The 72,089-nt window shown below is 29.2% G+C and overlaps 1 protein-coding gene across 3 annotated transcripts; it reads right to left on the minus strand.

The window, feature by feature from the left end:
• Positions 1 to 14,013: 14,013 nt before the first annotated feature.
• Positions 14,014 to 54,713, minus strand: LOC119671636. Of its 3 annotated transcripts, none has more exons than XM_038082366.1 (6): positions 37,705 to 37,745; positions 19,883 to 20,003; positions 19,647 to 19,785; positions 18,801 to 18,994; positions 18,524 to 18,642; positions 14,014 to 14,170 (listed from the first exon to the last, which is right to left on the minus strand). In XM_038082366.1, the coding sequence occupies exons 3-6, from the start codon at positions 19,751 to 19,753 to the stop codon at positions 14,081 to 14,083; spliced, it is 510 nt and encodes a 169-aa protein (XP_037938294.1). In that variant the 5' UTR covers positions 19,754 to 19,785; positions 19,883 to 20,003; positions 37,705 to 37,745; the 3' UTR covers positions 14,014 to 14,080. The 3 variants fall into 3 exon arrangements, with proteins under 3 accessions (XP_037938294.1, XP_037938295.1, XP_037938296.1); XM_038082367.1 differs by having other exon boundaries at positions 14,015 to 14,077; XM_038082368.1 differs by lacking the exons at positions 14,014 to 14,170; positions 18,524 to 18,642; positions 18,801 to 18,994; positions 37,705 to 37,745 and adding an exon at positions 54,482 to 54,713 and having other exon boundaries at positions 19,694 to 19,785.
• Between the last annotated feature and the right edge of the window lie 17,376 nt (positions 54,714 to 72,089).

A 72,089-nucleotide genomic window follows, 5' to 3' on the forward strand; every position in this document is an offset into this window, starting at 1 on the left:
GACTATTTTTGCAATCTTTGGTCCCTATTTTTAATGCTGTCAAGTAACAACTTTAATTTTATGCTTTTTATGCTTCTCATTAGTGCTATCGACTGACAATTTGACTACTGTGTATTTTTGTTTTGTTTCATTTTGAGTTAAGTTGTGCACTGACTACCTGCGGGAAGAAAGTGAGGGAGTTTATTTTGTAATTGATGGACATTTAATTTAGTGATTCATTCATATCCAATATGATACTTAACTGAAGCAGTTTTGTGTTTTATTATTATATTTCCATTTTTTCTAATTCTTTTCTTCTTCATATGTTTAGTGCTGTTAGCTAGCACTTTAAATTTTCCTTTCTTTAATTCTCTCGTTTCTAGAAATGTTAGTTAGTACTTTGAGTGTTATTTATTATATATTGCCGTATAATTTTTCAAAGACAAATAACTAAAAGATAAAGATTTTAGTTCAGTTCAATAATGACTTTCTACGCGAGTAGAGTGAATAAAGGACCTTACAGGTAGTTGATAGGAATAGAAGATAAAAATGTGAGTTCACTTGAGTACTGAGTGCATGAGTGTATGAAGCAGAAAGGTTTTGTACGTAATTTATATAAATTAAATATTTAAAATCTCAATAATGAAAGTATTTTTATTTGTCTATTGTCTTTCAAAGTACCAAATATATCCAAAAATAAATCCACTACGTAATGAAAATATTTTCGATATCTGAATTAGTTACATTAATGATTTTTATAAATGATTTTGGGAATATATCTAAAATCCTTTAATGGATATTATTGTTATTAGTTTTGTTGTTAATGTAATATTTAGCCCCATTTATATGTAGATAATCAGTAAAGGTAACTGTTTAGTTTGTTAAGAAATAAAATTAGTTACTGATTTATAGTCTTTCAGTATTGTATTTATTGTCACCGTACTGATATGGTTCTTATTTCCCCACTTATGTCGAAGAGGCGTCTTAAGAGCGATCTCTTGATCATAGGCAATGTTCAGAAGTCATACAGTGCTAATTTAAGTCAGCACGATGTGTCTGGAAAGTTATAAGTTGAATTTTTAGCAGATTTGCCCTAAATAATTCTTAGTGAATAATCTTAGTCCAAATACCATAAATTATTTGCTCATAGTTCTGACCTTTTTTGCTTTAACTTTATGTAAACTGATCTTTATGATTCTGGATTCTGGCATCATATCACGATAACAGAAGAGTACTGTTAACATAAACTTTAAACAACTTGCTGAGATCTTTATAATTCTTGTTCACTTTCGCATGATATTTACTTGATTTCCAATTCGTATGCATAGATTCCAGCCTCATCGCCAGTAATCATGCATTTCATCTTATTTAGATGAAAATTTTTTTCAACGGTGCTCAAGATATTAAAAATTGTATTTTATTAATATTTTATTAGAATGGATGGCAAAGAATATGACTATTTAGCAATTTTAAATAGAATTGAAATTAAACAAGTGGTGATTTATTGAAGGTTGCTTATTTCTATAAAGCATTCTGCAATACTTTAATCGCCTGCGTTGGAAGTTTAACATCCTCAAGCCTTACATCTATCCCACACTTAGGATTTTGGATTAAAATCCTATTATTTTAGATAGAGTATAGCTTCGTTAGACCTTCGTTTAATTTAGGTACTACTTCTATTAGATGTTCTCAAAAAATATTTTTAAAAAGCTTTCTTCGATTTTACATACTTCATAAAATCCATACGTAGCATATTGAATACCAGTTACCCTTCATATTCATATTATTAATTTGACTACATAACTCTAATTTTTTTAATTTATTTTTCAATAATTTCACTGAAAATAAATTTTAAAATTGTACTCACCTCTGAAGATGTTAAGTAACACATACGCGAATCGGTGCTATCGATTGAGGCCTGCTGTACTATGCCATAACGTGACTCACGGTCACTCAAATAATCAGAACGTAAGCTATCTTGACGAATAAACTCAGCACTAGTAAACATAAATATTGTTAATTTCTTTTTAAATTATATAATTTAGGCATAATTACCGTTGCTCAAGTGAATCAGCGCGAGCGCTCTTATAACCAGAATCATTTAAGCTACTATCCTGACGCAATGATGGTAAGGAATCCCAAGGAGAACGTTTATGTCCAGAGCCGACATTTTGTTGTGTAATTAAACCTTGACCGGAACCGGAACCAATAGTTGAACTGCCTGAACGCCAACCATCTGAATGACGGAACCACTGAGCGCGTGCAGATTCACCAATGCAAGAAGCACAACGAGAATTAGAGAAACTGTAAGCAAGAAAAAGACAACAATATGTATTAGGCGTTGTATGTAATGTGAATATATAATGATCTTACCTTGTGTTATGATCTGATAAGTAACCACGATCGCGTTCCCTCTCACGCTCTCTCTCACGTATTAGTTCATTCCGATCACTGTAATAACCATCACGTTCACGATCACGTTCCTTATCGCGTACAGTGGATAATGGCCGATGTGGCGGCAATGGTAGAGTCGATGATTTAGCGCTTGCTGTTAGAGAGAAATGTTATTTATGTATTAAAATATGTGAATATTTTTGGTTTTCAAAACTATTTAAAAAATATATAAATTGCCGCTAAAAATGGAGTGCAGTTCTAAGCATTCCGTAAAAATAATATATAAAACTAAATTTGTAAAAATAATCAAAAATCAAAGCGCCAATTCTTATTTAAAATTTTAATTTAATTTTAATGGCCGTTTTAATTTTTTTTTTTTTTTGTTCATTTTAGGATACTCAAGCACTACTTACGCCTACGCATTGGATATGGACTGCGCTGGGTTGATCCGGGTAGACTTTCAGCAAATTCTGATGATTGGTTGAATGTGTTTTATTAAAATAATTTTTTTATTTATTTATTTATGTATGAAATTTGAAGAGTTTATTGTTATTGTTTTATATTGTCAAGTTGATGAGAACATTTTATTAGTGCATGAAAATATAATGAATCAATGAAAAAAAAAACAATGTTATGATTTTTCTAAGTTAAATAAGCAAAGTAGAAAACATTTAATATTTATAAAATTCATTGCAATTTATACATTAAATTTGACTTAAGCAAGTAATATAAAAAAAATAAATACATCACTGAAACAAGTAATAAATATAATGTTTTATAGTTGGAAAATTGTGCACCCTCTAAAACATATATTGTGATGATTATATATTGTATTACATGGTATGTAATATCTATTAAGTTTAATAATATTTTGAACGGGTTCTCTTCTATAACTACAAACAAAGACAACATCATTTAAGACTCCAAATAGTAATTCAGTCATTATATTCTATATAAATCATGACTAGTTTGTATTAAACATTGGAATAGATTGGAATAAAACTTTACAATAAACTAGCAACATTATTTATTTTATAAATTTAAGTACTTTTGTTAACATAGAATTTTTGTGATCTTATCAAGACTTGCGGCTCTCTTGCAAAAAAGGATTCTAGACCAATACTTACAGGAATTGTGAAGTATTAGCCACTTTTCTGATATGTGTCAATACTGCTTCTATTCAAGAACAATTCTCTTTTAAATATAAGTTTTTTGATAATTATTATAAATTAAAAAGGCATCATTGCTTCGTTCAACCGTATAATCTGTGATTGTTGTGGCATGTGAAAGGGTCAGTATCTGGATGGAATTATTTAAAATGATTTGTTGAAAATTATAAGGTGTTTTTCACCATAAATATTTTTAAATGATACCGTCGAAATGGATAACACAACCTTAAAACAAGTCAAGGAAATTCAAGGAATCATTGTGAATTAAGGAAACTTTATTCAATATTGAATAAAAGAAAATTTAATAGATAATAAAGCAAATGATTTTTTAAGTAAATCCTGCGAAGTTCTTTTGTCCATCTGTGCTGGTTACTTTTAAGTTTGGTAGGACAAACTAATGAATGGTAGGACAAACTAATGAAAAAAAATCTAAAAATGATTAGTGCTAATAAATATCAAGGATTTCAATTGTCGATTCTAGTATATTTTTGCTACAGAGCAGGACACACATGTCAATTGCGCTAAACCTCAGTAATATATTTTCCAAAACCATAAACAAATAAAATTGTCGATTTTATGACATAAAAATTCCTCAAATTATTGGGTATGCACCTCTTTACTGCCAAAAAGTGATAGCATGGTTCGAAATTTGTGCTGATATGATGATAGGACCATTATTATTATCAATCAGTTTCGTTATGGGACCAGGATAATTAATTTTTTTGATGCATATTGTTCGTGAAAATGGTATACAGCACTTCTGGCTTCAACAAGTTAGCACACCACCTCATAATGCTAGTTCCACCATCCATATTTTGAAGACATTGATCCCCATCATCTAATATAAGCCTCGCTGAAGAGGGGGTGTTTTAGTCCGTATACTACATATTAATGTTAGGGAGTCGGGCACACCATTCCGACGACGGGCGGTTTGACGGTGCATAAAACATTCCACCTCCTCACCACAAAAAAAAAAAAAAAAATCATCTAATATCGAAGAAATAATGATTTTGACTGGCATCTGCCTAGGCCTAATTTTACACCGCTAGACTGTTTTTTGTGAGATTATTTAAAGTCGAAGACTTATGTCAACAAACCAAGGACTTGCACCGTAAATAGTCACCAAAGCGGCGGAAACATTGGTAAATACAAGTAAAATGCGATCTAAGAATGGCTACTTGCGCGATATAATCTAGACAATCTGAGAATTTGATTATTTTTAATGAGTCCACATTATATATCCAACTCTGTAAATGACCTTTGTTTATCAAACAGAAAGAATTTTTTATACTTAGAGCATAGTATATTGTACAGAATATTTTACTAAAATAGAAAACCGTGTTCCTAGTTTATTATTATTATTTTTTTAAAAGTTGTATTTAAATTTAATTTACCAATTATTTATACATAAGTTTATTTATCGATTAAAGTCGATTAGTCTACAAAGACATAGTTGACCTTTGCTAATTTCTATGAACTACTTTTAAAAGCAAGCCAATATCAAAATTTATCTATTATTTCGTTTATTTTTATTACTGCAGAGCAGTAACTATATTTAAATAAAATTTATTTGAAATAGCCAGCTTTTATAATTGCCGCTTGAGACTAACAACCTTTCATTGAATCTGCTAAGCAGTCTTAATCTTATTAGCAAACTAACACAAATTCTAAATCAGCTATTAGTAACCCACCCAATTATTTCACTAACCCCTTGTATATGTTTTTTTAATCAATGAAATTCCAACTAAATGCATTTCTTTTTTACCATAATTTATTAAGAAAAAAGTAAAACTTTAAAAAACTATGCGGGTAACTATTTGCAATCTCACTACTTAAGCAGTATCAAAAACTAAATTTTCATTTATGGAGCAACAATAATAGAAATATTATTAAAAAAGAAAGGAGGATATCACTAGTAATGGAAAATGTCTCATACTCACCCAGATTTTCCATGCTCTGCGAAAGCAAGGCTTCAAATGTGTGTAAACTGTAAGATTCAGCATCCATGCCTTTAGCTAATGTGTTGCGCAAATGCATCTCATATTCCAGTAAGAGACGTGAAGTTGGACTACCGGGAGTAGGTGTCACATTTGGAGCTTGATGATGATGTTGATGACGACCGCCACCTTTATTAAGTAGGAATTATATAATATTAAATTATTTTAATATTTATATTTGATATTAACTTGATCTACCTGAACGTTGTCCATATGATTGATCCTGGTCAGAATTGCCATTACTAGAGCTTGGTGTAGTAGCGTAGCATTGATTATCAAACATGACGTTATCAGATGGTGGTGAACCTTCAATACAGCTGCGTTCGCGTTCTAATTCTAAATACAGATTACGTGGTGTATAACCGCGACCAATTTCATGAGAAGATCTGTAATGAAATATATTTAATTAAGTTAATAAGTTGTTATTTTTATAAGATTTTATATTTCTATACGATTTAAATTTTTAAAAGCTTTTAATTTTAATAAATATTTAAATATTTTATATTTTTAAAAGCTTTCAATTTTAATAAATATTTAAATATTTTATATTTAAAATCAATTTATATAATTATATAAAAATATATACAAAAGAAATTGCTCAGTGTGTGAATCCAAATAAATACAAATTGAATAAAAATATTTATGTAATATAAATATATATAATAAATATAGAATCACACACTTAACATCTATTTTGTAAGTTAAGTAAACAATTATATATAAACTTTGAATATTAATTATATTTTATGCTTAATTAGTTACTATTTTGAAAATTTTATGTTACTATTTTATGTTGATATAGTCTTATGTTTTAATAAAAACAATAAATATTTTTTTTTAATTATATTATTATTGTTTTGTAGTAAAACAACATGAAAAAACATAATAATATTATTAAACAAAAAGTTTATTGTTATTATTTATCACTAAACCTTTGACCACATTGATCTAAAATTTTAATATAAAATTAAATATTATTTTTTAAAAATGTTTATACTAATTTTATAAATTAAAAATTGGATAAAAATTTGGAGTTATGTTTCAAAAATATTTTACTGACAATACAAAATTCTGATTAATTATTTTAATAATTTAAGTAGTCTTTATTTAACATTTTCATGCTTTTACTTTATTGAATTAATTTTTTATATTTATAAAACAATAATAATTTCTTTATTAAACAATAAAAAAATTTTTATTGAATATTATTTTTTATTGTAAATATATTAATGGATTATATATTGTGGAATAATGTATAAGGTACTTAAAGAATTGAAATAAATAAATAATAAAAAATGATAAAAGTTTTTATTCCTTTTTTAAAATATGTTAGGTAAATATTTTAAATAAACTTTCTGGTTTTATATGTAAAAAATGTAATTAATTTTATTATATGTATAAAAAATTGTGTATAATTTAAAATTTATATATGTTATTATTCCTAATTTTATTAACGTTTATTAATGCTAATTATTATTATTAACGATAACTTGAAGATATATATGGACAAAACAATATACAAATATAGTTCTTTATTTATTATAAAAAATATAAATAAAAAAAAATATAATATAAATATTATTTGAAAATTTTTATAAGACTAAATAGATGTATCTGGTCTTTGAATCATTTAACAATATTTAAACAAATAATAGTTTTACATCACGTTATGTTCTTTTAATAACGAAGCACATAAATTTTTTTCATATATTCATTTATTCATATTTTTCATTTATTCTATATTTTTATAAATATATGTATATAGTATATATACTAGAAATATATAAACTATATATAAATATATAAAAATTTATGTTTGCTAAAGAGCAATGTACATTGATTTTTTTATATTTTCAACAAATATATATATTTATGTAAATATTTATATTGTACATATACACATCTATATATATGCATAGAATATTTATTAAAAATACGTACATAATATATATTTTTTCACTATTTTTGTATAATATTGTTTTAAAATGTAATTTGATATGTATGTAATTACTTTATGAAAGTCCACGTTCTTCGATAAAAGTTGAAAAATGATTAGATATATATAATTCCTTTTCAAGAAAAGTTTTTATATATATTTTATGTTTTATATTTTATACTTATATTTATAGTTCCTAATTTTTTTTTAGTACTTCTATTTATATGTAATGTAAATCTTTTCCAATTATTTATTTGATATCACCACAAAATCACAGAATAAGAATAACAAGAGTATTCTTATGTTTAATTGATTTTTTTTTTAAATTTGCTTTAACTAAATTTAAAAAAATAAAGTTTTTAGTTATAAAAAAAACTTTAAATAAAATAAAAAACACATTTTATTTAACTTTTCACATTCGAATAAATTAAACGTTTTATCCGCAAAGCACAACAATCACAAAAATGAATTTGATTTTAAATGCGCGACTCACCTCGATCCAGAGAATCTTGATGACTGACTTGTAGCTCTGCCCATGGTATTGTTGTTGTTTATAATGTGATGCATACCGGGTACACCACCGTGCATGTGCATATGTTGTGGTCCTAATGTGTTGGCGGCATTGGCGTTGTAGTAATTGTAGCGACGTCTACCCATTTCGGGTGAGGTGACGGGACTCTCAGTGCTTGGCATAGGTTTCAACATACGTTTCAGTGTGCTCGTATCGACGTTCATATCTTCAGTGCTCTTCGTCTTGCGTCTGGTATTATTGTTGATTATGTTGTGTTGGTGTTGATGCATATCGTGCGAGTGTGAATCGCGTGTCTAAATAGAAACGAAAGAAATAAGAATTAAAAGCACTTTTTCACATTTTAATACTTTATTTTCCTATACATGTTAATTCAGTGATTCAGTACCCATTCACACAAGAGGATAACATATCATGTGAGTGCTTTGCATTTATTTCCCTGTACATTGAGCGGTAAGTGGTGAGGGGTGTTAGTGGTCGGTGGTCAGTGTAACTACATTAACTGTTGCATTTACTTTGCGTGTTGTCGCGCATTTGTCTACTGGTGCAGATTTATTTATTTACTATTTGAGGTTTGGTGTGTAATTTGTGCAAATCAGTTTTTGCTATTACCTGCCCTTGCTCACTCACTTCCACTTCCACTTCCACTCCCACACTTACACTCACACCAAGAGTTCAAATGGAAATGCACAAAGCAATTAAAATATTATGCTGTGGTGCTAGTTTTACTTACCATATCATCGATATAATCTTTGGTGCGTGTGCCAGTTGATTTGGTGGAGGTGCCTACGTTTTGGTGCAATGAGCCACCAACTTGTGTGCCTTCGCTCTTTGAAACATCCATATCAGACTGACCCTGCATGTTATCATCAGGGCCTGCCTGTGAGCCAACGTGATTCTGTGCACATAAGTCACTGGTACCAGTGCCCACTCCAGAGACCATAACACCACTTGCTGCTGTGTTAACACCAGCGTTAACTCCGCTGCCAACTACGTCTTGTGATTTGACTTGACGTCCAAGTGTATCTGTTATAAAATATAAAACATAAAATATGTTATTATAACTTCTGTATAATAATTACTACGCTATAATATCCAAAAGCTTTTAAAAGCTTTAGTACTGTACAAAAGCTTTCTTTAAGTTATCATACTGTTAAAATATTTAAAAGCTTTATTACTGTTAAGTTGTTCTACTAGTTATTTGCAAACTCTACAAAGACGGTCTTCGAACTCTTTAAGGTCTAATCAAATCTATTAAAAATGCAATATTGTAAGCTTTTTAATTCCTTTTTTAACCGAGCTTTGAACTTTAAGTTGTGAGTTCTCCAAAGGGTGGGGTTAAAGCTTCATTACCTTAAAGCTTTTGCAAGTTATATCAAAAGGGTGGTTGCGTTACCACCCTTCCGATACTTTTCTTTTTGTATAACAGTTGAAATGTAATTACTTTTGTTTTGCTGGTCAATAAATTGTAGTATCTTAGTTTTATACTCACCTTGCCCTCCAGCTGTTGGCATAACTTGTGCACCCGTACCTCCACCTCCAGCTACATTATCATAAAGCGAGGTACTGCTAGTGGCATTTGCAACCTTTTGTTGTCCATCAGTTTCGGTGACACGTGAGCCAACGTTCCGTGGTAAAGTGGAAGAACCTGCAATGAGTGTGATGAGTTTGATGAGGATGTGGTGGATTTTTATGGAGTAGAGATTACGATATAAGAGAGATAGAAGTGTGGGCTTCGGTTGGTGGTGTTAGTGGTAGCGGTGGTTGGTAGTGGTTGGTGGTGGAAAAAGTTTCACGTTACAGTGTATGTGTAGTTGTTGTGTGAATGAATTTCGTAATTTCGGTTAAGGTAAATTTTTTTTCATTTTTTTAATATTTTGTTCAGTGGTTTGTGGTCATGTGGGGAATTTCAATTTTTTAAGGTAGGTCAACGAAAGTAGGAAAGAAGGAATAAAATTAAAATGAACAAAAGAAAAACTAAATAACACAACGAAACCGAAAAATTGGTCACAGCGGCAACCATGACCGCTGCTGAAAAAACTGAATAAAAGTTAAAAGTGTTTTATTGTGTCGTGTAGAACAAGTAAGTATTTGTGTATTTGTGTATTGTGTAGTATTTGTGTCTTTTAATATGTTAATGTTAGTTAGTATTGGTAAGTCTGTGTGATAATTGGGTTTGGTATAAAATTTTTTTATAGATTTTTGGGATAATTTTTACAAACATATTTTTTTTTGTATATTGTTTTAAGGGTAAAAATTATTATGTGACGGATCCTCACCTCGTACTCTCGGATCGGTTCTCAAACGTGCATACTGCTCAGCGGACATGCAGGTGCATTGTGGTTCACTGCGTACGCGCGACGGTGATGCCGGTGTGCTAAGTGGCTTTCGTTTGGCCTTGATTTTTCCTTTACCCGGCGGATCCAATTTCAGTGAATAGCTCGATGAGGCCTTTCGTGAAAATTTGAAAGAAGGCGACTGTAAAACGTCGCACTATCATTAGGTTAGTTGGTTGGGATATACAAGGTTCTGTGTGTGCGGTTTTTATTATTGTATTCTCTTTATATTTACTTTTTTAGCAATTGGTTTATTTGTTTTACTTTGGCTTTTTGCAAACTTTGGTTGAAGTATTCGAAATGCGGAATATTTAATTTTGAAAAATTAATGATTGACATTTTTTATTGTTGTTTGCAGTAAAACTCGGCCCTTTGGTGTTTATGTTAATGTTTAATTAATTCAGTTTATTTTAATTGAAATTTTAATTTAATTTAAAAGTGACACACAAAAATATATAACATCAAAGTGTATTACAAAAAGAGAAAAACTTTTAAATTTTTTAAAGAGCATCAAATACAGTGAAAGGAGAGAAAAGAGAAAAACATTCTCAAAAAAGTTTTGTGTTGTCATTTCTTTGAGTTCTGTCTCATTTGTTCATGTATTATTAAAACTTAATGATTTTTCATTAATGTTTCTTATATAAGTTATCATTAAAGACAAATCTCGTTTAAAGGATACTATTACTAGCTGTTTTTGAAATACATGTAAAGCTTTGAAATACATGTAAGGCTTTAACATCAAAAACTTTTGGTAAATACGCATCAATTGTCTACTTTAACATTATGATAATTATGAACTTTAATTCCACAGAATACCAGTGTACTACCTGTAATATTTCTTTTACACTAACTATGTATGTATATATCTGTACAATTTCATAAATAATTTTACAACTGCCTTTGAAAGCGCTTTTAAACAGCACTACAAATTCTAAACTAATATGTCTACCTTACAGTTTATATACTAAAAAAAAATTTGTAAATGAAAGCAAAAAATCCAAACGGACTTCTCGCAATCAGGAATTTGGATACATATTTTGTTTTGCTATCTCTGTCTGGGACTACAACCAAAGCAACTTCAGTGTCTTGGTAGTAAATTTGTCGGGTAGTAGATTTGACGACTGACTGATCTTTAAATTAAGCTTGCCGGATCTACCAAATGGTTTAATAAAGATAATACCAGGAACTAGCAATACACCACAGAACATTGAGACCATCACTGTCGGTTATATCAGCATACGCCTTCTCATCCTAACCTAACCTAACTTCAAATAATTTAATCAATTTCTTAAATACTTTTTATCCACATTTAAAATTGATTTTAAAATTACTAAATCTTTTATACATGAGTTTTAATACAAGAAAAAATTCTTTCAAAGAGTTTTTATTGAGTGTAGATTAAAATAAGAAAAGGATACTCAAACACATTGCTAAAATTTCTGTTCTTGCCTGAATTGGTACTTTACCTTTGTGCACAGGTTCAATATAAAAATCTCAGAAAGTAATTGTTTCAAAATAAGAATAATTCTAAAAATATTAAGATCAATACGCCTATATTACATCTAATATCGGTGGCCATTAAAAACTACGAATATTTATTATTATTGTTTGGCAGGTAAGTTAAGATAGCTGTCTGAAAGCATTCGTTGACCTGATAGAGCCGTAGGAAAGGAGTTTTTGAAAGTATTTCACTCTAATATCACTCTGATCAGGTTTTTGTAAACCAAAATCTGTGACTATTTATAATTATTGTAATTATAACTAACAAACGAACAGATAGCTTAGAGTCTTTAAAGGTAGTGCACTCTAATATCACTTTTATTGAGTCTATGTAAATGTAAAACGAAGAACATTTAACATTATTGTAACTCTTATAAGTTAATAGATAGAAAGAAAATAAAGACAGCTAACCAGAACAACGTTTGAACTTAATAGCTAAATACCGATAATAACTTAGAATTTTTAAAAATAGCTTCCTCTAATAAAACTCATATTGAGTCTGTGAAATCCTGAAGTATGTGAATATTAGGTATTATTATAACTATTATACACATAGGTAGGTAACTAGATATGGCTAAATAGAACAACTTCTACACCTCATAGCTTAATAGTGCTATGATGCTAGCGTAAGATTTTTTAAGGTAGTTCGCTCAAATATCGAACATGAAATTCAGCCTCTGAATTTTTAAAAGAATCAAATAATAACAAAGTAGATATTTAGACTTCTTATAGCACCCGATAATTTCACTTATTAAATGTGTAAAAGTAATAGACTCTTTTGCAAATTCCTTATACCAATAACATATCCTTAATTATGAAATTCTTGTGGATGAAAAATACAATAAAATATTCCTCCCTTCTCTTATTTCTACTACTTATGGTAAGTTAGGACCTTTTAATATCTCATATGTTATAAATTTAAAAATTTTAATAAATGATGATGAAACTTTTTGGTTTTTCATATTAGTTAAAAAATGTATTACATGCTGTTGTTGGTGTTTTTAGTTTTATATTCGTACAAACTAATTAAAGTACGTTATAGCTTTGACAGCTCTTAATTATACTATATGACTAATAACTATAATTAACAATAATTTTAATTTGTTAATACTAGCAACATAAATGGAAGCATACTTTGGTAATTTATTGATAACTATTTTGGTTGGTATCATGTGCGTTGAAATGAAACCACATTTACATTAAATAATTTCAAATACTTTAGATATATAGGAAGCTGTAGTAACGAGATACCTGTTGAGTAAAGTTGTACAGTAATTGCATATAAGATTGCCAAATATTTTTTTAGTTAATGTACTATATATAATAAATACGTATATATACTATTTTACACTTTTTAATCTCAATGTAACTAAGTATAGTTTTAATAGTAAGGTTTAATTAATTTTTTTTTAAAAGCTTTAGTTTTGAAACACTTGATTATTGAAGGATATAGACATTAACTATAGCAAGTTTAGGTATTAATTATTGTTACATATTTTTCTAGTTTTATTAACTAAGCATCATAATAAATAGGTTACACACATATATTTATAACTAAACTATTTTAAGGTACATATGTAGCAAACATTAATGTACTAAAATATATTTTAACTAATTTATTTTATTACTCCTATATTCAATGGAATATTTGTTAAGTCTCAAGGACTTTTATTTGTAAAATTTCTTTTTATCTCAGCAATGTAATGTTTTTCTGAAAATAAACTATTTATTTCTTATGCTTTGTACTCACTAATTACTAACTCTTGATAAATTCCTATTCCTGACTAACATTCTTCTATCACACTAGACTTAAAACTATATAGTATATTATGTGTGGAAAACCGTTGGTTACAGAACTCTGAAGCTAGTAATAAAGTGTCCTTTATACACATTAATTATAGCAAAATTTGATATATATTTTTATATTTTGGCATGGAACTTAAGCAACAACCGTGAATATTGTTATTACTTTATCTATTAAAAATAATTTGATTATTGCATTATCCTTTAAAGTTAATTTTATTTTATTGTATCCAAAATATAAGCAAATTAGTATTTGCATTTATGCTTATTTTAAATTTGATTTAAGTCAAAACTTTTTGAAAATTTTCTTTGAATTTTTTTTTATATATAAAAAAGAAACATTTATTTACAAAAAACATATTAAGTGCATTTGTGTAGTTTAATTAACGATTAACCGCCATTTTTTAGTAGATTTCTTTTAATGGGATTTTAGGCTTTTAGGAGTCATCGGGCTCAGGATGTATGGGATATGAAAGGGAGTTATAGTAAAGGATACGTGCGATAGTTTTAAATCGTTTTGCATTTTTCTTTTTCATTTGTTTAACGTTTTTAAACAAAATTTTCAAAATTTTTAAATTATTTTTAATTAATTTATTTAATTATTAACAATTTTTTTCAACAATAATATTATTAAAAATTTCGGATTTCATTGAAAATTAATGCCGCGTTAAATGCAATCGATTCAATTTTTTTTATATATTTAAAGTTTTATTTTTATATTTTAAGTAATTAAAATGTATTAATTTAAAAAGTATTTTATATGATTAAAAAATTATTTTAATTAAAATAAATGAAAAGAATAGAGAAAGTATAGTAAAGAGAGAGTCACAGTTTAGTGTGATTTTTAACATATTTTTTATATTAAATTTTTTTAAAAATACGTTTTTGAAAAATGTTTTTTGTTTTGAAGCGAAAATCGAAAATTTTGAATGATGTTTGTTGAATGTGAAAAGAGGAAGAGAAAAAGAAATGAAAGAATATAATATAAATATAAATAATTTAGTGTTTGTCTCTTTAAAAAGTTTGGTAGTAGTTGATTTTTTAAAACTGCAGTTGTAGTTTTTTATATAAAATAAGTACAACAGAAAGTAAAATTAAACACAAAATCACATGAAGAATGCTTAAGAATGTTAAGGAAATGCTTGAAAAAAAACTAGTACGAATACAAACATCGAAGTACGGAAAGTTTAGAAGGTATATAGTTGAAAGTGAGGAAGAGTTATCTTTCAAAAATATATTACAGAGGATATATACTATATATATGCCGAAGAGCATAAAAAAAGAGCGGGACATAGATTTTACTTAGGAGGACTTTTGTATATACACAATAGAGATAAGTGCTTAATAATGCTGTTAGAAGGTATTAGTATTTTTGGGAAGTACGAGTACAAAATAATATTAGTGCATCTAAGCTATGGGCATAGCTTGTACTACAAAATCTTACATTACACTTTTAATTTATTAAAAAATAAATTATTAAAAATTAAAATTTGAAAACATCCAATTAAACTAAAAGCATGCCTACAGTTTAAGAATAAAAAAATGAGAGACTTCTAAAGTACGTGGCAATTATAAAAACACTGACATTAAGATGACGTTCTTGGCATTTGACGAAAATTAATTTTTAGCTATATTGAAAAATGTGTATTTGTGTAATTTTAGGTAATTTTTTTATTAAATGGATACATGGTAATACTAACGTATTTCTTTACAACGTAAAATACCTGCAAAAATGATGAAAACAAATAATGATTAATAGATTCACGATTTACTAATGAATATGAATATGAATATTTTCAAATGCAAAGTTAAATAAGTTATAAGTTTGAAGAAATTATAGTGGATGAATAAATGGGATTACTAATAAAGCAATTGATATTCTAAAATACTGTTAAATGCTTTAAGTATAATATAATATTATAGCTACTTAAAATTAGTACTAGATATATTTGATATTATGTTTTTAGTAAATACATATAATTTTTGATTTCTTTGTAATTTTCTTTGTATGATATGTAAGCAAAAATTAATGGAAGACAATATTCAGTAAGGCTTTCACAAACATTTCAACGGTAACCATAACAATTAACGAAGATCTATGACTTATAGCTTCGTGGACTAAATTGGAAATACCAGAACTTGTAAATAAACTGAAAGTTATAAAATGCAAAAAACCTCTAACAAAATAATAAACATATAAATATTCACGAAAAAATTCCGAATACTCTTAGAAAAGGAGGGTTTGTATAAGTACAAGGTACTAATACTCAACAACTTCATAATAAAAGATTGAATTACAAATGATTTTAAGGTAAAAGCTGAAGACATGCATACAATCATATCGACTTTGAGATTGAAATAAATTCTTCCAAGCGACTTATTCGAACGCTACACAAATAGTTTTAAAATTAATTTCCATATATTCTATTCAGATACACACAGTCATACCAGCTAACAGATTAATATAGATTCTTTCCATTCACTTTTTAAAAAAAAATAGTGCATTAAACCATATAATTGCAATGAAATACAGACGCAGTATAAATCCACAAAGTCGACTATTGCACTAAAAAATAAATTTAGAAAATAATTTGGATTGATCACAGAAAAGTAAGGCTTAGTAATGCTTAGTACCACCTAGTATAGCAATTACAGAAAGTACGGTATAATATTTTCTCCATATAAAAACATTAAGCAGTCGTACTGGCTTTTGTACTCGAAAAGCAACGGAGTTCTATAGCAACCATACAGAAATTCACTCAGATATGAATATGACCATTTACACCTCCAAAAACATCTTCAAATATATTTATTCCACTAGATTCTCACTAGAGACCGAAAAATTCTTCAAATTTTCAAGATTCTTTTTGTATCTAAAAAATGACATCTGCAAATAGACTCTGTAGAGTAATTAATCCAGTAACTTACTGGAGACCGGAAGAATACTATATATTTTTTAAATTGCTTGACATAAAAGAGTAGTACAAAACGAAGTGGGTAACTAGCTTACTAGAATAAAAGCCTATCATTACAGCAAGAACATAAGTCTATATTAGCGAAATTGTTAAGGACCTATAATTAAGAAAGATAAATGAAGAAAGTACCTATACAACGATTAAAACAATCTGCGGTTTATTCAAAAGCAGACTTGTCAATGTTATACTTCTGTGTACACATAAAATCGATTCATCTAAGGACTACAATTGCGACAAAGTCAACATTCCAAGAAACCTCACAGAAGGTTATGAGTCCAGGACTGATATTGTCCGGAATATGAATAAAATATTTTGTTGCGCATCAACAATTAAAGAGTATAATCAAGCAAAAGATCATAGAAATATTTGGGTTTGACGGGAAGTAAAAGTATTCCGGTAAAAATGGTCTAATAATAAAAACCAAAATTACAAACAACAAGCAACAGATGGTTGAGTCTTCAAAATTAGATATTATGCAAATACGGGGAATTATTATAATGACAGTTCCACATAAGGAGTAAAGCATCAAAGGCATTCTTAACAATTTTAATAATTTTAGTAGGGACATAGAAGCCTGAAAGCTAAAATGGATAAATAATATAAATGGAATTAATATTTAATATATTAATCAATGTTTAGAATTTATTTATGTGTAGTGAAAGGTTAGTAGAACCAGCATTGCGGTCAAAGGATGTCAAAATAACTTTACCACAGCTCTATATATGAGAAATCTATCTATCTAGTTTTTCAAATTATAAAATTATGAAAATATCGACAATGATGTCAGGAATGATTTTGTACTTAACAACTGTGAGGCCCCATATATATATTTATTAGTATAAATAAATGTTCTATATATCTAATAGGAAATTTACATTTCATTCCCAAAAACAATTGCACGTATTTATAGATCAATGTATGTAATTTATCACGATTGAGCTTTTATTACAGAAGACTGTTAAATAAAGACATGCGGTCAGTGAATAGTTAAGTGGACTATTATTACTATATTCTGAAGAACGTGGAAAGGGTACCCATAACTTAATGTATTAAAAAAAAATTATATATTTAACTAATTATATGAAAAACAATTCAGGGTTTCATACTTAACCTTAGAGATTTTTAATTATATTTGCGACTCAGTTATTATAGTTATATATAAGATACAATAACTACTTAACTATACAAAAATTCGGTTATAGTTGGTATAGAATATTATACTATATCGTACATAATATATAATATTATTATATTTTTTTTTATAAATTTTTGGATTAAAACTATTTTGATATGCAATTAAAATAAAAACTAAGGCGCAATCACTTTAAGACAACGCAAATATTATACATTCTAAGCAATGTATTTGCTGTTGGCGATAGATGAGTATGCAACAAATCACTAAAACCGTTTTAAATAAAAACTAATACAAACATCACAGATTTTGTTTAACAAATTCAACAAAATTAAATACAATACAAAATCACAAAACCCAACAAAGAAATGACAATACTGATGAGTATGAACACAATGATTGGATGATTAAGATGAGAACTTAATTCACAATGAAAATGTCAGAGTATAAGCATGAACAAGGCAAATGTTTTTATCTTTTCGTCAATTATAGAAATAATATTAATTTTTTTGTTACTCAATTTTACAAAAGTCCACCAATTAAAATTTTGAATTCCTTTAGTTTTTCTTAAAAAAATTTAAATTGAAAAATTGAAATTATTTAAATTATATGATAACTTAAACGCGTTGAATTCGCACTGAACCTTGCCTAGACGGTATGAGCAAAGCAAACAAATATCTTTTTTCTTTTAAATTTTGAAAGTATCTTAAAAGCACTTGAGCACTTGAGTGGTGGTTGGCGTTTGCTTTGCTGATCCGTAAGAGAATACTTACACAACATTCTCGAAATTGTTTAGCATCAATCGGTGATGTGAAATTTAGACCCCATGTGTCATTTGTCATTGGATCTTTCCAGTAGACGAAGCATTCAGACGCTTGTCCAATACGAGTACCTTTAAAACAAATAATATTCATATACGAAATTGGTTTGTGTTAGTCATTAGAAATTTCAATTTTTTTCAAATAAATTAAATTAAATTACATGAAATTAAAATTAAATTACATTAATATTTTCAATTAATTTAATTAAAATTATTTAATTTTGACTCACCTGGTTGTACAAGTCGCACATCGAGTATTTTATCCACTTGACTGTTGTAGGCGGTTATATGAAAAACGCATTCGGGTGAATCTTGGATACATGTTATATTAACAGGAACCAAATCTTCAGATACTTGTTGCCATTTAACTGTTCCAGCACCGCTTGCCGAAACGTGAAATACCTCAGCCCACAACCTGAACGAACTGGCGTTTGTTAGCCAAAATATTTGTTTCATGTTTTTTTTTTGTATTTCATAATTTCATAATTTCATATTTTTTTTATTAATTTTTATAAAGTTTTGTGAAGTTGAGCCAATCATTTTGTGCAATAAATTAATTTGTTTTGATTTTTAATTTTATCAAAAATTAAATATATATTATACGTAGGAACATTTTCAGTGTTGTGGTTTCGTATACAAGATACACAAATTTTGATGCAAAAATGAATTAGTAGTTTTTGTAAGTTTCATTTGTTATTAAATATATATAAAATAGTTATAGTAAAGTTGTAGTTTTAGTTGGTTTTGTTGTGATCATACAAAAATTTTCAAAAATTGTTTCAGGTTTATAAATTGGACGTTGGAGAGTAGAGTAGAGGACGACAGGTTAACATATATTTTTGTATTAAAAAAGAAAGAAAAATAAATTTGGTTTTCATTAAAACAAAATTAAATTGAAAAGTTAAATTTTGAAATTAAATGATATATTTCTTATAGTATAAACAATTTGTGAGCAACATTAATGATAAATTAAATGAATAAATGAATTTAAATTGTTAACAAAATTGCAAAAGAACATTTAACATTTATTGTGATGAGAAATTAGATTTAACTGCATCTATATATGGTGGACTTACCTTAAAAGGTGACCATCGCGACGACGAGATGTTTGCCATGGAGAATCTTCGTAACGATAAGCTTTGCGCATAAGCGGTGCGCAGGAGCAGCTTAATTTATTACCCATGGCGCAGCTAGCACAACCAGTCTGTCCTCCTGCTGTGCAATTCCATATGAAAATTAAAATAGAATTAAATTTTCATTTATCAAATTTTATAAAAATAAATTATTAAATATTTTTTGTGTGTTTAGTTACCTTTACCAGAGGCACCCCGATGTCACCACATGCCGCTTACATCTGCTTGGGAGAGCGCTTGTCCGCGATTTAGCGACTGGGAACGTTGGTTATGACGATGGCCGTGATAACGACTGCCACGCTGCAATTAAAAATGGAAGCACAAAAGTGTTGGAAATTAAAATTTATGGAACTTCAACTATTACAGAAATTAAAAGAATTTTTTAATTACATGCATTATAAATAGGAATCTGTCTGTTTTATAAATAACTTCAGCATTGCTGATGCTTTTATAGAAATGCATTAAAATGTGTCATTTATAGAAATGGAAAACATCAAAGTTAATTTGTGCGTCAACAAGCCACTTAAGCTAACAAATGGCAAAACTTTGTAAATTTTGTTGTATTTGACACTTCTGGAACGTTTGAAGCATTGAAACAGGCAACGTTAAAATCTCACTTTTTATCCACTTCTTTTTTTTACATTTTACATTTCGCTGCATAACAGTTACAAGAGTCAAACAAGCAAAAACTTTTTAGCTCGTGCTACACAGCCTCCCTCCCCTTTCCTTTACCCTTTCCATACCCTTTCCCATACCCTTTCTCATACCCTTTATCAAAACCATTTTGCCATTTCCAACATTTAAGAGGAGAGGACTTTTTAATTCCTTTATTTTTTTTATTTTTTTGCAAACGAGTTAAATATAAAACGAAGAGTCCTTGCTGCAGAAAAAGTGGAAGAATATCGACTGCCGCATTCACTGAAATTTCATTGCGTCTTCATTGTGCAACGAAGTATGCCAATAGTGCCAAATACAATAGCAGCAAACATTTATTTTTTATAAAGTAATTGTAACTAAAACAAAAACAAAAACAAAAACTATGCAAATCAAGTATACTTTCCAAAAACTTTTTCTAACAGAAATCACTTTTACTCAGAAGTATTTTTGTTTGTTTTGTTCCACTGTAGTTGAACTCTGTAGTTGACTACTTCAACACTTACGCCTACAATTCTGAAGACTTAGACACTACACCTACTGCAATTCTACTATTTAAAAGAAGACGTTCACGTTCACGTTCAAGCGTTTAAATATCCTTTACAGGAGACTCGCAGTTTCACGCAGTCACTTTTAATGTATATCCGTATCCTTCAACTTCTCATTACCAACAGCGCTGCTTTACTATTTCATAACTGTGCTGCACACTATCACTTAAAATGTTTTCGTGTATAGTGGGTGCGTGCACAAAGAAGTAATGCATTTATTTGCAGCCATGTAACTAATTTTATGTCCTTTTCATGCTTTTCTGCCTTGATAGTCGAACTCGTATGTCGGCAGCATCACAATCTCAAAGGAAAGCTGCGGGTATGTTTGTTCTCATATTTCTATGACATTGCAGTCAGCAAGAAAAATGTCATGGCAATCTAAATAAGTGCATGGTTCACTTACGAAGATAAGTGTTCAAGTAAAACAATGGTTCAAGAATTGGATCCACTGCTTTAAGGACAGGCAGACAACAAAAATTAAGAGAATTAGATATGAGCTTTAAAATGTTAGTAAAGCGTTATGACTAAGAATAACTTGTCTGTATTAATGGATACTTATAACAGAGATTCTTTTATTTAAATATCGATACAATTACTCAACTATATACACAACTGAAATCTATGCAAATATGTACTCATTAATAATCTATTTATACTAGAACTTATGAAATCACTTTAACAAATTTTATATGGATTTTGTATAGATATTATCTAAAAAAACACATATTACAACAAATGAGTCGATTTAAATACCATAATATAAACATAGCTTATTCTGCATAGACTAGCAGATAAAAATATTATTTCGTTTTATAAACTGTGGCGGCTGTTGTAGGCACCCAAATCTTTAAATCATTCTGCGATATATCGATCATAAAAATAGGTCTGATATTTGCATTATCGATGAGTCAGGTTTCTTCTAATATGACCAACCCTTTACCAAGAATAGAATTTTACTCAAAAATGTCATTATTCATTACTCAGTACCAATATGTACCAATTATAAAATAACGCTGGAAAACATCTCCAGTGTTTGGAACGTAACATCACATTGATGGGACAGCACTATTAGCTGCTTATGAGCAACCTGCAAGTATGACATTATCATGACAGAAAACAATATTAGAAAGTTTATAGCTCCAATCTAGGAAATAATGAGACTTCATTACACATAGATGCCACTTCCCACCTTTAGATTACAAATAAAACTTTGTGCAGGAAATATAAATACTTAGAAACCCCCGAAAAAATTACTTTCCGAACTTGTTTGAATGGGTTAAATATTTATTGTATTGCTGGGTTAGGTTCTGGCGAAAACAAAGTTCAGGTTAGGATGCAGTGGAACCCTGTCCTAATTTATTTATTATATATCATACTAATCAGAAATAATGTAGAGTTCTCAGAAAGTATGTAATATACCATATGATGACAATTAATGAACCAAAAGAATTATTGTATGAAAACTAAGAGAGAGTGAACGAAGAATTGAGACATCACTTATATGATGAAGTGATAATATTAAATGAATCACAGGTATTAGCACAAATGTATTTCAGAGTAGAGTCAAAACAAAATATGTAGAAGATGCTTGCCAACAAAAGTAGACGGAAATGAGTGGAAATGTCTAGAGTAATATTAAGGAAATGTTTGGTAAGAATCTACCATGCATAACATATGATAATAATTAATGGCCGAGAAGAATTTTTGTGTGTAGATCAAGACCAAATAAGAGAAATTTTGAGAGATCACATAGAATATAGAACAATGGCATTAAATGAAACCTAAACAACAACATAGTTCAGGTTAAATGCAAATTTAAATATTTAGAGAAAGCTTACCTTTAACGGTGAGCGAACATGACAGAAAGATGATGATCTTGAATGGATATAAGTGTATTCACTACCAAACAGATGTTCCAATTATTTACTCAAATACTGGACTCACACGAGAGTTTTGTTTCTGATTTTAATTGTCAAAAATTTTCATTTTGTATTGAAAGCAACTACAATTGACAGCTAAAATCACAAAGATGACAGCTAAAATTACAAACAAAACTCAGTGTGAATCCAGTATAACTTAATAAAGGAAAAAATTTACTACGGTTACTATAATGTGCTTCATTTTACTTTCATGTCAAACTCCAGAAGTAAGGAATTATGATAGTCAAGTACAATATTTATGGAATACTAAACATAAAGTCTTTTTTATCTACATGAATTTATCATTTATCTGCTCATATAAATTAATCTTTCAATGGTTTTTTAAAAAACTTAAATATTTAAAATCTTTTCAACTATAATTCAAAATTTATTTATTTATTTCTATAATACGAATTGAAAAATTTTATAACGACACTGGTATTTTGCATAGATTGAGGAAACTCTAGCAATTTTATTATTTAATATAATACGTCATTGTGTTAAGGCTCAGAGCAAATCCTTAGAATAATATTAGGATTTGATTTTCAGTTATATGTTCGGATTTGTTTGCTTATCACGACAAAGAAATAAAAAATTGAATATTACTCCACTTTCTACGCTCATACACATTCACTTCTACACACACACACACATATATATATATATATATATACAGTAGCACAAGCAATGATAGAAGCACATTAAATGCAAACTGCTTTCACAGCACCCGCAAGTGAAATGTATCTGCTGCTTTTGCAACATACATCTGCGGAAGCATTACCAACAACAAACCATACAAACAGTAAAGATACTAGAGCAATGAAAAATGGTGGCAGCACTACTTCTGTGCAGGGAAACCATGCGCTCATACCCAGTCCATCTACCAGCTTGTTTGTGCTTCTGTATGTGTGTGTTAACGTGGTACTTTTGTATGACGTTAAGTGCGATAATTGGATTTTTTTATGATCGTTTAGAAATAGTTTTATGGTAGAGAGGAGAATAATAGTTTGTACTAGAATAGAATCTATAAAAATACCCATGTATGTGAATATGTGTTCTGCTTTAAAATGTAAAAGAAATGTTGGAAACATAACTTATGCTAAAGTATCTATCTCAGTTGTGTATTTTAATTTAAATAAAACAAAATAAATACTGAGAGATAATGAAAACTGATTAAGTTATAATGAGAAAAGGAATATTAAGGATAAGAATGTAAGTTATGCATGCATGGCATAATTCAACTCAAGTACTTTAGATTTATCATGAATCCTTTGATTTATGTTATATACGTGGTATGAGAATACGCTGCAAAGCAAATTCCCCAATTTAATTTTATTTGCTTTTAACCTCTTGTAACTAACCCTAATAGATGGGTAAATATTTCTACTGAAATCGTTTTTATAACAGATTCTTTGCATTGTTTTATTTTATTAAATAAATATTCTTGCGAATTGTGGTTTTTTATAGATGTGTATAAAAATCAACTAATATTTGTGTTATTTTTTTATTTTGTTTTAAAACAAATAATTATTTTAACATTTTTTTTATATAAAATATTCAATTACAAACTTTACAGTAATTAAAAATAATTATTGGTTCATACTTATAATGTATTCTACATTAGTTTGAATTTCATTTTCGTATAAAAATTTTACTAGAAATGTTTGTTGCCACTGTTTGTAACCGAAGAAGTAGTACATTTGCATCATATTCATACTAACAAAGATGGAATACTGGTCATTATTCAAAAATATTCTTGAATGCAAGGATGCTATAGCCAGACTAGCCTGCAACCGCAGCCTTTGTACATATGTACTGGATTCTTGGTTGTAAAAGCATAAAGGGAAATGAAACAGTTGATGCTATTGCTAAAACTGGCACAAGACTTTTAGAGGAACAAACAAGCGAAGTACTCAGACCACTGAAACAGATACATAAACTCCTGGACGACCACATTACAACGAGATCAAATGAAAAGTGGCGAAATTTAAACACCTGTAGAATAGCTAGGATCATGTATATACATATACCTATACGAGGAAAAGTACACCGAAGATAGTTCAAACAATAAATGTTATATCGTTTAGCCGATGGAACGGTAGAATATTAATTGCTGTATTGACAGGTCACAGCCTGGTCACATAAAACGCGTACAAATTAAACTTAACTCGCAGCGTTGCTTGCAGGAAATGCTACGAGCCGATTGCAAAGGAAATTCTGTAGCAGCTGCTGTGTAGCTGATCGGCTCTCTAGAGCACTGGACAAAAACACTTGAGGGCTGTCAGTTTTACAGGAGTGGAGTACATGCCTGAGGTTGCTATTGAACTCTTAATATAATTCGATTTTAACACGCGCATCCTGAGTGGCGCATACCAGAAATAAGACTCTTATCTGGTGTTGCAATGAACCTTAATGGTCTACGCGTAAGCATTTTGACCTGCCAGCATAACCTAACCTAATAAGGATGAAATTAATAAGACTAGTATAAGATACTTAAATGGATGGACTTTTAGCTTATTGGATGAAACTAATAAAAACACTCATTTGAAAAGATGCCACATGCTTAAATTAACCCTATGAAAAATAAAATTAATAGAAAATAAATAAATTAATAATTAATTTGTGATTGCTTATACTACTTTTTGCTTTGTGTTAATCTTAATGGGCGGTTTTTATTTATAATTTATTTATAATTATAGATTCTTGTAATGGATTGCACTCCTATCTCAACTCTTATATGGCATCTGTTCTAATTCAGCGTATAAATCATATTTTTATTCAAATTTAAATTCTTAATATTTTGCTATTAGAATCATATATAGTGTAGTAAAAATAATAGTTAAAATTTAAAATAGAAGCGGTTAACCACAAAATACTTTTCTATTAGTTTTACCAACTTTGACGTTTGTTAATTTAACTTTTAAACAACCATAAATTAAATATTTAACCACAGGCACCGCAATCCATGGCAGGACCGACTCCGAACTACAGCCTCAGCCAACACATAAACACTCATGCATGCACATAAACACTGGCATAAACAAGCACTAAAAAGTATATAGACGAAGCACTCAATCAGTGCCGATGTAATCAATGCCTTGTAATGACTTTTTACACCCTCTGGGGTAAAATTTAATTAACTAGAAGGACGTCGTTATTGTCACTTTTACTGGTACAAGGAGCGCCTCGTACTCGTACCCGTATTCGCACTCATCATTGTCAGCACAGACCATGCAACGTCAACACAAACTTTGTTGCAAATATGGACGAGTGTGTAACTCGCATATAAAATTTTATTCTTTTCCGTTGTCTCATAAAGTTAAGCGTAAGCACTTCATTATCAAAAGCGGTAAAGTGCGACTACGGATTTTATATTGGTTAGCACAAGAACAATAGAGAAATTTTAAAAAAATAGATAAATCACATTCATGCGGGTAGTCAGTCGGTATGTATTTACCTATACGAGTATATATGTGAGATCTGCTTAATAAAATATAAACTAAAATTAATTGCAATAATAATACTCGTATTCTCTCTCTAAAGTCATGCATCAAAAGTAACCAAATATTGTGCAGTGAGTAATTGCGATGAACTCAAATAAATTTCAGTAATAAAAAGCATTTTATTTTATTGCTTTAAAATTAATTATACATATATATATGTACATATATCGAATATAATCGAAATAAAAAAATTTAAATTTTAGTTCACAGCTATAAGTCATGAGTAGTAATCTTATTTGATTTTATAACCCGCAACAGATTTGTGTAAAACATAATATTATTTATATCCTGTACTTATATTTTTTATTAGTTCAGTTTATGTGACAATAAATAATTTTATAGATTTGTGTACAAGTCTATTTGCACTATAAATTATAGAACAGGGAATACTGAAAGGAAGACATAGTAATAAAATTTAATTTAATTTTAAAAATAAATATAAAATCATACTAAATTTTTATCACATTTTTAAATGGAAAATAAAGAAGTTTCAATTTTTTCAAAAATTTTTAACTTTATTTAAAATGACATATTGCTTTAAATGGCAAAATATTTAGAGATAACTTTCACGAGCAGATTTAAGTAGATTTCAAAATCCAGAAACAAAAATTTATTATATTTTATAGTTTTTTTTTTATAGTTTTATTTTTGTTGAAACCTAATGTTTCAATCCGTTAAACTTGAACTTGTGTTTCCAAATAAAGCTGTACTTTATAAGCTCCTTCTAATTTAAAGCCCGCCAAGTGCTTTGGTTGTCACTAATTAAAAGAAAAAGCGACAAAAAAAAACCTGAAACTAGAACACTGAAAGTTTATGCAGCCTTAGCTAATTGTGAGTAAACACGATTAGTCGTCGCATATAATTTAACAGGCACGAGTTCTAAGCCTGGTACTTGCAGTCCAAACAAATTATATACGAACTATAAACTAATTAAAAAATGAAATTCAAATATTTCCTAAGACCACTGATGATGAGTAGCTGGCAATACTCGAAACAGTGTTGTATGCTCAGACAAATTTCAATAAATTAACTAAAATTTTTGTTGTTGTATTTTTTTGGCTATTCAAATCCGTCAAACTTTTAAATAGTTTATTTTCGTCATAAAGACGTGTCACTCTCGACAAGAAAAAATTTTTATATAAATTTATAATAAATTATATAGAAAGGTTTTGAAAATTAGTAAACTATAACAAAAATTTTATTTTTATATTATCTTATTTAATTAATTTTTTGGCTGACCATACAGCTGTTGCATGTGTGGCCCAATATCCATCATCAGTGATCTTGGAATTATTTCTTATATTTAATTATTCGTGAATAATTTTTTGAGACTGCAAAACTGTAGTTCCCTACTTGTCGAAACCTCTCTATTAAAAACAATAATTTCTACCATATTAAGTATTATAGTCACTACCGTCATAACTGACATTAAAATGGTATTTAATAAAATAATAATTCAACATAATCCAAGTTTTTCCAAGAGATATATATATGTAAGGGATATAAAATTTTTGAAGCAAGTTCAAGTTGTTATACTTTATGATTCAGATCTGAACGGAATTATTCCAAAAACCATAACATTAAGAGTGGTGCAAGAAGTTTGGATATGTCCACATGTAACTTCTCTGATCTTAATGTACACATCTATCTTTTTGATGGTATGTCGTATTCCTTGTAATGGAGGCTTCAATCAATGAGACAATGGTGAAATATCCTCCTCATAATCAGAAGCAAGAAATAAATGAAATTTGGTCGCGATATGTTGTTGCATTCCCTTTACCAACTATTCATCTCAGAAATAATTTACTAAAATGAAAAATTATTATTTTAAATTATTTCTGTATAATTGTTCAAAAAAACGGGCTACCTTCTGTGTTTTGAAGCACAGTTCATGGACAGGAAACTGATACAAACTAGTTGGATAGAATGCTTATAATGATTTCTTGATGGAGTTTTTTTCGAGTTTATTTTAAAAAAATGTTCAATTTTTTTGTACATAATTAAATATAGTATTACCATTAGTAATATTTATTTGAGTTTTTAATGAAACTGTAATGCCCAGTATCAGACACGTAACTGTTACTTCATTTAAGTATATATCAAAACTAGTCCAGAAAAATGTTGAAAAATTTATCCACAAAATCATTGTAGATAAAGGCTACATATATATTAACAAAAAAGTAATCTTAGCACAAGAACCAAATCACTTTTATAGTAAACATTCTTCAAAATATTGGTTTAATAACGCATATAGTAGGTAGGTACTTAGAGTAATACACATACTTTTAACTGACTTATAAATAAATATTTTTTTAGTAAAATTTAAGTACCCGATTTTCCAGCGCTTTCTAGGTGAGAGGTACTAAGAATTGTGACGAATCACAAAACTTTCGAATTATTGCAGTTCCAATTATAGATATTTTACTATATTAACTTTTAAACTTTTACTTAAAAATAACTTAATTCTTAGTATTTTTTTTAAATAATTTTTTATTCCATTAACAGAATAGTATTGAAATTTAACAATTAAAAATAAATACAATTAATTACTTCAATTATTCTACAGCTGGTTTATGATTTCGTTCTAATATAAATGCAGCAAGACAACATTATCATTAACAAAACTCCAGAAAAAAGTGGGAACATACAAGTCAAGTATGGCTTTGTGTCAGGTGGCAGAAATTTGGCAGGGCACGAGTTTAACCCTTGACACTCGCCGTCTCAAAAATTTATTTTCAAATAATACAAAATACAAAATATAATTCTAAGACCACTGATGCCAAAAATTCAATTAATTAAAATAATATAAAAAGTATTTTTGTTATTGTAGTTTAATACTTTTCGTAACCTCTCTAACAAATGTTTTCTGGAATATATGTTCGAAATCAGTTCGATTACACACCATCCAAACGAGACAGTCAACCATCTGACTAATACATCTGGCCTGCTGAGAAGACTTAAACGAACAAAGCCTTCAGATCTACTCCCGAATTAGTAGTCTAATCATAATTAAGATTACTACTTTATTAGCACTAAGTCTTTGACAACTTGACAATTTTAAATTTAAGAAATCAATTCTCAGTTATGAGAATTCTTAGAACTCTTAATCGTCCCTTTAAAATTAACGTTTTACGCACTATCAAATTGAAATCAGTTCACATATATATGCTATATCAGTCATATTTTTTATTTTATTTTATATTTTAACTTTTTTTAAGACAAACGACCGACTTTGGTAGCTGTTTCCAATGCTAATAACCTCATATAAATTATAGAATAGTTTACGATACCGTCCGAGAACGTTCCTTGCAACATTTGATGAGAACAATAAATTTAATTCGATGTCATAAAGTCATTGCTATGAAATAAGCAAAGTAGCGATGACAGTTCGAAATCGTTGAATATTTTTACTCAAATGCACACAGCATATAAAATTATTTAAAATTTATTTTACTCACATTTCGAGCAAAATGGACGCAAATAAAAACAGACGCGTCAAAATTACAATTTTTATTACAAATGTTTTATTTGATATTTTGTTGATATTTACACAAACTTATGAAAAGCATAAAACGAATCAAAATACATAAAAATAAAAAGATACGAAAGCATATTTCAAGCTTTCCAAACAAACAAATTGAAGTATATGCCGCGTAGTAGGTATTAGGCACAGAAAGTATCTATATACTTTCCTCATATAATACACATTGTATCTGAAATATTCCCGAAGTTTATTAAAGAAAAGTGTGTTGGGATTTATTTTTAGTCAAAGAGGCAACTTGACGGCAAACGATTGAGCCGAAAGCTTTTAAAAATAGAGACACATAAACAAGGATTTCGCCTGAAATGAGGAACATTAAGGATACAGCTAAACAGCGTCTTCGTGTATAAAAGTGGATATACATATTAGGTTATATAAGTAAATAAGTAATATAAGAATGAGTTAATGTTGTAGAAAACAAAAGATAAGTAAATATGAAGACGAAATAGAAGAGGAGATGAGAAATATATTTGAAGATGAATACACAAAGCAAAAAAAGGATAATCATAAAACAATAAAATAGCATTGATTTTTGTTGTCGGTGCAATGGTCGATGGTCAATTTCAAACAGAGTTCCTACTTGTTAATATGTTTAGGTTATTTGATGTATATAGATGTATATATATATATATATGGCAGCAGAAAAATGTCTGCTTATTTACATTTGAGTTTCAAGGTTAACGGAATACAGCGGAATTTGCTACGTCAAATACGGAAGGCAAGAACATTTCATTTCACAAGATACTTTTCAGTTATGGCACAACAAATTTAATCTTCAGTCAAAAGGAATGTATTGTATTAAAATACAAGGCTTTATTATAATTGCTACTATATTAATTTTGTAAATATGTAATTTTAAAGACAGCACTTAAAACTAATGGTAACATATTGCATAAATTAATTTAATAGTACATATGTTACATTAAATAATTAAAATAGTCCTTAACATCCACTTAATAAAAATACAAATCATTATTATATACTAGTAAGTAATAAGTATTCAATATTTTAAAATATTATTAATACTAATATAATGCACAAATTAGAAATTTACAACTTCTGATATCCAAATGTCAAATATCCTTAATGACTACCAATGACATCGTTAGGGAACTCTTCAAAATGAACTGCTGTGCAAAATTTACTGAACTAAGTATGTAACATATTAATTAACTCATTCTCAATACCCTAATCTCCCAATCTTCTCTAATCAACAAACTTTACCGAACTCACTGAGTTTAAATTGAGTTTAATCCAAAATGAAAGCACACAAATTGTGATTTTCATGTAACAGGAAATGCACGTCAATTTGCTAATTAAACTTGTTGCTACGTTTTGGTCAACAACAATGAAACAATCGAGTGCAACAGAAAAGCAATTTCAGCAACAAAGGAACTATGGCAAAGTCATCATCATTTATGCATGCTGCATAGATAGTATTTCGCTTGTGACAACGACGCACATTGCACCTGAAGTTGCATTTGCATTTGAATTGCTGCAACATGCCATGAGTATGCGGTATACTAAAATCCAACTTGTTCTATTTTGCACCTCTCTAACCCACTGATTCATGTATACCAATATTTGCTTAGTCGTCGCTAAAAAATTTTCTCCATTGTTGCATCGATTTCACAAAAATTATTGCAAAATCATGTGGAAACTGCTTTCGCCTTGTTAGCAAGAATATATTGTCGGATTAAAATTTACCTCAGGACGGTTCGTTTTGATAGTCAATTTTGTTTCAACAAATTTTAACAAAACTTATCAAACTTTATATCGTTGCTAGAATTACTGAGAAGCTGTATGAATTTAATATTCTTTTAGTTTTTTTAGTTAATTCAGTTGGTTAATCCACACCGACTGCGCTACAAATTTGATAGGGTATGAGTTCAACCCTTGGTACTTGCAGTCTCAAAAAAAAATATTTAGGAATAAATAAAAATAAAAAAATAATTCCAAGATCATTCATCAATGATATTCATCAATTTATCATTCATTTGGTATTTTGCAATACTCGAAAAAGCTGAATTATCAGCTAAAAGTTTAATTATTTAAAATAATATATAAGGAATTTTTGTTGTTCTAGTTTATTACTTTTCGCAACCTCCTTATTAAATACTATAGATTTATATTAAGTAAACTAGTCACTATCGACATAGTGACACAGCAGTTATTTCACTTAAGTGTATATAAATCTGAGCCATACAATGACCTATTAATCGAAGGATGTACATTAACAAAATTATTGTAGAAGAAGGCTGCATATTTATATTAAAATAAAGCTAATATTAACACATCATAAGTGTAAGAACTTGGTGGTATTTATAGTAAACACCACCAAAAATAGTGCTGTACTGTAGCATATATATGCTTTACTACAGCTTGTTTATGCTTTGCAGATGCTATATCAACAATTTCAACTATTGATATTGTATGGGTATGATTTTTAATAGATTTTTATAGAGAAAAAAAACTTTTGATTAGCAAAGTAATATAGTCCGGTTAATCAAAATACGTTCGTATGAACTTAATTAAATCAAAAATACTACAAATGAAATAAAACAAATAAGAACTTCAATAATGTTTTTTAATAATTTTTAATTTATTCATTATTAAAAATTTAAATTGATTCCAATCTATGGGAGATGATAGATTCATATAACTCGCATTGACCCAATAAGAACGCTAAACGACATTTTTTTCGACGTACGTGAGTGACACGATATTGTATGCTTTATGTCCAATATTTAACACTTGAGTATTAACTAGCTTAAGTGCAAATCATGACTGAGAAACACTCCATAACAGACCCGAATATAAAGATTGCTTGATAATCATAGTAAAGTTTAAAAAGTAAGCATAAGAAATCTTTTTCCTTAAGCGTGTTTATTGCTTAAAAGAACCTATTGAAAAAGTAATACATGTTTATATTATCAAAAAAGTTAATACAATCGTTTTATATATATTTTAATTAATTTTCTTATTAAGACGGCTTCATTACTAGGTAAGCAGATTTTATGACCCTAAGACTAAAACTTGTTAACTTATAAAAAATATGAGATTATTATCTATTAACTATGTAATCTATTAACTAATTATAATTATAAACTTTAATATGCTTTTATAATTACATTACCAAGTATTCAAAATAACATTTGAATGAATTATTAAAGTATTTAATATTGTCCTATAAATAATATAAATCCTATAAATTTATTTTTCAGAGTATTATATTGATCGTACATGCATGCTAAATTGAATAAGGACATGCTAAGAGTCCAAACAATAGGCTTAATTTTGTCACTGCGTTACCTTACAAAACTCGATAAGTTTATAAACATTTGAAACCAGCATTTTCGAAGACGTTCCGAAGAGGTTAAACCTCTTTAAAAATTATGTAAATATGAATAACGTATAACCATACAAAATTCAATTGACTTATAAATATTTGAAACATTTAATTAACCATAAGATGTTCTTTAAACAAACATCTTGTGGAAGTCTAGGTCCTTCAGGAAATATGTCTGTAGCATATTATTAGTTGGAACTAAATAATAAGTCGTATGATACTCTTTAAGTATATTATCTATTCTTATTCAATATAAGTAAATTATCAGTTGCTTATATCACTAATTTAGTTTTTTTCATCTAAACGGACGTTTGAATTCAATTTTATAATTGCAAACTAAATAGTTTAAGGATTCAGATAGCAGTTTTGTTTAATATGTATTCTAAAACAGTGCTCGAGCATGATGTGGATAATCCTATAGTTATACGTGTTCTTCATGTATATATATTTAAGAGTTTTTTTTATAACTAAGTTTATTTAAAAATAAACATATCATTTCAAAATATTATAATTAGTTCAAATGATTATTTCTTGTATGTTATACATCTGGTATTTAGATGTGATTCACAAGGTTCTAAGTACTGCGGGCACCAGTCGTGACTTCGAGTTGAATAGCGCAATGAGAATTAAAATATACAAATTAATTATAGAATGCCATCGTTTTCCATTTCTACAAAAGAGTTTGGTTCAAACTGAGAGCAGAGGCTGTATATTTCACCCAGAAGTACAGAACTATATACATACATATATACATGTTGAGCAACATATTAGCACCATTACCCAAGTAAAGTGCGAAACGTTTCTCCAAGGAATGTTGTGCATCAGAAAATTTTTATAAACTTTCAAACAGTCTTAATAAAAGATATTCTAACCAAGATTTCTCTTGTAAATGTTTGATCTTGTTGCTGAACTTATTGTCTGCACCTTTCATTCACACACTACCAAAGTCAAAAACGTCTATTATTTCTCAGAGCAACCGTAGTAACCCACCTCAGATCCATTACTATATAACATTTTCAAAGCAATTCCAATGTCATTCCTCCCAAACTGAACTAATATTAATTATTACAATTTTAATGTAAGCATTTGAATATATTTAATATTTTTTGAGGGTATAATAAATTTTAATCGATTTATGTAGATCGATAAACTCGTATCTCAATTCAAATTAATATTTCAAAACATAAAATTCAGCTTAACTGATAAACTTAAAAAGTCAAAATCTTTATTATGGAATTTATGAATGAAATTTATTTCCATTAAAGAAGTTGAAAAACATCTTCTGGTGCGAGTGTTTATCTTTATGTATGGGCGTTTGCTCCATATGCATTGGTGCACAAATTAAGATGCTAATGCATTTGTTGCTAATGCATTTCATATGCTTCAATGCATTGTTGAGTGGGCTCAAGTGTTGCTGCATGTTGCAAGGTGTATCAAAGCGATATGCCATAAATTCGTAGATGCTTAAAAGTAACTGAATGTGAATATCTACGCTGTTTCCGTACTAAATATTTCACAAAGAAGGTGTTAAATGCATTGTTACCAAACAAAGTATTTGCAATGCTTCTTGCTCTTGTTTGATAATTAAATTAATTTTAGTTATATTTCACTTCACACTCACTCGAAAATCTGACGAATTTTGGTGTTCAAAGAAGATTATATATATATATGTAAAAATTCTGTCAGTTAAAAAAAGGCAATGAAAAAATATGAAATTATTTACAATTTCAAAATTAGTTCATAATTATTTTGTATACAGTGTAGTGCTAAAAAAGTATCTAATTCCGCACCAATTCATATGTGGCGTTTTGCTTTTTTATGTACATTTTATAGGTTTAATTTCCTAAAAAAAAATTGTATATTATTTTTGTTTATAATGAAACTGTGCCAAATGAACGCTACATAATTTATTAAGCATTTGACGAATATATCTTTTTGATCTATTGCCTTTGCACGATTCTTACAAAATTTTCAAAATTTTAGTTTAATATTTTTTTTTATTACAAATGGCATTCACACATGTTCGTCTTTTTATTATTTTAAGTCTTACAAAATATCAATTTATTTAAAAATATTAAATTTTCTCACAAAATCACATATGGTTTCAAACTAATTCTTTTTTCATTTTTACAAAGATACAAGTATTTTGAAAATAGCAGACAGTAATTTAGTATAAAAATTTGTTATGACTTTGGGTTCTTTGTAGACCATTTAAGCGCTTGGCATTGATTCAGAAATTAATATACTCGTAATTGGTCTGCTACAAGAGTATCACAGACCATTCAAAAATTAATATATATATATTTGTAATCATTTAAAAAAAAAAAAAAATAATTTAACAATGTATTTATAACCAAAAACGGAAATTACTTAAAGACGCGTAATATTTCTTCGCTAATATCCTCTAATGTTTGGCTCTAACAAAATAAAGAATTGATTTAGTTTACTTATGATAATACGTGACTTTACATATGTATTATGACCTAAGGCAAGATGATAAGCCTTACTAAAGTTCGCATTTATTCATTAGCAATATCAACAAAACATACATCTCTCTGTTTAATTTATATAAACTAACTCGTTACTAACCTAGTAAATCAACCAATGGCGATATTGGTTATCTTTTTAGTCAACCAAAAGATATTCATTGGCAAATACAATTTAATAAATGATGTGATTGGTTGAATATTTCCCATTTGTTGATGAACAAAGAGCAAACAACATAAAGATTTTCTTGCAATAAAAAAAATATATATATAAATGTGATTCGCATACCTTCATACATATTTTTTACATATTCATTAATATTCTTGATAAGAAAAGTAATATTCTTATATTCCCGGATTATTGACCGGTTACTGTAGATTGAATAATCACCTATCGAAGTTACTGTAGAGCAGAGAGAGAAACCACATACTATGTGCTTAAGGAGTGCCCAGCACTGTTGATTGAATAATCACCTATCAAAGTTACTGTAGAGCAGAGAGAGAAACTGCATACCATGTGCTGGGGGAGTGCCCTGCACTGATGCATAAGTGGAAGAAAAATTTAGGAGGGTATTTCATGGATCATAAGGATTCAAAACTAGGAAAGATAGGCTCTATACTGGCTTTCATTAAAAAAATTGGACTTGGAGAAACACTCCAAGTGTTTCTCAGTACTCCGACTATGGGGCACAATAGATCTTTTAGGTCGCAGTGCTCTGTTCCTGCTTTTTTAATAATAATAATATATTCCGTATATTTTAATGAGAAAAATTGGTTATTTTATCCATGAGTTAAATCCTCAATTAAACATTAGTAACTATGTACTCTATCGGTTTCATTGCATAAATTACTGCAGGAACAATCAGCTCCTGATCATCATAACTTTTTAAAATATGAGGTATGAAAATACTTATCTACTCTAAAAACATTTTTGGTTGTCGTTTACTATTTGGGCTCACTAGGATTAGAATACTAAGATTTAATTGATCATTTTTATTTCTGTCACCTAATTTTCTTTATAATGTATTCATTAATTGTCTGAAGCCTCAAAAATACACTACTGTTGTGAAGCTTTTGGCTATTATTCAGCCAAAGCAGAATATTTCGATCTTAACTGATAAGTGACCAGACCTTACTGACCTTACAATAACTGCTTCCTGAGACCTAAAGATACACTTTTGTTATTATTCATAAAGTAAAAATAAATATAATAATAACATAATGGCGAAAATAAAATTATTAACAAATTGTTGTATAAAACTTTTGAATATTTAATCAATAAAAAAACTCTGTCACTTATTTCTTCTTGCGGTGTAGTTCCGCTTAATTTTAGCAGATTAATTAATTTATCGTAGTAGTTAATATACAATCGCCAAGACCTAGGGCTCATTTATTTATAGAAATGGATTGTGAACACCTTCAACTAACTTAGAATATGTAATATATATTTGAATATTATTTTATTGCACTCTGTTTGAATAAAATTAAATGACTTTTGTAAAAAATTATTTTAGTTCTTCTGCTACTAGATATTTTAACCTGTTTCAATCATAATATATAATCTCCGACTGAAACTATATAAGCATTATTTGTTATAAAGTCAATATATTTTTGAAAAATAATTAATTCTATTTTATTTGAACATGACTAACTGTTTTCATTAGAAAACATTTAGGGATAGTTCTTCTGTTACTTGATATTTAAATGGATTTGGATTTGGATCAAGATATATATTCTCATATCAAAAATAAATATTGTTAATTAGGTGGTTAAGCAGAAAAATGGGTACGATATGTATTACTTCTGGTTGATTAATATCAGAAATATATCTATAAAAATATCTAATGCTCTATTAGATATTTAAAGACACTACCTTAGATTTATTAGATTAAAGATATCTAATAAAATAATATTTTTATTAAAAGATATTAAAAACTCAACTAATTTATAAATTTTATGTTATATTTAATTTGTTAATACTAAGATATTCAATAAGCGAACCTTTTTTAAAAGTAAAATTGTTTATAGCTGGTTGTCCAATTAGTTAATGAAATTATTAAATAATATTTCCAACAAATATTTAAACACAAAAAAAATCTTTAAGATTTATAACATATGTGTATTAAATTTTTTATTATAGCACTTTGAATTATTAACTTTTTTATCAATAATTTTTGAACTAATTTGTAACAATAATTTTTATTTGACGATTATTTTAACGATAATTAATTTCTATACACAATAAATAACATAGAATTAATTTTAATTTTTAACAATTGATAATTGTTTGAATGAATGTTTTTTTTTACATAAACAAAAACTACATGTCATTTTTAGAAATATTTTTAAAACACATTAAATTTTATTTAAAAAAAATGCTGATTTAATTTTATAACATTTTTTTTTTGATTTATATTAAATCTTATTTTTTATTATTTTTGGACAAAACAACATTTTTTTTATCACACCGAACCGAAAATATTTCTTCAAATGTCTCGAATCGCTATCACTGCTAAACTAAAGGGAAAATTGAATCTAAATAGTCTTTCTCTGTTAAAATCTAAGCGAAACAGCCATCCAAATGGCACTGAGTTGCACTTCATTGTTGATTTGGTATAAAATTTTGGGTGATACTTAAGCTCTCCGTGCTCATGTTATGCAAACCAAGCGATCTCGCGCCCACATATAAATACAAGTACGCACACCTCACACCTAAGCAAGCTCTGAACCAATGCACAGCAAAACAAACCGAAATTTCACATGATTTCACTATGTCAGAGGAATGAATGTGTGGGTTGCCAAAGATACTCTTGAGAGTATCTGTTAGCAGGTTGGCATGAAAGTACCGCCAAACGTACAAATCTCATGCAACCGAAGCGCACTGAAGACCGCAGCACGTGGTGCTATTTTGCTATTTTCAATTTCAGTGTTGGTAGAGAGGACGGAGTATATCAACTTTTCATCAAAATGGACAGCCCTGCTCATAATGATCCATGGCGCTTTCAATCATGTCTTCAACTTTATTTTTATTTTTATTTTTATTTTTATTTTTATTCGAAATGAACAATTTTTGTTTATGACGAAAATAAATTTTGCTCCAATTTTTTATGCTCAATTAAAGTGGAGCAGAACAGACAACGCGGTTTGTAGTTTGAGGCTTTATTTTGGCCATTATTGCAGTATCTATTTATGTGTGCTAAATGTCAATGGCCCGGCCCAGTGGTGCGCGTACGAGCACAATATAGGTACGTCGTATTGTAGACAGTGCCAGATACTTTTTAAAACTAATAATGCAATATTTGTTTGGGTTTACATATGTCAGAGGAGATCGCTTTTTTTTTAAGTCATTTTGGTGCATTAAAGACAAATTGAGCGTTTTTGGTTTAATTTATTTCTGCAATAAAAAAGATTATTTTTCAATTCTTTCAAGCAAATGAAATTTTAGTAAATTAAAATTTAAATCTTATGTAGGTAAAGTGCACACAAGCTATTAATTTTATTAAAGATACTCTGTATACTTCACATTAAATTATCTTTTATGGTAAGAGGAAATATCTAATTAAAATGAAAAAGTTTAAATTCTTCAACATTTATTTTGTATATATACTCGTATTGACTTATAATTACAACAATATTATGTTACATTAGAATAGACATAGACATACATCATACAGACATAGATCGGAAAACAAATAGATGGCTGAAACGCATTGAATCAGTCAGCATATAAAGCTAGAATCTGCCTAAAAATCTACTAGATTTCTGTCCATGAGTCGTATTAGGAGATATTTGCAAAATTAAGAAGACGTGTCCTGGTTTGCCAGAGGTCACTGGGGTCAGTGCGATAGCTTATATAAGATATAATATATATAGGAATATAAAATATAAGAAATTATATATTAAAAAAATATTGCATGTGACATCATGTCACATGATGTCGTCATTCTATTAGATTCACATGTAGATAGAAGATGTAGATAGAAGTATAACTGATGGATGTATTACTGATATAAAATTGTTATTGACAGATAGGTGGCACTATATATTAGATTTACAGATAAATAGAGGGAGCTTTCTGCTAAAAAGAGAGATATGAGAAAACAGATACGTAAGATTAGTGATATAAATTCGTTATTGACAAATATATGACATTATGCTTTTATATTCACAATAGATAAGGAAGCTGTTTTGCTAAAAAGAGAGATATGAGTAAACGGATGTATAAAATTAAATATATTGACAAATAAACCACTTTAAAAAGGTGTATAAGTCGAAAACAATGAGACGATTAGCTGACTACCTGAAATTTGGAATTAAGATAATTAAGCGAAATATAGACATATGTTAATTCTTTATAGAATAATATTATGTCCATGTATTTAACTTTATATTCTAAAGTTTTAATATATCACACCAATCGACTTTGGCTCTTGCAAGTTTTAAACAAGTTTCTAGGTTTTAGAAAGGTGAAATCTTTGTCAATGATACGGGATGCAAACTGTTCCATATATGATCTAAAGACTGATTTCTATTTCTTTTTGTATTAACAAATTTTTGAGGTTTCTGGATTTATTAGTACCTTTATCTTTCCAAGAAGCTTGCAGCACATCATTAAGTATTAGTTATTTATTTCCAAATTGTTGTTTTATTTTCTTCCTACTATGACTAGGAAGAATAGCTATGAATTAATAGCCAAATTCATTATTTTTGTAAATCGTGCTATATATATATATATATAATGTTTGGCAGGTGCTGTAGTTAGGAAACTTTCTTCATTTTAATTTTTTTTTTTTGAAAATAAACAGTATAATATATTTACTAAAAACAAATAAATAATGTACTTATCGGATTTTCTTTTTTGAGTATTTTTTATAGACTAATTGCCTTACTCCATCACATTATAATATTATATATGGTAGTAAATAAGAGTGCCCTTTTAAATGCACTAAAATTAATTACTTTTCTTGTCTTGTGTGTGTCAACTTAATGCTTTTCTCATATAAAAGTTTAGTGAAAAATTCTATGAAACAATTTTGGTTATCCTTAAATAACTCAAATAGCTTATAATCACCAAAAATGGGATTTACTATGGAAATAAGTACATAACATAAAATATACACATTATTACTCTATTACTCTTTAGTTAAGACATTTAAAAGTTTCAAAATAAGTCTTAATTAGTTTAATAATGACTTTATAAATGAACAGAAAATTACTTTCAAGATTACCGATTACTTGTGAGCACTTTTAACTTGTTAACAACTTAAAATAAATTTAAAGTATTTTAATTGCATTTAAATAGACCACAACCATTTTCTCTACTTTTTAAAATTTTTTTTCTATTTTTTATTTCGTACGGTCCTCAGTATAAAAACTTTATTTCACTTTAATTTTTTAATATTTGTTGTTGCTGTTGTTGTTTTGTTGTTGTTGTTGTTGTTGCACTTTTAAAAGCCATTAAAATAAATTTGTTGGAAAATTATATACAAGTATGCACCCGTAGACCTGCATAAAGGAGCCAAGCAGCTACCACTATAAAGGACATTAAAATTTAATGAATGTAACTGCAAAAATGGTAAACTGCGTAAAGGGAAAATAGAGTGCTTGCAACTTGCTAACTGCATATTTGCATTGTGCAAATACCCATGGAAAGCGATGCTGCCATTCCGGTTGAACATCTCACTCACCCAACCCATAACGTCCCGATGATGGTTTCTTTTTGAGTGCTATTGTTTGTATTTTGTTGCCGTTGCCGTTGTTGTGCAATTTCAAAAAACATCGTTAATTTTTCATATGAAGTACACCCACAACATGTACGGGTACAAAAAGTACACATTAAAAATGGTATAAAAGGAAAAAAACTTGTAACATTGCTGAAACTATGTGCGAAGTGGTAACAAAAAACCTTGCTAAAACCCCCAAAATCCCACTTGACTTTCTACACTTGTTCTTGTGTTAATGTGTGCTTACTTTTTTTTCCTTATCCTTTTTCTGTTACGTGTGTGTAGTGTTTGCTATACACTACACTATATGAGCTACACTACACTTTTTGGCACTTTTGACTGAACTTTTTTACGACTTGCTTCAACTTGCAAAAATTGCAATCTAACTAACTAACATAAAGTGCTTAAATGTAGCATGCACTTTATATACTTAATCTGCTACGGTTAACTAACGATGCAATACTTTATTATCCCAAATACGTGTACGTGTACGTGTACATGTATTTAGCGTCACGGGACTTGTAGACATTATTTTTTGCCAACTAAAATTGCAAGCTGGAACAAATTCAAGGATACACTTAAACCATAAATACGCAATGATATCAGCCACATTGCAAACAGTCCCACTTCCACTCCCACTCCTGCTCCTGCTCCCACTTGCAGTATTAGTGTTAACGTTGGTTAAATATCTTTTTGTTCTGGTGTGGGTTAAGTGCGACAAAAATGATTTAATTGCTGCACATTGTTAAGGATTGAATACAAGGAGTCTGTTACATGAAGTTAAAAACATATTAAAAACAAAAATAATAACGAAGCCTGACATGAAAAGAGCATAGAAAAATGCATCACAAACGACCTCTATAATATGCAATAATGACAGCCGCACAACAACAAAGGCTCCTGAACACGGTAAAGATGTTAGCAGCATAGACAGCTTAACTATTGTACATGTGATATACGAGTGCCAACAAAATTGTAGTGCAGCATCAGTTTAATGCCACAGCATGCCACACACACCACTGAATACCTTTTCCAATCCTTCACAGTTCTTACTCCGCTTACTCAGCTTACTCAGCTTACTCCGTGGCGAAATGTCAAGGGAACAAGATGTTCTAAGATGTTCTAAGAAGAAGGTGGAGTAGCGAATCGGAAACTGGGTAGTGAAGTAGATTGTGTCATGAATGAAACATGATTTCTCAAGCATTTTAAGTCATGAATTGTGACATTTACCGAAAGGAAGTTGATAAGAATATTTTCTCCTGCTAGGGTTAAAGTAACCCCAAGGCAAGCACGGAGAAAGGAAAAAACTGAAATAAAAATGATACAATAAATATCTAAGTGAGGCGTGTAAGGCGTGTGGGTGTTGAACGTGCAGAAAAAGAGCAATTTGTCTTAAGTGCCAATTTTCGACATGTTTTTTATACAAAAAAGTAAATGCATGTAACTTTCAATATTTTTGAAACGTTTAACTTCTACATAATAGTATAAAAACTTCACTCTGGCAATATTTCAGTGCTCGGTGTTGAAAAACTTTTTATCAAAATATTAAAAAATGTTCATGAAAATTGCATAAAGTAAATTCAATCAACTTAAAAGATGTTTAAAAATTTATATCATAAAATAAATATTTTAATAAATTTAATAATTTTATAACAATTCATATATACAACAACGTCTATATAGCCTAAACCTAATAAAATCTTATTTTATAATTTATACAATTACGAAAATTTTATTAAAATTAAATAAACAACATGGAAAGGTATGAAAACTTATTTAATACAAATTCATGAGCCAATATCAAAGGTGCAAATCAATTCACACAGAAAGATATTGCCAATATGGATTCAGGTAAAGAGGGTAGATGATCAACAAGAATGATACTTTTTCTTAGTTAAAAACTTTCGTGATAATAAAAGATATTGAGGTAAATAGAAATAACTTCGTACGTTGTTTCAAAAAATTTTAACTGCCTGTCTTTCAATATTCTGATGGAACTCGTTGAATTCTGGTATACCTTCTGCTCAAAAAATATCCGGATTTTGTTGTTTGTTAACTGTTCCTTAAGTAATAGAGTTTTTTCAAAGATTTTTTTTGTTATGTTGTTACACTCTTTCTTGACATATGGTACAAATTTGAGCGCCATCTGTCAATTAGTTTGTTTACAGCAGCTAATAATGTAGGACTACCTCAAGTGCATTTAGCAATTTTCACTATGGAAAATTCTTGTTATACGCGATTTTTTGACCAAACACGGCAACACTGTCATCGCTCAGGCCCCATATTTGCCAGATCTAGCACCGTGCGACTTTTTCCTGTTCCCGAAACTCAAATTGCCCCTTCATGGTAAGCGTTTTGATTCGATTGAAGCGGTAAAAGAGAATTCGCTAAAGGAACTAAAAGCCATACCTGCACGGGCCTACGAAAAGGGTATGGAAGATTGGGTTAAGCGAGGGCATATGTGTATCGCTTCAGAAGGAGCATATTTTGAAGGAGATAAAATAAATTTGGAATAAAATTTAAATTTGTGTATTTTATTTACAAAATACGAGTACATTTTGAGCAGAAGGTACAATCGTCGAAAAACCATTAAATAATATTTTGCTCATACCGTTTGATGTGCCAGCACATGATTAAAATACCTAAGTATAAACTATTATGTCTTTCAAGTGGAAATATATGTATGGTAACTTCAATTTTAAACTTAAAAACCGAAAACAAAGAATAGCTAACTTGAGAGATAACCATAAAGCCATTGAGGCAATCTCATCAAGTAACATCACAACTGTTGATCGATGGTTAAGAAAGGTTGAATCTATGGGACAAAAATAAACAATCAAGAATTCCATAGATTTCGGGGCATGTTGACGCCAAAAGCAATAAAAACGTAAATGTAAATGCAACAAATAAAAGCAACACTAGATCCAAGAACTGGATACGTCTTCTAGATAGTCAAGAAATCGGCCAAATCGATCGAGAGACACAAAGTGGCACTACATAAAACGGCGTTTATACGTTGTTTAATGTTCCAACTTTAGTACATTAATAGTATTTGGTGCGTCGAATAATAATCCAACTATAATGACATTTTTATTACTTATACATCTGTTGTAGAAATCTACGTAGAGATAGAACTATATCAATCTGGTACGGTGCATAAAAAAAGCTGTTCATAGTATCAGAATATGCCATTATTTGTGCTTCAATGGGAGTAGGAACGCATTACTTAATTTAGCCTTTCTTTTAAGATATCCATATTAGTGATACAACCACTTATCTACATATATACATTGTATTATATATAACCATTTAATATCACTAGAGACCAATAAAGCAGTTTTTTCCTTTTATTCACTTGGGTGCATAAGGTTTCAATCTAGTTACGATATCTAATTCTATTTAGAGATAATGTTTTTAATTGTGCCCAGTTCAGTTGTGTAGACTCAAGTTCTGATAATACCGACCTTTTCCATGTGATCTACCAAATTTTCGCTTACCCGCTGGTTTTCATTCTAATGCGTCTCTTAAAATATCAATAGAGCTTTCACGAAGTGTGTGCTTAGTCCATTTCTAGCGTCTACTCATTATACAATAATTAATTAAATTTCTTTTTGACTACTAAGTGGCAAGAGCGCTTCGTTGCTAATTGTGTTAGGCCAGGGTTCTTCGCAGATGATCCATAGGCAAATATTATTGGAAGTTTGAAACTTTTTTATATCACTGGAGTTGATACGCCAACTTTTGCAACCATAGATCATTAAAGATTTGACACATGATGAATAGATTTGCAGTTTTTTGTTTTTCAAATTTAATTAACAAAGCTTTTCTCGCTTTGTTGACTTTGACATCTAAACACATTGCAGATCCGCCATTCTCATTGATGGTGCAGCGCAGTTAAGTAAAAGAGCTAACATCCTCGATTGTACTCTTGTCTAAAGTAAACAGGTGGGAATTTCGTGTTATGCTTTTAATTTTAAAAGACGTAAGTTTATCTTTAGGTCCATCTTCGCTACAACATATACTATTACATAGTATGATTATAGAAGACAACGTTTCAGGAGAACTTTCATAAGTATTTTAAAATACCATTACATTTGAATATTTTGTAGGATCAAAAAACATCTTTGTACCTGTATTAGTATTATTTCTGTTATGGAATTGTACTTCATAGCAAAATCTATATCTAATACACATTTCTGGTATGTAGCTATTAAATAGCACTGAGATTGTCGCAAATGATATGGAACTTTGAAAATCGATCCTTGCACAATTCTGCATGCAATAGTTGTTATTGTAATTGACTTTTAAAATTTTTAAACAATTAAACCATCTTTAATTTCATTTTTTAGAAAAGTAAGATAGGCACTTAATTATCACATGAAGAATATAGGTGCGGTCGACTTTGTCATGAGGCACTTGAAACATCAGAACATATCCTATGCAACTGCCCAGCGGCGGCAAGATGTAGACTCGTCTACCTTGGAAGTGGGATCTTAGCCTCTATTCAAATAGATGAAATTAAGCCCACAATAATTACGAGATTTAGAAATAATATAGAATTGTTTTAGTTGGGCCTTTAGGCGCACAATAGTTCTTTTAGGTCGGAGTGCATTAATAATAATAATAAAATTGGCAAATCAACTATTAATTATTTCTGTTTATTAGCAAAATATAAAATTTATATATATTTATTGCATATATAATAATTTTTGTGTTAAACTAAACTAAAAAAAGAGCTAAATAGTACAAAACCCACAAAAGAACCATTGCTATTCGCTTGGATCGGCAAAGAACAATAATCAACTAAATATATACGATGTTGTGCACAAAACGCTGCATACAGGACCTGACAGGATTTACTGTTCTTTTATATACAAGTACCATGAAAAGTATTGGAAACGAGGAAATAAAAAACATTAAATTTGCATTTTTTGGCGTCAGAAAATAATTCATGTGTAAAATTTGGCAAGCGCAACTACAGCACAAATTCAAACTCAAACTAGGACGAAAACAAGCTCTAGTATGAAAGGACATGCACACATATACATATACAATTAAAATCATAAGTTTAAAAGTCATATACTCGTATATGTACTAACATTAAATAAAAAATAACTCATGCTTTATTTTAATAAAAAAAAAATTAATTATTAAAATTAAAGAAATTCCATGAATTCATATGCATAAATAAATGAAAAGAAAAATGATATATCGATTCACATAATAAATAATGTCAGTATATAAGGATACGTAAGGATACATGTCGTCGGTTATGTATTATTTGCTAATGGGCATATTAAATTAGTTTCAGTTCATTATGGGAAGTCATCCCGCAAACATTTGACTTTAATATTACTTATGCACAAGTTGTTGGCAAGCAAATTTGCACGTGTGCTTCCTCTGCTCCTTCATGAATACTGGAGACCTACATTTACTGCGGTATCTAGGAGTTTATGGGGCACAAACGCACAAACGCACATATCACACAAACAGGACACTGCGTTTATATTTATAATTATGGCAAATAAATATTAAACATCAAATTTTCTTAATAAAACATCTCTAATGCAGGTACCTCAAAATTAATGATGCCCGAGAGTGATGACAAATTTCAAATGAAGACATACACTTTTCTATTAGAAAGTAACTATAAATAGCTAAAAAAACTTCAAACTTTATATAGTTTAAACTTATATAGTTTCATAAGTAATTGGTATATATATTATCAGTGAGTAGTTGCTTGCAGTTTGCTCTATTTTCGCAACAATTCATAATGCAGAGACATAAACTAATTAAATTCTCATTTAAGTTTGTGTATCACGAACGGAAAGTGGTTCCATTTTTGATTTGGTGGCGAATTTTCAGTTAAAGTTTACTTCTCATTTGTTGCAGATTAATTTCTTCCCAGTTTCAGTGAAAAGGAAAAACTTCAACATTTCAATTAAAATTTTTAATTGCATTTCGCTTTCGTTTCAACTCCATTTACTGTGAGAATTACTATCCGAAAAGAACTCAGTAAAGAACAAAAGTTTTTCATATAATTTTTTTCGTTGAACTTTTCTAAACCCACATATGCAGCATTGTGGTTATTGAGAAGATAAAAAGTATCTCAGTACCAAGTATAAAAAGTCAAAAAATAACTTTTCGCAAATTAATTAAAAATTAAATTTGGAACAATGCAGTTGCTCATTTCAAAAAAAAAAAAACAAAATTATTTTGGTTTGTTTACTCTTAAGAACAGTGGGTCTAATTAAAGGATCCCAAAATTGATTTAAGTGAACTTTACTCAAGTAATATACTTCTATTCATTCATTTTTAATCTGCTTTTACTTATTGAAAAGAGATATGAAAGTTAGCAACCAACTACACTGTTACCGAAAATTGTAGAATAAAACTCAAACATCAAACATCGATGGAAAGGCAATAACACAGATGACTTAATTCAATTAAAACATCCACATTCATTTTTAGAATATATACTTAAGTTTTTATACATCAAATAAAATTCTATAAATACAAGTAATACGAATATCCGCTACAACATTTTATATCAGAAAATATAAGAACAAATTAAAATAATAATTCATTATCACATCAAATCTACAATATTAAATTATTTGCTAATTGGAATAACTTTGGTAGAGAAGTTATTTTATTAAGATATTTTTCCTTATAATGTACTTACAGGATCCCCAAACATCGAAAAGATCCTTCAGTTCTTATATATATATCTCAAGAATATTCAAAAAACTACTAAAAAAGGCTGATATTCTCACTGATAAAAACTTATTGCCGGCCATAATGCCCTTTGGTTTTCGCAAAGGGCATGGAATCAATTGTTCCATGTCCTTAGAATCGGTAACGAAACATACTTAGATTTACATTCAAAACAATATTGTACGGCAGTTTTTTTTAATGCAGCGCTGAAATTTGATAAAGTGTGGCTTTTCAATAGTATCACAAAATTTATCCAGGCATCTTGGTTTGAATGAAGAGTGGCTTGCTAAATGGAGAATCAGGACGAATAATGCATTAAAGAAACTTTTACTCTAAGGAGAGAAACATTCTCTGCAGTTTAAACCAATAATGTGGAAATAGCTTAATCACATTCTGTGAAATATCTTGAACTTCATCTAGATAGAAAGCTTACGTAGACAAGTCATATTGAAATTAAAAGATGCCAATTAAGTATTAAATATAAGGAATTATACTTGCTTCTATATCGCAACTTTAAATTCAGTCTGGATAACAAATTGTTAATTTACAAATCAATATCAAAGCCAATTTTGACATACAATATAGAGGTATCAAGAATCTCCAAGTATTCGAATCTCCACTAACAAGAACAATATTCAAAAAGTGGTTCAATTAGGATCTTGTCATATGAATGAACTTATTTTAGGTATGAATAATTGCCTTATAATCCATATTTGTTAATCTATGTTAAACGCACAAATCGCACTGAGCTCAGTCTGTACATTAATTTGGGCAGTATAATATATATCATAATATAGTGTAGAGTGTATTCTTATTGCGTCATTTTTTTCTTGAAATTTTGCGTAGTAAAATTTTTTCTATACATTTTCATTAATGAAGTGAATTTATAATTCTTCTCAGGTTAAATTTATTTTTCCAATATGTATGATATACAAAAGCAAATAATGTAAGAAAGTTAATATAAGTTTGAATATTGTATTTTAGTATACTTAGCGTGTATATCAATTTGGGTCGATTAAATACGTATACAATGATTTTTTGTTGTTGTCAATATAAGCTGTATTTGAAATTGCAATTAATTAAGAATTAATAATGGCATTAATTAAAATTGATAGATAACTTAAAAATGGATGACTATACTAAAGCTATCTATGACAACAGCAAATTTTGATATAACTGAAATGTAAAGTTTGCATTTATGGTTCAATTACTCATCTACTGAAACTTTTAAGTACAATATAATATTTAATTGGATTTGATGTTAGACATTAATTTTTGGTGGTGTTAAATGTAATTTTAAAATTGTTTTCATGTTTAAATTTTTTTTTTTTTTCTTTTTTTTTTTTTTTGCTTTCTCTAATGTTGTTAATTAACACTTACTTATGCCTACATTAGGTTAACACATAATGATCACTTTAAAAATTTAAAAATCATTTTTTAGATAGGTTTCAAAAAGTAGTGAACTACAACAACACAAATTGTTTTTATATTATTTTAATTTATTAATTTTTTTACTAACTATGTAGCTATTTCCAGTATTGCCAAATACCCATCATCAGTGGTCTTGGAATTATGTCTTACATTAAATTATTCGTTAATAATTTTTTAAGACTGCAAATACCAAGTGTTGAACTCGTACCCTGCAAAATTTTAAGCACAGAGTCAGCGTTCATCACTCAACTGACTCAAAGCCGCACTTGACTTGTTTGTTCTGACTTTAAGTTTTGTTTATTTGCTTTGAAAGTTTATTAACAAATACATTTGCTTTAATATGACAATTTGAAAAAGAAATTTGTTATGATTTAAGAATTTATCGCTGAAAGAGAAACTGCTTTTGAAGGCTCGACAAACAATAAATAATTGAATGAGCTTCTAAAATATTTAATAAAAATATCTCTGAATATTCCCAATAAATAATATTCTACATCCTGTAATATACTGTTAGGGCATGGAAGGGAATAATGGTATCACTATTTCTTTCCAACCCTGTTTCTTTCTTTACTGATAAAGTATTTACTAAGAGATATGTTATTTGAAAAAAAGGGATTTAAAAAGCATAACGGTTTCATTCCTATCAATATAGTTTTACTAATAATGACACACTGTTTATAATATATGCAAAGAGAAGACTACAAACTCCATTAGCAGATAGCCTTAAAACAAAGGACACTTTTAAAACATACAAGAAGAAATTTCATTTTACTTTTATATAAAATTTTTATCAGTCACTGTCACTAATCTCTTTCTAAACCACCCCGCACTTAATGCCCTTACAACTACAACTGATGAAAACTATCTGTGATGCTAAATGCATGTGGTTAAAGTTCTTCCATGGAGAATAAAAATAATAAAAATATATGTTTTAAAGTTTTACAATATTGTTACAAGAAAAAACTTGTTACTGTATTTAAAAATATTATTTTGTTTCCTTTTGAAGTATGTTTTGACCCAGTTTTGCATTTGTTTAACTTGTTTCCCACACTCTCGACAAAGGACCCCGAAATATATTGCTGTAATTTGAAATGTATTTACACTTTTACTAACAGTTCTCGCTACTTCTACTAAAAATTTTATTTGTTTTTTAGGTTCCAACTGAATTGCAGTTTTAACCTGCAAGTGCAGTAGGAACATCACATGAAACTATAGCGAAAATAACAACAACATAGAACAGTTCCACTTCTCATCATTTCGCATTTCATTTAATTGCAAATGCAACAATTTGTCTTAACTAAATCGTCTAATTGGCACACAATCCTTTCTGTCCTTGTCGTTCTGTGCATAGCACACAAACCCATTTGCCCTTTGCGTTTATATGGATGAGAATGTGCATGTGTGCTAACCAGATGTGAAAGTTCCATCATTTGCAGTGCTGTTCCTGAACCTCTTCATAAGTAAATTTCACAGGCCGTAACTGTTTACACTCTGAACTCGCAAACTTTTCCCCACATTCGCATAAGTACTCCAGCGGATGAGTGAAATTTTCGTCCCCCTTGAAAATTTGTTTTATTGTTAGTGCACTGCACTGCATTTACACTGCTACCAACACACATTCCCACATACGAAAATAATATCGTTAGGTTATGTCAGAAGTTTTTATTATACGTTAAGTTTTCCATTCGTTGATTGCAATTCACTTCCTTTTTTACTGCACCAGTGCAAGTTATGTTTGCATTCATTGCTGCTGCTGTTGTTGTTGTTGTTATCCTTACTGCATTTTTTTCTAAACTTCTACATTTATCTTGTAAATTTACTGGGATCAAAATATGTCATTAGCTATGACATTTGTAGATCCTTGTTGTAATGTACTTGGTTCTTTGTAGTTGGTATCTTGTCTTCGTTGCTGGTACAAGTAATTTTCCCAATTTTCTAATGTTATTTACTATTTTTGATGGTCTTAAGCTGTCGGTTTGAGTTACTTTTAAAGTTCTGCTATTAGTTGGAAGGAAGAAAAGAAATGAATTGAATTTGTATTTGAACCTTGAAATGGAAATTCAAAAAGAATATTTTAAGCATTTCTCAAAAGTAAAATATTCTGGCACATGGATTATATAAGAAAGTTCTTTATTATTTCGTTAGTATTAAAAAAAAATCTGAAGAAAAGGTTACACTTTTTAAACGAAATATATTTATAAAAAATTAATTCACACTACAAGTTCAGTAAGAGAATATTGAATATAATGAAGAATTGTAAATGAAGATTCTTGTCAAATCGAAAGACTCATGTAGTTTAAATTGGACAAAATTGGTACCAATCAGTCGCTTCAATCAAATCAAATCAAATTGAAACAAGTCCTAACTACGGCATCAGTGCCGACAGATCACTGCGTATTAGGAAGACTTACAATTAGATTCCGTCTCCTCTCCAACGATTTTTGTCAAGGTTGTTGCTTTACAGTTAAGTGGAAGTCGTACTCCATCTAATTTATCATTAATTCCACGCAGAGAAATTGCGCATTTCTCAAAATCCTCACTGCAGAAGTTGTGGAAACCCGCAGGAAAAAAAACCATAATACATTTTCTCTGTGAATGCCTGGCTTTGGCGTCCAGAAGATATTAGTCCTTAGGAAGATACTTCTTTGATGGTTTATCAGACTATTAAACGGTGAAGACGAAAGACCTATTAAATTATTTAAATTCGGTGGGATGAATTTAGTCTCTACTCTTCCATGCTGGGGTTCTTGCAAGGAATGTGGTAGCAAAACGGCGAAAAATCACTAATTGAGGTACATGGAAGTTATCAAATGGTCTGCCACTGCAACCAACCAACCAACGATCACCATACACATTAACCTTTTATTGTCAGTTTGGTAACTATAGCAGAAACTGCAGTCAATTAATTTATAAATAATGAACCAGATTTACATTGAACCGAGTTATTTTTAAAATATCTCAATAAAACTAATATAACAGCTAAACTGGATTTTAGTTTAGATAGTCTTCTACTTTATTTTTAATGAAAAATTACATATGGTAGACTCAATGGACTCGAAATCAAATAACCCGTATAAGTATTGCATCAATTGACTTAATAGCACTGGAAGCAGATGCCAAAAGTTTTTGTAAATCTACTAAATGGTGTTAAATAATCTTTAACTTAAAGTGCACATAACATTTAAGATGGGAAAGAAAGTGCAGTGCATCGAATTTCCGGATAAAAAAAACCAATTGTGATCGAGGTAATAAGCATTTTAACGATACGGCAACTAAACTATATGACAGTTTAGTTTAGTTTATCACCTGACTCTTAAGATGAAAGAACAAGCAAATGAATATATTAAATGACAAAAATCTGATTCATAGAAGAAATATGCCATGGTAATATAATAGTAACAATGTGCTGTGATAGGAGTGGCAATTCATAAATGAAATGATATTGTCTTTTATAAAAACGAATAACTATCACTTTAGCCATTGAACTTTTTGAGGCCCAGTTTTTTACCAACCAGACAGAATTGTCATCCTGCAATATTAGGAACTTGGCCAAGTTCATGGACTTGTTAGGTTGATTCAATTTTACGTAAATGGAAAATCTTGCATTTCAGTGTTGTTTATACGTTTACCCTTTAGTCTGCGTATAAGCAACGCTAATTCGTGATACCACAACGAGCCATTATTTGAGTTCTGGTGAGCTTAGAGCACCAGAAGACTGTTACTCCAATCTCACCTCGCCCTAATAATTATTTGATATTTTACCGAATACCGGAACTCGAATTTGTTCGCTAATTATTGTTTCAAAACGATTATCGGAGTAAAGAAACAATATCATTAAAAAACAAAAGCATGAAATTTTTAATATACCTCGTTTTAAGGCAATAGGAATCTAATCAGCAATAACCCATTCAAAATCTAAAAAGTTTTAGTTTTTTTACCTATTTTCCAAAAAGTTAAAAATCTAAACAGACAGATTTAATCCTACGAAATCAAATAAAATTTTAATTTTAATATTTTACGAGATGTTTACCTTTCATAATTATCAAAACTCATTTAACAATAATTGTAGTGTTCCAGTGTTTACACTATAGCAACTCAATTAGTGAACAGCAAGTGGAAGAAGTAAGAAAAAAAACGAATAAAATTTATAATATATGTACCGCAAAAAATTAGAGTTCAAAATTAAATTCATTAAAATGCATTCATTAAAGAACTTTTAAATATTGAATAATGTATTTTATTAAGTTGAACCCTATTCCAGAAAGTGATGAAGATTTAATTTACTATTTAATGCAATGAAGAGTGTGAAGTTTTTTGTTTTTCAAAATTTTCTTTTCAACGTAAATAGTATTAAAAAAACTCCCCGTTAATCAATATGACTAGTTGATGTTAATTTTAATTTCACACTTTGTTTAATTATATTTAAAAAATAAAAAAAAAAAACGTAGTGATATTATGTTTTATTTCTGTATATCAACCATGTGTATGGTCATATCATATGCTTTGAGACAGCATTATTTTAAACGAAGTCACGTAGTGCAAAATTATATTAATTTGACTAAACTACATTGTATACACGACTAATTGTTATACAATTAACGAATGTATTGTGAAAATAAAATAATTGAGACAAAGTAAACATCCTTTGCAATTATTGAAATGTACTAAAGTATACGAAAGTTCCATAACATATTACAAGATTTGAGAACTACAAGAAATCTTTGGTCCTGATATGTTCTATATACGAGTACTTATGTATACTCGTATATCGTATGGTTCTCAATACACTTAACACAAGAAGTCGGAAAGCAACGAATAAATAAATCATATTTTTATTTCGTAGACATAATTTGCAATTAATTTGCATTTAGTCTTCAAAATGACTTTAAAATTATGTCGATACGCACCTCTACGTGGCCCCAGCCATCGGCGTTCATTTTAGCCGCAGCTTCGACACTCTCCTTGGCGCCCATCTTTGTTTCGTATTGTGCTTTTGAATTTCTGCTTTAACGAACTTTTTTGAATTTGTTTTGTTTTTGTTTTTGTGGTGTTTGAACTGCGTTTGCTGCAGTCAACTTATTTGTTGGAAACTTTTTTTGATGTGAGTATCGCTTTAAATTATTTATTTTGATTAATTAATTAAATAGCATGAAATATTTTTATTTAATTTTTTTACTTTTATAACTCGAACGATATGTGATTTTCTTTCTAAAGAGTTGTGCGTTATTTAAACAATTTTTGTTGTTGTTTTTGTTATTTTGGTGTTGTAGTTTTGTTAAATGAAGTTGCACTTTTAGTGAAGCAATTAATTTATTTATTTAATTTTTTTACTTTAATTTCTTATTAAATTTAATTTTTTAATTTATTTTTTAAATTATTTAATTTATTTGATTTTGATTAATTTTTCTTTTAATTTGCAATTTAAAATTTTTATTTCAATTCAAAATCGAGTTTCGTTCAATTTCGCTCAGACAATTGTCAAATGTTGATGCTGTTTGTTTTGATGCGCTATTTGCATGTGCTTTTTGCCTTTGTCAATGTATGCGTGTGTGTATGGAAACGGCTAGAAGATTCATACGCTCTTCTGCTCAGCAAGTTTTCTCTGTTTTTGTTGCTCTTTCAACTTTCAATATTGAAAACAATGTGCGCTGTGTTGGCTGCGTTAGCTGCTTCTACTGATGCTGACGTTGACGCTGACGCTACTGCTGCTGCTGCTGCTACGTCTGCTGTTTAGTTGTGCATAGCCAAAACATATGTGGGGTGTGTGTGTGTGCGCCGAAGATTCAATTCAACAATTCGATTCAACTTTTGGTGTTGGTGTTTTTCGTTAGGTTGAAATCGCTCTATGCTGAATGCAGGTCCTTTCGAAAGTAAGTTTTTATTTATTTTGAATAAAAACTCAATGAAATTTATTTTTTATTTTGTTATGTTATTTTTTTTGCGATTTTTTACATTAATTTTAATGTGTGATTTATAGTTTTGTTTATATTTCGAATATGTTTTGTTTAATTTTGCCGAAACTTCTGTTTAATGATGTAATATATATCCAATATTATTGTTGTCGGAGATTTCTTATATCAGTTGCACATAATTTTGAAGCTTATTTTTAAGTGTTTTTTATTTTTTTATATTTTAATTTATATATTTAAATTATATATATTTTTAACAATAATTTGTTGTTTTTTTTTTTATAACTGGAATCGAATATATTTGCTTAAGTTGTATTTTTAATAAGTTTCTGTAGTATTTTATAAATGATTTTTAGGTTTATCGAATTTTTTCTTAATATTTCGCACACATTTTCACTTTAACACACATTCTCATTACGGCAGTCACATACACACACATATGTGTACATTATAAATTCTTTCACAATTCCATTTTTTGCTCTGCTTTTCGTTTAATTTTGTCAACACCCAAGTTAATATTTTATTGCATAGTTTTAGGTGAATTTTAATTTTATAATTTTAACTTTGTAAATTTATTTAAAATATTTAAAACTTTAATTTATTACATTTAAATAATTTACACAGTCAATAATATTATTGTATTATATTATACATTCTAGTTTAGGAACAGTTACTTTTTAGATATATTTTTAATTTGAATACTTTTTATGAAAATTAAAGTTGTAAGCTATTTTTAGGCTTTAAACCATTTATAACATTGCATCTAAGCAATTTTTATTTAAATCGTTTTATTTAAAATAAAATCAAGAGATTTAACTAATTTCACACCAAATTTAAGAGATTTTACATAAATGGATTTAAACTTCTTAGCCCACTGTTATAGCACTGAGCAAAATTTTTAAATAATTTAACAAACTACACCTGAAATTTAATTAAATATTTATTTTCTGCACTATACGAATTTGCTCCTGCTGCCATCAAGTGCTGAACGAGAAATGCGATGAAATCCACTGCGAACAGTCGGTTGTTCGGATGCTGTTTGTTGGTCACAATGAGGTGGATCGATACAACAATGTGCCACAATGTATATAAACGAGAGCAAAGCAGATGTATTAAGGGTTGTAGTTGTTGTTGACTTTTAATAAAGTTTAAAATTTTTCAAATGTTTCTATTAAAATATAGTAAAATTATATTTTGTTTTATAAACGTAAACACTTTTTTTATTTTTCAGTAAATTTTTAATAAAAATATTATTAAATCAACGTTAAAAAAAGAAAAATGTAAACAAAAATGTATTTATTGCTTCGTTAAGTTGCTTTCAATTGGTTTCAATCGCTTACAACCACTTACAATCTTTGTAACGAAAACAAAAAATGTCATAAACACAACTGTCAAAATATTTACGAGACTTGACGAAAATTTTCACTTAACGAAGCTCAAACCACATCTCTTCTGTACCATACACATTATAAATTACCATACATCTTTGTTTTTTCTGCGTTTTTTTCTTGACTTTTCTTTAATTCATATTGCATATGAAAAGTTGCATAAATCACCACGCCTTAATTTGACTTTAATTTCTATTTGAAAATAAATGTTTTCCAAAATATTTTTAAATTTTAAACTGACATACAAGTACACTTCACAAACACACAATATCGCACAGTCCTGTTGTCTGTATCCCAAAGGATACACTTTTTTGTTACAGTTTTTTCAGGCAAAAAGTTTTTGCAGACTTTTCACGCGTCGATTTCAAAAATTAAAAGGGAATTCTTTCATGCTTTCAATTTAAACTATTATCTTTTGCATTTCTTAGTTAAGATTTTATTTATAATTATTTTTTAAAACCGTTTTTTCACTTTTTAGCAGCGCAACTAAAAAGCTACAACACCGCACACAACCGTTGACGTCGAAATTCGTTAAATGTTTGCTGCGTGCTTTTGGGATGCTAACGCTGGCAGCCAGAAAGATTTCAACCGCTCCCAAACTGTGGGTGAAGAAGAATTTCCATGTATTAGTGAAAGATGTGTACCGTGCCATGCATATGTGTTTGTGTACGTTTTCTCTTAAAGCCTCTACGTTCCTGCTGTTATGCTGTTAGGTTTGGGGCTGGCATGGTGTCGTGCAAGCGGTCATGTTGTTTTCATTACAAGGAACATCCTCGACAGTGGGAAAGCCACGTAGGGAAAGCCAGTGGAAAAACTAGTGAAATTGGTGTGTCGACGGCGGTTCGACCGAGTGCTGCTGCTCCATGTTGTGGTGAAAGTTGTTTTCTCTTATTAATGATGCGGTGTTTATTATGAAAATATTTGTTTTGGAGTATTTATTCTTTATAAATTAATTTAGTTTCTACCTATTTCAGTGTTTTTTTTCCGGAACAAAGGTGAAATGGGGTCTAAAATTTTCGAATTTTTTAACAAATTTACTTTACTATATAGGCTATGGGGAAAAGAAAGGCAATTACAGCGCCTAAAAATCCATTTAGATTAACAGAAATAATTTTTAAAAAGAAAGTGAAAATATATTAAGTATGGAAATGACATTTTTTCTTTTCGAACTATTTCATTTGCAAATAAAAGAAAGTTTGTAAAATAAAAATTATTTTTATGAAATAGAAACTTCAACCCACAGTTGACCTGATAACCTGTTTTTGGTGAGGAGAGCTCTGGCGACCGAGTTTATTTGTTAAAGGAGATATAGAATAAAAACTATCATAATAGTAACACACAAACCTCAAAAAAATAATTATCAATATTAAAGAAATATATAATATATTTAAAGCTAACCATACTTAACCTCGTTTATATAACATTTACCTAAATTGTTAATAAGTGACACTTACTAAATTTTTGTTAAAATTTAAAAAAATTTTTTTGAAATTTAGGATGATAAAAAAATATATTTTAAAGTTGAATATTGTGATTCTTAAAAGCTTTACAAATAAGATTAGTAGTACTGCGAAGTAGTATAATTTAGTCCACCCTTCAGCAAATGCTGTGCCTTTTCACTAGTACACCGAAGCCAGCATGGCTAGACTATCGCATTCCACCTCTTAGCCACTAATTGAGAAATATGTCAGATATGAAGTTATACAAATTTTAAAATTTAATTAAAATTTGTTAAAAAATACTCATCGTAAATATTTAAGAGTAGAACTTTTCAGCATAACCTCTATGAATGCCCAACTTCCAGAAAATAGAGAAGTATTTAGAGAAGTACTTCTTTGACAGTTTGTCAGACTGTTCACAAGTAAGGGCGAAAGATCTGTTAAATTACTTTAATTCAACGAGATGGACTTAGGTTTAATTTTCATTTTATACTGCTAAGGTTTCCTATGAGCAATGTAGTAGTAAAACTCATTTGTTTATATAAAACGATTTTTTATTAAATAAAAAAAGTAACCAATTATGGCAAGTGGTAGATTTTTAATTCGAGACCTATTGGTGGAAAACGCGTTGGACGTCATCTGTATCTTCGGTAGAAGGACCAGATGACCAACCACATGAAGGCACTTTGTAGTATCAACTGGCGAACGCAAGCTACTAATCAGGCTTTCTGGCGGAGACTATTAGACGCAATCAAACGTGAATTACATCTGTAAAGGTCAACTAAGTAAGTAGGTAAGTAAGTAAAGTAAACAGTCATCATAGTTGTGAATAGTTATTTTATTAATGAAATCATTAAAAGCTATTACTGATATTTTGGAAACAGCTGTAATGATGCAGTTAAAAACTTTAAATATATAATAAAATTTTCATTTCAATCTTAACCTCAAAAAATGATAGCAGTTTGGCCGGTACTGATTTATAAGAAATACTTAGATGGGAATCTCATATCAGATATAGAAATAAAACTCTATAATAGAGGTTTATAAAGAAAATTGGAGTTGGAGAAATACACAAAATCCATGATTGGACACAATAGATCTGAAAGCGTAAAAAGTCCAAACATAATAATCATTCATAGCTTAATTTAATTTGAAAAACCCTTTTTCAAACTTGAAACTTGAAAAAAAGCATACATTGTTGTCGTGATTAAATGGAAGTCATAAATGTTTGATAAAAAGTAACAATAAATATTATAAGTTACCAATATTATATATTCCATGTAAATTATCACTTCTATATTTCAATTTATTTTAAGAATACATTTCGGTCAATAACTCAAATAATGCTAGTGTCCATTTAATTCAGCGTTTGTGGTTTATTGAGGTAAATTAATAATTTAATATAAACCGAAAAAAATAGTTCAATAAAGTTATATTGCACTAAACTATGATCCGACTCTCCTTTCCAATCTCAATTACGGTGTTATAGCCCATCCTCTAAGCATAACTTCTCTACTCTTATCACTGCAACAGTATGTTGGGTTAGGAAAAATTAGTTTCTCGAAACTAATGGCACATTACTTTCCATAAGATTAATTATAAAAAGAAAGAACTGGTTTTGTCTTAAACGATTTCACTTTAATTAATTAATAGTCTTAAGATACTTAAAACATTTAATAAATAAATAAACCTTAAAGTAACAGCATTGACTGATTTCCTCCCAATATCAACCCCAATATCACATGAAAAAAAAATTTAATTAATAATATTTTTTTGGTTATGGTTTGGTATCTGAAAATTAACAGCGTTTAATCTTGATTTAAGCATATCTATATCACACTAAAATAAAATTTTGGACATTTAATATATTCTAACAGAAACTATCATAATTCAGTTATCACCAATATAGAAGATAGAACAGAATTAAGTATAGCTTTAGATTCGATTTTAATCGATTTTTTTGTTAGATATTCTATTGTGCATACCCCGGTGATTAGTCATTATTATATCCGGGCTTTGTGATCAATATTTGGTTATAAAGACATGATAGTTACAAATCTCCAACCGGAGTTAGAGAGACTTTACGTTTGAGCACAAAAATAAATGCAAGACTTTGATTACTAAATTTAAATTGTTTGTTAATTATCTAATAAATAGTTGCTTTTTGTTTGTTTTATTTATTGTTTTAATACCTTAAATAACAAAAAAAGATATGACTTCAGACGCATGAAGTCATAAGACAATAAAATAAAAAGCATATGGTCACCTTAATTAACAGAACAAATTCTTGTTTTTTGTTTTTTTTTTTTTTTTGATTAATGGACCGTTTTTTTTTCTATTTGTTTAGAGCGAAACTATAAACACTTTTTAATAAATTTGATGTGTAATATAACATTTGAATTTTAATTTAAATATTTATAGTAAATTATTTCATCTTCGAGTATTTATGTATTTACGGTAATTAAATAAAATAATGACTAAGCTTACCCTTTCTATAATTTTATGTTCTCATTCAATATTGAAATTTATTCGGTTTTTGTGTATCATTTATATATATGTATATATTAGAATGTATATTTTTATTAGTTATTAAATAAATTTCTTTTTATTTTATTTTTTATTATCTATTATTTATCAGTTTATTTTATGCACAAATTAATTTTTTTGTTTTAACTCTATTTTTATTACTTCACTAATACTTTTTCGAATTATTTATTGAATAAGTTTTATAATAGATAAATTTATTAATTAGTTTTTTATATATATACCGGGCTTAGGTCGTTTATTTAACACATAGGTTTATAAAAATGTTTTTTTAAAACAATTAAAAAATTTTTACACTTTTTTCCAACTGTGTTAAATGTTTAAATTTATTTAATTTTTATACAAAAATTATATTAATATAATTTTTGTATAAAAATTAAATAAATTTAAACATTTAACACAGTTGGAAAAAAGTGTAAAAATTTTTTAATTGTTTTAAAAAAACATTTTTATAAACCTATGTGTTAAATAAACGACCTAAGCCCGGTATATATATAAAAAACTAATTAAATATCGGTCGTAATACCAATTTATTATAAATTTATTAATAAATTTTCATTTGTTAATTTACTATATTTTATCACATCTTCAGTTATTTTGTTTTTTTTCAATGCATATATAAAGTACATAGCTTATGCGACGCGATCAAGCAAACCGAGCCACTGAAAGGCAAAGCCCAACTGCATTAAATCGAAAGCTTTTCTTGAATGAAACCAAACAAACGTCAGAGAAAAACGTCATTCTTGAATGAAGCCGATCGATTGCAGATTTTCTCATAAAAACAACGAAAACAATTTTTTGTTGTTTTTTGCAGCAAAAGGCAAAGCTAGACTTTCATATCAAAAAAATGAACGGCTTTTATTAAATTAATTTATTTACAAATGGATTAGAAAGTAATTTAGTGCGAAGTATGTTTTTTTTTGATATATGTATTGAGAATCATATAATATAATAAATTTATATTATACATTTAATATATATAAAGTATAATTCATATTTTATATATTTTATATATAAAATATTTAAATTATAAATAAATTCTCTGTAATAAAAAATTATACGTCCTATGGCAATCAATTGAACTTCAATTAAAAAAAAAAATAAGAAAGAAATTTTTAAATCTAAAAAAAATGTCTAAAATTTAATCAAGTGAATGCTTAGGTTGATCATATAAAAGTTTCGGATACCTACGAATATCATCAGTGGTCTTTGGAAACATCTATTGGTTTAACTGTCCGTCAAACAAAGCAACTAATATTAAAACAGATTTTTAAAGTCAATTATGACGAAAGAAACCATGTTTTTTATATAAAAACTATTGTTTTAATAGAGAAGTATTTTAAATGGTAGTAAATATCAAAACCAAAACTTTTAGTATTTCTGATATAATACATATAAAAAAAGGTTTCTTTGACATTCTTAGAAGGAAGAAGTCTGTAATACAGTTTGAAAAAAAAAAAACACATGTGAAGTAGCAATAAGTATCGAGTACTTAATAAACATTAACTCAAGCCATGTGATATACTTATTAAAAATAAAATATACATATATACAGTTAACTAGCTGATCCAACGAACTTTGTGTCACTCACTTGATTCTAATGATCGAGCAAGAGCAGTGTGAACTCTCTTTCTTGCCTAGTCTCAAATGTTATACATTAATCTCGAGTGTTATACATTAATCTCGAGAGTTAATCGGATTTACCAATCGAAAATGATGAGTTGATATGCAGATATCTGAGTTAGTGATTCATCACCTTAACTCTATTATATCTGTGGACAGTTTTAAGTCACACTAAGAATAACTGAATACGGGGCTTTATAATATGATGGATCTGATGTCATTGTATCTGCCTGTGTTTATCAGATTTCGCTGTCTCAGATCGACTCTCAGATCTCTGTGGTTATCCGCTCCTCTTATGTACCATGGGGCGTTAGCCAGTTTTCTTAACGCGATATTTTGCCCTCTTTGAAGAATTTTTAATATTGAGTTTGGTGCTTGGAAAAACGCAATATTGCCATAGAGTAGTTCTGGTTTAATAATCTGCTTGAATATGTTAACTCAATTCTTTATGTTGAGCTTTTTACTGCTGTTGAGCAAAACGCGATTAGTGTTATATAAATTGAAATGTTTAAAACAAAATCTATATACGAGTACATATAACAAAATCTCAATACATGAAATCTACTTAGTTTCAAAAAATATTTTTATTTAAAAGAAAGAAACTCTATGGTTCAAGTAAAGTGAAAGTCATTTGTATTGCAAATTTCTAAGTGAAGTGAAAGAGAAATAAAGTTTTTCATTACTAAACGCTTTCAGAACAAATATTTTCCTTAGTATATTTAACATAATTTTAGTAACTATTCTTCCATAGGATTTGTTTTTTCTATATATAGTATATTTCTCTTGTTTTCTCTAAATAAAATTTTTAGTTCAAACAAAAGCAGAAATAATGCAAATATATTTTGTAATCATTAGGAGAAGCAAGTCAAGTCAAGTCAAATTTTAGTGAATTCATTTTCATGTTCGTGCATGCACAGCAGAAGCAGCAGAAGCAAGGCGGGTTCCCTCAGCGGTTCCATAGCGAAGAGAACTCACAGCAGAGACGGGTGAGTGTTTTGCCAGTGCTTACGCCAGTGGCCCTATCCGATGTCTAACCGTTGTCATTTGTGCAAAGGATTTTTGTGCTGCACAGCATCCAGCATCCAGCAGCAGATGATTTATATAGCAAAATGCAAGCATTCATTCGGTGAAGAGCGGGAGAAGTGTGCGAGTGCAACACAATTTAATGTCGTCGAAATACTTGCAAGCAAACAAACACGCAAACAAAAACAACAACAAGAACAACAACAACATCGCAGCAGCGGCGCAATGCATTCCTCATCATTGCGCGCTGCTGTTTAAGCAAAGCTCAAGTTTGATTAAAGCAAGGAAGTAACATGCCAACATTTGGACTCACACCCATACTCACACACAACACACAACAGACAACACACAAACACACACATGTAAACATTTACTCGCATTTTCGCTTTTGCCGAGTTGTTTAAATATTTTTGGCAAGTAAGTAGCAAAGAAACAGGCGGGCGGGTGAGCGGGTGGGCAGGCGATATGTGATGCGAAATGCGATGCTGGGAAAGAAGAGTAAAAGTGGTGTGCGGTGCGCATGTGCTGCAATTGCAACATGCACAAATATTTGACACCATTTTGTTTCAATATTTAAGCGCTGCCGTTTCACAGACAACCACAGAACGGCAGAGTCAGAGTCCGAGTCCGAGTCACAGGCAAATGGCAAATGGCATAAGCAGCACCGAGCCGAGCCGAGCCAGCATCAAAGATGAAAAGTTTCGTTAAGTTTTTTTCTTTTTTTTTCTCTTTTACATTTGTTTTTGTTTTGCTTTTGTGTTTGTGTTTGTCTTTGTCTTTTTTTTCACTTTTTGCATTTATTTGTTTTGTTATTTATTTGTTTTTGTGCGATGACAAAAGCAGAACCGGACCAATTGGCCGTGGTCGGCATGACCACTTAAAGAGTACTTAATTTTTAAATTTTGGGAGGATATTCCATATTTTACCCAAAAATGTGTGCAAATTAAATTTCAATATCAATTTTATTTTTATGAACATTACACATTGCACAAAAGGATAAAGGACAACAGATAACGGATAGAGGATAACAGATGAGAGATGAGAGATGAAAGGAACTGTCAATTGCAAACAACATCCTTTGCTTAACACAATTTGTGTGCCATGCACTACACGCGGTGCGGCGTAAGTGATTGTGCTGTGCTGTGCTGTTCTGTGCTGTGCTGCACATGTGCTAAGCTTAAAGTTATTACTGCTTTTTATGCACACCCAAGTACGTATTTATGCTTTATTTATCTGTTTTATGACTACAAGGACACTCGTCCTGAAAATGAAACTTAGGCAAAATGCGACAAACAAACGACCACACCTGTTCTGTTCTGTTCTATTTTGTTCTGTACTGTTCGGTACCATACTTTTCTGTTGTCTTCTTCTCCGCTGATGATGAAGGATACGATATATACGATATGTGATGCGATTGGGTGTGTGTGATGTTCTGCTCCATTTATTTACACATGTGGAAACTGCAAACAGGAATCAAATATTTTAAAGCATTTTTTTAATTTTAATCTTAACATCTTGCTTAAAAATTGCTTCCCGGAGAATCTTCATTTTCTTTATTAAAGATATCCTTCCAAATTTAAAATATTTTCTCAATTTTTGACAGTTTTTTCAATTCAATTGAAGGTAAATGCTCAATAATTGAACTGTAGAGTGATATAGGTAATTACCATAAGATTCAGGGCTTAAACTGTGACTGAGTCTAGGTTGCACGGAGTATTACACACATTGCTTTAACAGTCACGTGTGTCCATACTACGAGTATAGTGTCGGAAACTGTAGGTGACTTCAACAGTAACCTAACGTCTCCGACCCCTGAACGCTTTTACAAAGAACAGGGAAGAGCGTGTTGACTTCGATCTATAATACAACACACATAGTTTTAACAGTTACGTGTATCTGTGTTATATCGTGCCGAATATAGTTCAGTTTTATATTCGTTTCAGTTTATCTTCAGTTCAGGCAGCAGAGTACAGCGGAAGTGAAAGGCTCTCAATAAATAAATTTTTCTTGTGAGAACCTTAAACAGCGCTGAGTTTATCCCATTACTAAACGAACCAAGAAGAAAAGGTTCATTACAATTGTAGTCATTAGAGCAGAATATAACTAATGGCGTTTGTGATTGGTAAATCTGGTTGGAATCCAAATTTAATTTCGTTCTATTCAATTCTGTTGCTTAATCGAACATTTTTAGAGTAATCTCTAAAAAGACTAATAAGAGAAAAGACTGTAAGTGAGTGATTTCCATGAACTGTGAATATTGTCAATATCAATGGAATAGATAAATTTTACCATAAGCTGTATTGTTTTTAAGTATTTTTTACAAGATTCGATAAATATATATTAGAGGATGCCCGTCTTATGAAAGATGGTCTCAAGTAGCCACTAAAACGTATATCTATTGTGATACCAAGGAAAAATGTTAAGGAATTCTAATGAAACATAAATTTAATATTTGGCATCTAGGGAAACTGCTGCGCCATTTTGACAGGCAGTGTCTTCCAAGCAACAGTGGAGATATCTGACAGACATTTGTACAAATCATAATCTTCAGTAAACCGATGCTTTCTGGAGAGTGGTAGACAGAGTAATCTTCAGTAAACCGTTACTTTTTGGAGAGTGGTAGACAGTGACAGAGTAGACATTTGAGAGAGTAATTGTGCGTTTTTTATATTCTATTTCTCTGTTCTCAACAACCTTAACCCCCATTCAATCAATGCAGGAGAGCCGTTCAAACTTTTTAGATCTGTTATAGAATTTTTTTCACTAAAACAAATGCTGTACAGCAATGGAATTAGAAATTTAAAATCAATCAAGATTAATTAGTTATTTTGATCTTATGGCTTTGTCATAAGGTCATGTTAGCGTTTGGTTTGGTATAGAGAGTCTTCCATATAACAAAGTATGTTTCCTTAGTCAGCACTCAACAAGATTAATAATTACTATGTTGTGTTGTGATAACCATAATGAATGACTTGTTTCTTTCTTAGTACCAGGAAAACCACACTACATTGCAACCACTCTAGAATACTAACCTTCGCAGTCTTTAAGACTTTTTCCATATTATTGTTGTTGTTGTAACCCAAAGAGACTTAGTTGCTATGCCTCTGTTGCACGTTTGTAAAATTGTGTGGCTTCAGGACATGTTTTATCTTTGATAGACATTTGGACGAGGAAGTTCGCAGTTGTGCACAGTTCAGCTTTGGATGATATTGTTTCTTGTTATTTATTTTTGAATAATTTTCAATACATAGTCTTTGATAAATATTATTTGATAAAAATTAAGAACGGTTTTTTTATAATGTCATATATAAATATTTTATTAAGCTGTTTTATAGTTTCTTTAAGCTATTACAATAACTTTTTTCATCTTTCTGGCAGCAGTATGATCCCAAGCTCATAAAACTTCTGATCTTTGGGAACACAAAAGTGATCCAACTAATTTTAAATGTCCAAGTAATATAATTAGATCACTAGATCTATAAAGGTTTATGTAGCATCACATCTACATAATGATTTCGTCGATTCTTTAATTAAATTTGAATTATCTAATTACTGGAGAAGTACAGAAAAATCATGGAAAATGTTTACGGTTTTTTTATAATGTCATATATAAATATTTTATTAAGCTGCTTTATAGTTTCTTTAATCTGTTACAATAACTTTTTCCATCTTTCTGGCAGCAGTATGATCCCAAGCTCATAAAACTTCTGATCTTTGGGAACACAAAAGTGATCCAACTAATTTTAAATGTCCAAGTAATATAATTAGATCAGTAGATCTATAAAGGTTTATGTAGCATCACATCTACATAATGATTTCGTCGATTCTTTAAATGATCTATTTAGTCGAGAAGTACAGAAAAATCATGAAAAATGTTAACACTTATTATTTTTTTGTTAAACTTATTTAATTCTTTGTAAAAGTCAATTGTCATTATTTAATTATTAATAATATTTAAATTGATAAATTAATTCTTACATAAAATTGTCTTTTTCTAATCAAATTTATCCCTAGTATTCCTATTGAAGTGGAGAACCAGAACCAGCTGATGCTACTTGCTTCTGCGTTAATTTATTTAAAGAGCTTCTTTTAAATTGAAACTATGTATTTAACATGGAATACATATCACTGAAATATACTCGTATAAATAATGTATAAAATCACACTATAAGCCATTTCATGCCATGTACTCTTATGTGGGGGCTAATATCTTTTGCGCGATGAGCTCTCGAATGCGTTTTGAAGTAAAGTATTAAGTGTCAAGTGTCACTGAGCTTATTATTTGGTGCGAATTCGCTGCACCATTACAGCGACAGCACTATTGCATATCCACACTACATTATATATGAAATGATAATCTCTATGCATATAGACATATAGACATTCATTCACATAAACATACGCCCTTCCTTCCATGTGTTTGATCCAAGCGCAAAACCTTCACTTTCGCTGCACTAGAAAAAAGGTACGCGTGCCTTGTTCTCCATGGCGGCAAGCAGCGTAGCGCTTCCTTTGCCAGTTTCGTCCTGCAGTGCTGAGTGTAGGCATTTGCATGGTTCGTTGGTTGCGCTGCAGTGCGTGCTCATGAACTGGAATGAGCTTTTAAGTAGAATGCATAGTTTTGCTATGTTCTCGTTTTTAGTTTTTGTTTTGTTCTTTTAGTCCTTTTTACTAGTCCTTTTCTCTTTTGATACGTGCAGTTCCTACAAGTATTGACGTAATTGTTTTTACGTCAAAAAAGGACACTAATTTATTTTGGTTTTGGATTGACTTTATTTATGGTTTTAATATATTCAGAGCCAATTATGGACATTTTTGATTAGCAGATTGAAGTAATAAAAGCTACACAATCATAATATAAGGATCATATAACCCTAGATTGCCATTCAATAATGGATCTGACATTACATTTGACTTTGGTGCAATACTATTTGATAGCACCTCGTATGGAATTAAACACATTTGAGCTTCTATTCGGAATTAATTTGCACAAAACATTAGACTTTATCTTCAGATAATTTGCACAGTACAATAAGAAGCTAATCTGTGTCCATGCTTTCGGACTGGTGAGACTACATCTGGTAAGACTATAAAGACTACATCAATTTTGTAATTTATATTTAATTTTTTTATTATGGTTTATTTTTCAGTTATATATTATGTTCAAGAAAAAAAAAGTGTATATATATGTGAGATCAAATCAAAATTGACTACAATATTTAATTTTTATCAAGCGATGACTGAAATAATAAACACTCTCTACACTATTTCGCTAGTACTCACTCACCCACTAAAGACCTACGAATTCAGGATTGCATCCTTTAATAAATTTAGTGAATAATATGAGTTTCCTCTGAGCAAATTCAAATATATCGGAGGTCTTCTTAGAGAAAGAAAGAGAAAGAGAGAGAAGTGTTATAAAGTTAAGTAACTTTTAGAATAATTTCATTCGATTTGGAAGAAGTTATATTCTTAAATAAAATTGAATTTTGTCGAAACTAAAGTATATATATTTATACATTTATTTATTAAGTATTATTTAAGGATCATAGGGCTTTAAAAAGACATGACTAACTTCTGTATTTCAGTAAACCTACAATTTGTATTCTTGTATCCATACCAACGCTTCAACGATGGCGTATTCCAACAAATGGTTTTTAAAGGAATTGACACGATGTTCAGGACTACAAACGAAGCGGCTTCAGTACTGTGAAGATTATCTATTTATTGGTCTGGTAGAAATAAAAATAGTAAACTTATGGGATCATCTACGCTTTATCTGAAAGACCAAATAGCTTAACAGGGGTAATACACGGAGATAATTCAAAGAAATTGCTGCAGGCACTTACAAAAATGATTAAATTTTATTAAAATCTGAATTGACAATAAAATATTGTGTATTAGTAATAATAGTTAGAGTAATTCCCTTTTTTCAATCAATTTTAAGGAAAATCATAGTTGGCAATCAATGTTTTTGATTGAAAGTATTGATAATTGTATTAGCACGTTTCCAGGGTATCACAGTGGATCGTTATTCGAGCTCAAGTGGATTTTAGTGTATAAGACCCGTACCTAAACCAAATCGAACCTAACTTAACCTACATCAACACGCCACATGTCACATAGTCTAAAATGTATCAACACGTACCCTGTCAACCTAACCTAACCCATATATCAGTTCAAATACTTCTTAACCATCCTGTTATATTACAAACATTAACTGCTTCTATTATACTGAAGGGAGTTAGAATATCCTCCATCACATGATTGTCAGTTATTTTATTATCAACAAATCTCTCATGGCCACGTGTCCGGAAGAGTGTTAGTAGCCCTCCTACATAAGATATTATTTCGGCGTTGGACTAACTTAGATTTGATGATCCGAGGGTGGAAGAGACTTTACCACTGCCTTGTTAATCTTGTAACCATGAAATCTCTTAACCAATTTCGACAAGAAATTATGGTCTAACTTAGACTTTGTGATCCAAAGTTGAAGCTTCTCTTGCCGCTGCCTGGTTAATGTAAACCTTCGAATTTCTGACGGACAGGAATCTGGAAGAGTATTACTTTATGCTTAGTGGCTCACTTACATCAGAGACTATTTCAGATTTCGATTAACTTTGACTTGTTGTTCCATGGCTAAAGAGATTCAATTGCATATATTCAAAGTCCTTATTCCCTTATTGGAAACCCATATTCGAGTTTTCAAAGGATTCAATAAATTTTATTGAATTTCTGATATTAAATATTTATAAAGAAACTGCAGTTATTAGTTTTATTTTTATTTTTTTCTTTCAAATTAGAAAAAGAAGAACTGCAAACATCAAAAAGCTTAGCTGAGGTTTTCACTAATATTTTTTTTGTGTTTTTGTTAAATTAAAACAAAAAATTTAAAATGGCAACAACAACAACAAAAGCAACAATGAAATGTGCAATAAAAAGCATTGCCGAATTTCGTGAGTTTGTTTTGTTTGTAGGACATTGAGTGGGTGTGGTTCATCAGGGCCAAAAACGATTCGCACTCGTGTAAGCTCATTGCCGGCTCCATAATTACAAGAACAGAGGCGACGGCTTCAACGTCAGAACAAGTGTCAGATTAAAATTTCGTAAAAGCACCGCACCATTTTTTTCGCTTTTTTCACTTTTCCACTTTTCCACTTTTTTCCGTCTTCTGCTTTGCACCACAAAGCGAAAAAGTATTCCTGTGAGCCATTCCATGTGCAAGCAAATGCGTCATTGATTTAAGCTGCGACGTTGCAAGCTTTTCTGGGACTGATTTTATGAATGAAAGTTACTAGTTTTGCCTAACGAATTCACTTAGATATGCACACACTAATGTTAATGCGACGTACGTACGTACATACATTCCTAAATGTAAGTAAATAAGCGCTGACCTTATTTCCCACCAAGTCATGTAGGCCAAAAGCTCGACATGGTTAGAGGGAGTTTGTGGTTGCTGAACTTACAAAAATTGATAGAAAGAAACATAGAACATAGAAATTAGGTGAAATATTGCCGAAGACTACATAATTCTCCAAACGGGTTGCTGTCCATAATAACATATCACAAGAAACTCATATTTTTTTTATATGAATAAAAGCAATTAATCAATTGTCAAGTAAACCTTATACGAGGAGACTAATAATCAAAAATGATTTTAGTATTATAAATACATATACAAAATATTATATTAAATTGTAATACATAGAGCGATAGTTTTATACACTGTCGTATTAAGCAATGTCAGCTGTTTACGGCGAATTAAAATATAGTTAATACACAAACCTTTAGAGTAAAAAGTGTACATGACTAACCAAAAATTAATTACATTGTGACATGTAATACCAACAACAAAAACACTTATTACTATATATATTAATATTATTAGTATTAATATATGTTAATATTATTAATTTAATAATAATAATTATTATTAATATTATTAATATTATTAGTATTGTTATTAAAATTAATAGCATTAGTATCAGTATTAATTAATTAGTTACTAATACATAAAATGTGTTAATATGTAATCTTAATATTAAATTAATGCTTAATTAATATGAAATTAATATTAAATTTAATATTAATATTACCACAATAATATTAAATTAAAACCTAAATGCTTGCATACGGTTCAAATGAAAAATTAATACAAATTCTGAATAAAAAAAGTTTTCTAATATATTCAAATATTTTAAAACATTTATTTATATAGTCTTATGCCAATTTTTGTTGTGAAATGAAAAATAAAATTCCCAATTGTCAGATAGTTTAAAATTAATGTAAAAAATGCGATATAGAGGCAAGAAAATTTCATATAAATTTGGTCCTGCCATGCATAGCGAATTGCTAACCAGGGTACAGTACGGAGTAAATTTAAGCCAAGTACATTGCAATGACATATGCATTTGAGCAGTCTTTTAATGTTTTTATAAGAGTCATATTGTGAAGAGAGTCATGGATATGTAAACATGTCTATAGACATGTTTGTGAACCATTGAAAACGCAGTACAATCATGGTTGAGTTAAGTCTGATATAACAAATTTTTCTTAAGATATTTTTATTATATACAAATTACACAAGTC

This window comes from Teleopsis dalmanni, chromosome 1 (assembly GCF_002237135.1).
Source record: "Teleopsis dalmanni isolate 2A chromosome 1, ASM223713v2, whole genome shotgun sequence".
NCBI lineage: Eukaryota > Metazoa > Arthropoda > Insecta > Diptera > Diopsidae > Teleopsis > Teleopsis dalmanni.

Excerpts from the sequence above, each read along its gene's own strand:
- LOC119671636 (XM_038082366.1), bottom strand. The coding sequence starts at position 19,753 with ATGGGTAATAAATTAAGCTGCTCCTGCGCACCGCTTATGCGCAAAGCT. Across the intron at positions 18,995-19,646 it reads CGCGATGGTCACCTTTTAAG|TTCGTTCAGGTTGTGGGCTG; the intron begins GTAAGTCCACCA and ends AACAAACGCCAG. Across the intron at positions 14,171-18,523 it reads AACAATTTCGAGAATGTTGT|AAAAATGCAAAACGATTTAA; the intron begins GTAAGTATTCTC and ends CAAATGAAAAAG.